Source organism: Panicum virgatum, chromosome 3N, assembly GCF_016808335.1.
Source record: "Panicum virgatum strain AP13 chromosome 3N, P.virgatum_v5, whole genome shotgun sequence".
In the NCBI taxonomy this organism is placed as follows: Eukaryota; Viridiplantae; Streptophyta; class Magnoliopsida; order Poales; family Poaceae; genus Panicum; species Panicum virgatum.
In genome coordinates this window covers 63,082,999-63,153,060 of record NC_053147.1, presented here as the reverse complement: position 1 = coordinate 63,153,060, position 70,062 = coordinate 63,082,999, and the positions used below count along the sequence as shown (strand labels likewise).

Here is a 70,062-nt window from a genome sequence, read left to right as displayed (position 1 = left end):
CGGTTCGGCCTGGCTCTTTTTCTAAAGAGACCCTCAGTTTTTCCCTATTCAACCCGCAGTCCACCTCTAGTCAAAAGTATTCGCAGTTTAGTCCAGAAATTAGCGCCCAACCCCCTGAGCTCTTTAGAAATGGAACCCGCCATCCGCGCCTGCTGTTTTTGCGAGTTAGACCTTAGAACTAATGTTTAATTACATTTTGGTCCTCGGTTTTGCCCAGAAACCCCCTGGAACTCCAGTTTTCATACAAAAAGGTCCCTGGAACTTGTTTTTGGCCTAGATTTTGCGTTTTAGCTCCGTTTTAGGCGTTCTTTATGTCCACGCGATCGTTGTAACGCGTAGAATAGTTCTAGCTTAGTTTTGTTTGCTGTTTTTATGTATTGTTGTACTGTTTCTTAGTGTTTGCACTTGTTTGCTTGTATGTTTATGTTGTGTATTGTTTTTGGCTATGTGTTCGTGAATAGACGTTGATCCATCTGAGGAGCCCCAGTACGAGTACCCGGAGCTGCCGTCTTCCGACTAGTTTGAGCAGCAGCAGGAGCAGTACGAGGAAGGCAAGTATAACATGAACAACACCTATCATCTTTAAATACATTTACATACTGCATTTTAATACTGTATGCCTATAAGGACTTTCCTAGCCACTTTATTACCTTATATATATCCTTTGGGTTGCATTTTGGTTAGTTGTGCTAGTTGCCGCGCTATAACACACTTGGTCCTTTTTAATTAAATTGATTAATGGTATATGCAACTTAATTCTGGGAGTGGCCCGTTTGAGTGGCTCACGTCTCGTTAAAATTGGTTTTTTCTAGAAACTTGGTTTAGGGGGCTCGCATTGTGTTATGTGCTAGCTACTCTCCATAAGGACCGTACGTCATTAGAGCGACAGCCTGGGATAACCGCGCAACCACAAGACTGGAATGGGACGGTCATGGCTTACTAATTAGGTCATTTTGGTTCGGGAGTAACTTACCGACGGGGCAGGAGGGGTAGTGAGCTTCAATGGTCCCTGCGCTACGAGGCTTGGTCTGCGTACCCCTCGAGGTGGGTCACCATCGTTGCGGAGCCTGATTCCTTAGCGGTTACACCTTACCAATGTGTCCTTTGTAACGGCCTCGTAGTGAGTTTGCTAGTCATCTCACCTAAGGAAGTGTGATGAACAACTAGTGTAGCTCACGACTTGTGGGTAAAGATGTGCAACCTCTGCAGAGTGTAAAACTGGTATACTAGCCGTGCTCACGGTCATGAGCGGCCCAGATCCTCCTTTTGATTAGTGGGGTTATCTTCCTTTGACGAGGCAGGTTTCCCCGGGTGGATTGGTTCGGTTTGGTTCTCAGTAGTAACATGATTAATTTTGATTAATCACTATGTAACTGGGTTTATGGTAATTCATCAACTTGTAGTAAATAGCTTTAATAAAATTTTGCCAAGACTTAAAAGCTAATGCAGTTGAGTCAGCCAACCTTAGAGCCTCATAGTTTGTGTTATATTTGTTGAGTACAAGTTGTGTACTCACTCTTGCCTACTCTACTCTTTTTCCTCTTGGGGATACTCTTCTGCTGCTCAGTTCCTGCCGACGCAAGTGAGTTCGCTCAGCGCTACCAAGACTACGAGGACTTCTAGGCGTTCGTCTCCCAGTCGACGTCCCTGTGGCGCCCTGCTCAGCTTCGGAGAGTTTTTATCGTATTTGTACTTCGCTTCCGTTGTATCAGACATTTTTGTCATTAATGTAATAAATAATATTCATATTCGCTTTATTATATCTTTTTACGTGATATGTGCTGTGATATATTGTTCAATCTGTTGTATATACGTGTGACTTGATCCTGGCACGTATATGATTGCTCGGTTTATGTCCTTTTATAAACCGGGTGTTACAGAGTGGTATCAGAGCCGTATCGACTGTAGGACAGAAGCCTAGATAGAACTGGTCGAGTTTTAAGCCTTCTTCTCTCTCAGCCTTATCTGCTGAAACTATTTTGCTATTATACTCCTTGAATTCTAAGATTTTTACTCGTCCTGCCTTGATTTCTCTCTATAGAATAGTTTCCGTAGATTCTGGCCTGAAGAAAATCATCTGACCATCATAGGTATAAGCTAGATGACCCCTTTATAATAATACGATAGTACGTTCTGCGACGCATTGTGTTAGTCGAGTCGTGCGTTAAACTCGGCTAAGTTGTGAAATTTGTATGCTTGTTATTATGCTACATGTTTGATTTGGATTTTTGGTTGATTGCATAGTTTAGTAGCTAAATTTGTTTAATGAAAATCAGTTTTAAGTTAAAGTTAATTAACTAATAAAATGAGTTAGATCATTGGGAGTAAAACCGTCCACTCTGTCCTGTCTACTTTATCATGCCTAAGTCTTCCTTGCAGAAAGATATCATATCCGTCTAAATTATTCCTGCAATATCTTTGCTCATACATCTTTTGTTCAAATCAGATGGTGAACACCAGGAGCACCGGTTCTGGTTCTGGCCAGTAGCAGGGTCAGAACAACCAGGATACCGGGATGCCGATGCCTCCACCCTTGACTCCAGAGCAGTTCTTCCAGCTCCATATGCAGATGATGGCTACCCTGAACAACATTGTTCAGGCACTTCAGCAGGCTCACACTCAGCCTCCGCCTCCTCCACCGCCGCAGACCCGCGACAGGCGTGCTGAGTTCCTGAGGGGTCACCCGCCGACGTTCTCTCACACGTATGACCCACTTCAGGCAGACGACTGGCTCCGTGCAGTGGAGCGTCAGCTGGACATCGCCCAGTGCAATGATCGAGAGCGAGTCTTGTACGCAGCAGGACAGCTGCGAGGGGCAGCTTTGGACTGGTGGGAGTCCCACCCAGTTCAGGACCGTGAGGCCTTCACCTGGATCCAGTTCCGGGAGCGGTTCCGCAGCCACAACGTCCCCGCGGGCGTTATGAAGATGAAGCAGAACGAGTTCCTTGCACTGAAGCAGGTAATCTCAGATATAATCATTCAGCGTTTCCTTTTGAGCTAATACCCCCTTGTTCTATCTTTCTGAGTCATGAATTAATCCTTCGATATATATGTCTGTCTTTTTCACTTCAGGGGACTATGACGGTCATGGAGTATCGTGATCGTTTTCTGCAGCTTGCTCGCTACGCCCCTGCCGAGGATGCGGATGACCGCAAGAAGCAGGAGCACTTCATGGAGGGTCTTGAGGACTACATCCAGTACGTGCTGCTCAACCTCCGCTTCGACGACTTCAACCATCTGGTTGACAGCGCGCTCAACACGGAGCGCAAGCACCTGGAGATGGAGGACAAAAAGAGGAAGATTGTCCCCATTGCTTCCGGCAGCAACACTCATCCTCGCCTCCAGCCGCCCCCAGCAGTACCAGCAGCAGTAGGCAGGTCAGGGCCAGAGGTTACCGGCACCTCCAGCTCGTGCTCCACCAGCTCTGCCAGCACCTCAGGCTCCACGGCAGGCAGCTCCTCCTGCCGGACAGCAGGCACCTCCTCGCGCGTGCTTTCACTGCGGCCAGCCGGGGCACTACGCCAACGCTTGCCCCCAGAAGGCGCAGGCGGGACAGCAGGGGTGCCCAGCTCAGCCCTGGGCGCCACTTCAGGGCAGAGTGAACCACGTGACGGCCGAGTCAGCGGCCGAGGCTCCTAACGTGGTTATTGGTACGTTCATGGTCAACTCCCATCCAGCTATAGTGCTTTTCGATACTGGTGCTACTCATTCATTCATCACCAAGTCATATGTTGAGCAGCATAGTTTCTTTACCACCCCATTAAAGAAGTGTCTGCTAGTCTCTTCACCGGGAGGGGAGTTGAGATCCCATATTGTTAGCCCTCGAGTCAGTGTAGCCATAAGGGGGGTAAAATTCAGTGCAGATCTGAGGGTGCTAGACACCAAGGGTATTGATGTGATTCTAGGAATGGATACTCTTGCGAAGTGGGGAGTCAGAATTGATTGTGCTCATCGGGCAGTTCACTTGACAGCATATGATGGCCAAGAGGTGACAGTCAGTGCTTTAGAGCCCTCGGGATTTCTTCATCAGATGGAGGCTAGACCCACGGACGGTATTCGCGTGGTGTCTGAATTCCCGGATGTCTTTCCGGATGATTTGCCAGGTATGCCGCCTGAACGCGACATTGAGTTTTCTATTGATCTCTTGCCTGGCACAGCTCCTATTGCAAAGCGGCCCTACCGCATGACACTTATAGAGCATGAGGAAGTAAAGAAGACTATTGATGAGTTGCTAGCCAAGGGCTATATCTGTCGCAGCTTTCCTCCTTGGGCTTTTCCATTGTTGCTAGTAGATAAGAAGGATGGCTCGAAGAGAATGTGTGTCGATTATCGGGAGCTGAATGCAGTTACCATCAAGAACAAGCATCCACTGCCCCATATTGAGGATCTCTTTGATCTGCTTCGAGGTGCTCGTATATTCTCGAAGATTGATCTGCGTTCGTGTTATTTTCAACTGAGGATCCGTCCTGGGGGTATTCCGAAGACGGGATTCACCTGCAAGTATGGGCTATATGAGTACACGGTCATGTCCTTCGGCTTGACTAATGCCCCGGCTTTCTTCATGCATCTGATGAACATGGTTTTCATGGATTATCTGGATGTCTTCGTGGTGATCTTCATTGATGATATTCTAATCTTCTCCAAGACAGAGGAAGAGCATGAAGAGCATCTGAGGCTCGTGTTGCAGAGATTGAGAGAGCATTAGCTGTATGCTAAGTTCAGTAAGTGCGAGTTCTGGATTGACGAGGTTCCATTCCTCGGTCATATCATCTCCAAGGGAGGTATTGCAGTTGATCCGAGCAAGGTGAAGGATGTGCTCGAGTGGGAGACACCGCACACGGTGAAGGAAGTCTGGTCATTCTTGGGCTTAGCAGGATATTATCGGAGGTTCATTGAGAATTTCTCCAAGATCGCGAAGCCGTTGACTTCTTTGCTAGAGAAGAATGTGGCATTCATATGGACTGATGAGCGTCAGATGGCCTTTGATGAGCTGAAGAAGAGGTTGACTACGGCGCCAGTCCTTACTCTGCCAGACCAGAGCAAGAGGTTCACGGTGTATTGTGGTGCTTCGAAGGATGGTCTTGGTTGTGTTCTGATGCAGGAGGGCAGAGTGATTGCTTATGCTTCACGGCAGTTACGTCGGCATGAGCTGAACTATCCCACTCATGATCTTGAGTTAGCCGCAGTTGTGCATGCTCTGAAGATTTGGAGGCATTACTTGTATGGGCAGCAGTGTGATATCTACACTGATCACAAGAGCCTCAAGTATATATTCACACAGAATGAGCTGAACATGCGGCAGAGGAGATGGTTAGAGTTGGTCAAGGACTATGACCTGGAGATTCACTATCATCCGGGTAAGGCCAATGTCATGGCAGATGCTCTGAGCAGAAGCTATGTCAACATGGCCGTTGCTTTCCAGATGCCTCAGGAGTTATGTGAGGAGTTTGAGCAGTTGAGTCTGGGTTTCTTGCATCATAATTCGAGTGCAGCATTCGAGGCAGAGCCCACTCTAGAGGCAGAGATCCGGCGGCATCAGAAGGAAGATGAGAAGCTGCAGGAGATTCGTGAATTGCTCAAGAAAGGCAAGGCTCCTCATTTCAGAGAGGATGATTAGAGTACCTTGTGGTACAAGAACTGGATTTGTGTGCCAGAGGGGAATGATCTCAGGAAGTTGATTCTGAGTGAGGCTCATGATACGACTTACTCTATTCATCCGGGCAGTACTAAGATGTATTATGATCTTAAGGAGCATTTCTGGTGGCCCGGGATGAAGCGTTCAGTCGCCGAGTATGTGGCCATCTGCGACACATGTCAGCGTGTGAAGGCAGAGCATCAGAGGCCAACCGGTTTGTTGCAGCCGTTGAAGATTCCCGAGTGGAAATGGGAGGAGATCACGATGGATTTCATAGTGGGATTACCTCGTACTCAGCAGGGGTACAACTCTGTATGAGTAGTAGTGGATCGTTTGACGAAGGTTGCTCACTTCATTCCAGTGAACACTACGACTTACTCCGGTGCCAAACTTGCAGAGTTGTATATCTCCCGGATTGTCTGTTTGCATGGTGTGCCCAAGAAGATTATATCTGACAGAGGATCTCAGTTCACTTCACGGTTCTGGGAGCAGCTCCATGATTCGTTGGATACGAAGCTGCGCTTCAGTACCGCCTATCATCCTCAGACGAATGGGCAGACAGAGAGAACCAACCAAGTGTTTGAAGATATGTTGCGAGCCTGTGCTATTCAGTATGGTACTAGTTGGGATAAGTGCCTGTCGTATGCTGAGTGTTCATACAACAACAGCTACCAGGCCAGTCTGAAGAAGTCCCCCTTTGAGGCATTGTATGGCAGAAAGTCCAGGACTCCTCTCTATTGGGATCAGATTGGTGAGAAGCAGCTCTTTGGCCCTGACATTATAGAAGATGCAGAGCAGATGGTACAGGCTGTGCGAGAGAATCTGAGGATTGCACAGACTAGGCAGAAGAGCTATGCAGATGGCAAACGGAGGGACCTGACCTTCAAGGTGAACGATTATGTGTACTTGAAGGTGTCACCAATGCGTGGAATCCGCAGGTTTAATCTGAAAGGGAAATTAGCACCAAGGTACATTGGTCCATTCAGGGTGCTGGAGAGGAAAGGGGAAGTTGCTTATCGCCTAGAGTTGCCCACTGATCTCTCAGGAGTTCATGATGTCTTCCATATCTCTCAGTTGAAGAAGTGTCTGCGAGTACCTGAGGAGCAGGCACGACTAGATGGGTTAGATGTGCAGGAAGATCTGACTTATACTGAGCATCCGGTGAAGATTCTGGAGACATCAGAGAGGGTTACCCGGAACAAGCGCATCAAGATGTGCAGAGTTCAGTGGAGTCATCACAGTGAAGCTGAGGCTATATGGGAGTGAGAAGATGAGCTGAGGAAGACATATCTAGATCTCTTTGCTAGCCAGCCCAGCTGAATCTCGGGGACGAGATTCCTATAAGGGAGTAGGGTCTGTAACACCCTAATTTAAATTTCAGCAATTATTAATAAATTTAATTGGCTTTATTTATTTTTCTAAGGTTTTATATGTCTAGTCTTGCATTTAATCTAATTTTTGTTCCATAAGTAATTAAAATTTATCATAGGGTTAAAAATGTTTGTTGCATTCATGCTGGTGCATTGTTCTTTTTATTTGAGTGTTAGAGTTGAATTCAAATTTGAATATGAATTCAAATAGGGTTGAGTTTTTTAGAAATAGAAAAGAAAAGGAAAAAGAGAAAAACCCAAAACCCAAAGCAACCCTGCCCGGCCTGCTCTTTTCTCTTTCTTGGCCCAACCCGCACTCTTTCCCGTGGCCCATCCCGCTCAGCCTTCTCACCCACGCAGCAGCCCGGACCACCTCCCCGCTTACTCCCCCGCGCGGCCCACTTCTCCCCCACGCCCCCCGGTCAGGCCAGCCCGGCATCCCTCACCCCGCGCGGCCCAGCCTTCTCACCCACGCAGCAGCACGGAGCCCGCGTGCGCGCCCCGCGACCCGCTCGCTCTGTCACTAACCCACAGGCCCACACATCAGCGGCTTCCCCTTCCCTTTCCTTTCTCCCTGCAGCGCAACGCCGCGCCCGAGATCACCGGCGAGGACGCCGGGATCCTTATCCCGCTGCCACACGTATATACAACAGAATGAACAATATATCACAACACATATCACGTAAAAAGATATAATAAAGCGAATACGAATATTATTTATTACATTAATGACAAAAATGTCTGATACAGCGGAAGCGAAGTACAAATACGATAAAAACTCTCCGAAGCTGAGCAGGGCGCCACAGGGACGTCGACTGGGAGACGGACGCCTAGAAGTCCTCGTAGTCCTGGTAGCGCTGAACGAATGTTGACGCTCCTTAGCGCCCCCGATTTATATACCGCAAGCGCACGGTTTCGTGTAGCTTTTCCCTCAGAGTATTCCCCCAAGGTTTATCAATCCACGGAACCAAAGAGACAAGAAACAATCTACTAGCATAGAGATTCCTTTGTGTGAGATGGTGAAAACGAATCTAATCTACTAAAAACACGACAAACACCGAAGGTAGCAAGAGAAAGTTAGAGATAACCAATCTAGATCACCTAGATCATGCATATGTTGTAGTTCCAGCTAGATAAAGTGAAGTAAGATAGATGCGAATCTCAATGAAAAGCCTCTTTAAACCCAAAATCTCCAATCCGATCCCTCGATACCCAACCTACTCTGTGGAGACGGCCTGTCACGACGCCCCCCTTTTCAACGGGATACCCTGAAGAAAGTCGAACTCACTTTGGTAGTTCCGCCATGAACCTCTAGCCACCATGACTACAAGATCATGCTAAGTGATCTATCTCGATAATAGATCTAAGATGAAGCGAACCCAAAGAAAAGAACGAAATCGAAAGAGGAGAACATGGTCGCTAAACATTCGGAAACACAAATAACTTCACCATGAATGATAGTACATCACAAGATCACAACCGGGGCCCTACCTTGATCTTGATGATCCTAGCTCCAGAACTCCGATGTGGTCTTCCTTGCAAGGTTCCCACGTCAGCTAGGGCAAACCCTAGACAACTAGCACGACCCTCGGCTCTCCGAGAGGTGTCCCTCTATCTTCTCTGCTCCTTGGCGTCGTCTCCCGAATTGATCTCTGCGTGAACCTTGGGGAGGGGTCTTTAAATAGCCTCAGGGAACCCTCGGTCAAAGGGGAGGTCGAACCGACCTAAAAAAGGCCTGGGCCGGCCGGCCCAATGAGCCTAGGCCGGCCGGCCTAGCACTTTCCTTCGCCGGCTCGCGCTCAACTTTCTCCCCAAGCCTCCTGGAATCTTCTAGAGTTTATGTCTTTCACGATTGCACCCCTTTAGACGTCGTTATCTTCGAGATTTCTTCGAGGAGAAGGATAGGATGGAAAATCCTTCCTTAAATATCTCTTTGCTTTGCTTAGCTCCGAAGTATCTCAATCTTATCTTGTGGGCTTTGTCTTGTGGGCTTTGTCTTTTGGGCTTCATTGGAGGGTGGATGTGCATGAATGGGCCTCCAATTATCATGGCCTTCGACCCTTTGTTCGGGCTTTGGCCTTCGTCATTCTTCGTGTCATCGCGTGATCGTGGGCCTCGCCATTTCATGCTCCAAAATTGGTCAAAAACCTGCAAAAACGAAGTACCTCCAAAATATATGTGCAAACGTGAAAACGACCAATAATTGGGCCGAGGTTAGGATGGTTAGTGATTTTGATATTAAATCCATGCCATTATCAAAGTTAAACAGGGGATAAAATGGATACTTAAGGAGCGCCAACAGCGAACTCCCTTGCGTCGGCAGGAACTGAGCAGTAGAAGAGTATCCCCAAGAGGAAACAAGAGTGAGTACACAACTTGTACTCAACAAGTATAACACAAACTATGAGGCTCTAAGGTTGGCTGACTCAACTGCATTAGCTTTTAAGTCTTGGCAAAATTTTATTAAAGCTATTTACTACAAGTTGATGAATTACCATAAACCCAGTTACATAGTGATTAATCAAAATTAATCATGTTACTACTGAGAACCAAACCGAACCAAGCCACCCGGGGAAACCTGCCTCGTCAAAAGAAGATAACCCCACTAATCAAAAGGAGGATCTGGGCCGCTCATGACCGTGAGCACGGCTAGTATACCAGTTTTACACTCTGCAGAGGTTGCACATCTTTACCCACAAGTCGTGAGCTATGCTAGTTGTTCATCACACTTTCTTAGGTGAGATGACTAGCAAACTCACTACGAGGCCGTTACAAAGGACACGTTGGTAATGTGTAACCGCTAAGGAATCAGGCTTCGCAACAATGGTGACCCACCTCGAGGGGTACGCAGACCAAGCCTCGTAGCGCAGGGACCATTGAAGCTCACCACCCCTCCTGCCCCGTCGGTAAGTTACTCCTGAACCAAAATGACCTAATTAGTAAGCCAAGACCGTCCCATTCTAGTCTTGTGGTTGCGCGGTTGTCCCAGGTTGTCGCTCTAATGACGTACGGTCCTTATGGAGAGTAGCTAGCACATAACACAGTGCGAGCCCCCTAAACCAAGTTTCTAGAAAAACCAATTTTAACGAGACGTGAGCCACTCAAACGGGCTACTCCCAGAATTAAGTTGCATATACCATTAATCAATTTAATTAAAAAAGACCAAGTGTGTTATAGCGCGGCAACTAGCACAACTAACCAAAATGCAACCCAAAGGATATATATAAGGTAATAAAGTGGCTAGGAAAGTCCTTATAGGCATACAGTATTAAAATGCAATATGTAAATGTATTTAAAGATGATAGGTGTTGTTCATGTTATACTTACCTTCCTCGTACTGCTCCTGCTGCTGCTCAAACTGGTCGGAAGACGGCTGCTCCGGGCGCTGCTGGGCTCCTCCGGGCACCTGGATCCCTCGGGCTGGCTCGTGGTGCTCCTGCGAAGGTGCTAAGGAGGTTAGGGCGGACCAAGGACCACCGGCGGCGAGCAATTGCTCGAGTCGGCGATTACCTGCGGCGATGGGATCCGAGGAAATCCCGGCGCGGGTGTAGCTTAGAGTCGGGGTAGCGGGCTCGGGTTGTTGTGGACTCCGAAGCGAAGCTGCTGCGCGGGCAAGGGGGTGGCGGCGCAGCGTGGAGCGGCGTGGCCGCGGCGGCGGGGTGCCCTGTTCCGGGCGGAGGCAAGGCAGGGCGATGCGCTATGGTTTGGGCGGCTGCGGCAGCGAGGTAGGGTCCGGAGGGGCGTCACGGTTTGGTTTAAAGGAAAACCTGGCGGGGATATATGATTGCTCGGTTTATGTCCTTTTATAAACCGGGTGTTACACCGAGCCCTTGTGGTAAGGGCACATTTTCTTGAGCATGTTATCGAATAGGCCGCTTCCCCCTCGAGGGGGGCCTCGAGGTCCTTTGCGGTCCGGGGCGGCGGTGAAGGCCTCGTCGGAGTCTTCCCCGCCTGCCCCAGCCCATGCTGGATTGGTGGGGCCTGCTTCTTTCCTTTCCTCCCCTGCTTTTGTTTCTTGGCGGGGGCGTGAGTCTTGAGGTTGCCGCCCTCTGCGGGCGCAACTTCCTTGCGCTTGTTCGGCTTGTCGTCGAAAATGGCACCAACTGCCTCTTCGCCCGCGGCGTAGTTGGTGGCAGCATCGAACAACTCATAGGTGTTGGCGGGACGGCTTCGTGCAAGCTCGTGCACTAGATTCCTGCACGTCGTGCCCTCGAGGAACGCGTTGATGACCTCGACGTGGGTGACGCTGGGGAGCTTGGTGCATTGCTTGGAGAAGCGCCGCACGTAGTCACGCAGGGACTCATTGGGCTTCTGCCGACACCCTTTGAGGTCCCAGGAGTTCCCAGGGCGCAAGTAGGTGCCCTGGAAGTTGCCCACGAAGATCTGGACTAAGTCGGCCTAGTTGTGCATCTGGTCCGCGGGCAAGTTCTCGAGCCACGTTCGTGTGGCGTCAGCAAGGTGAAGGGGAAGGTTGCGGATGATAACCGCGTCTTCCGTCACACCGCCCAGCTGGCACGCTAGGCGGTAGTCGTTGAGCCAGACTGCGGGATCGGTCTCGCCTGAGTTCTTGACGAGGGTGGTGTGCTGTCGAAAGCGTGGGGGAAAAGGAGCGGTACGAATCTCCCGGCTGAACACACGGGTGCCCGGGGGCTCCGGTGATTCGCCCCTGTCGTGCTCGGGGTCGAAGCGTCCACACCGTCGAGGGGTGTACTTTCTGCCGTCGATGATGTAACGGGCATCGCCGTCGCCAGCATGCTCGCGCGTGTCGTGGAGTCGCTCCCTCGCGGGAGCCTTTCCGATGCGGTCGTGCACCGAGGGTGCCTTCGCGTCATGCGCTGCGGCTGCCTTTCCCTTCCCCCTGGTGGAGTGTGCACCGAAGCCTCGTGGTCCTGGCGTGCAGTCCCACCGGGCTGCTTCGGAACTATCGAGCGCATGCGAGACGTAGAGCTCTCGGCCTGCTGCACAGCAGCTTGCTCAATGAGCGCCTGTGCCTCGCGGCTTTGGTTGCGTCCCGAAGTCGTCGATGGATCGGGCATCGCTTGGAGTAGGTAGGCCGCAGCGACGAGTTTTTCGCCGGCTGTTTTTAGTTCCAGAGGTTTGTCGACGTTGTCGTCGGCTAGGATCCACTCCCGAGCAATGCGTGCCAACGCCTGGGCATGTGCGCCACGCGTGGTGCGCTATTGCTCGAGTGTGGTGCATAGCTCCTGAGTCTGCCGACGCTGCTCATCGAGCTTGGCTTGAAGCTCCTTGAGCTGCGCCAGCTGTGCCTGCCGCGCCGCCGAGCTTGACAAAGTAGAAGGGGCCGCAGGCAGCACCAGCGGCTGGTTCGCCTGCGCGTCCACCCTGCCATTCCCGTCATCACCCGGAGCGTTGTCCTCTTGCCCGTCCGCGAGCTGGACCATGAAGCACTCCCGGGCAGGATTGTAATCCCCCTCGCTGGAGTCCTCAGAGCAGGTGAGGCAGTAAACCGTTGCTAGATGGAACGAGCGGAAAACACCGAGGTCGCGGACCCCGGAGTTGTCCTCAGCCTCCTCGGTCGTGAAGTTGTCCATGAAGAAGTTGATGTTGTCGGCAATCGAGCTCGCCGTCTTGGGGTAGGAGTCGTTAGGATACGACGCGATGAGGTTACGGATCGACAGGAGGTGATGTCCTGGCAGATCCTCGTACTCGGCGAAGTTGGTACTGGTCGAAGAAGCGTAGGAGGCAGCATTGCGCATCCCAATGGGGAAGGGTGACGTCGCAGTCACGCCCCCCCTGGGAGGCACTAGGGCTGCAGTCGACGATAGTGTCGGCGCAGCTGATGCCGAAGCACGCGATGATGATGCGGTGGCCCCGTCGGCCGCGACGCTGAGCTGCGACATGGCAACCTCAACCCACGTGGTGGAACTGAGGCGTGCCGCCTGGCGCCGCTCTACGCGCGCGTGTCGCGAGTGCTGGCCCGAGCGCCTGTTGCATCGGGCTGGTGAAGCCGGAATGTCCGGGTTGCGTCTGGGCGAGAGGAGCTCCATGAGGTAACCGTTGCCGGTTGCTCTGAACTCGAGACCCCGAACCAGATCACGTACCCTGCTGGGAGCGGATCCGAGATGCCCATGGGGAATGGGTTGGATCTGTCCGCCATCCCTAGAGATCAAATGGGAACAAAAGAGAAAATGTCACGCAGCGCCCCTACCAAGCGCCAACTGTCGGTGTCCTGACCCGACGGTCGAGACCCCAACTAGTAATGATGCGTGTTTCCTCGTCGCAGATGTTGATGCAAGAGGCAACATAGTAACGCACGGGTTTATCCTGGTTCCGGCCGCGGGGCCGTACGTCCAACAAGGGGGTGTGCAAGGGCACTGTATTATCTTGCACCAGAGGTGCCTGTAGTAGGGGGTACAGGCGAGGCGAGAGAGGGAGGGAAGCTCCCAAGTCTCTGCTAGAGGTGAAGTTGATTGAAGCGAGTGCCAATATCGGGTGCTGAGCGTTGTGTTCTATCGAGTGGTCTGATTGTGTGACGATGATAGCCAACGTCCCCCTTGAAAGGAAGCCCGCCTCCTCCTTTTATAGTCATAAGGAGGGACGGTGTACAATGTACAAGGGATCGTGGAAGTCGTCGTCTTTCCCCCGAATCGCGGGGGTGCAGTGGTAACACTCTGGGAAGTACACTGTGGGGCATGGCGTCGGGCGTGGCAGTTGTCATGGGTATCGTCCTTGGTCTTGCGAAGATCGCGCCGGCGCCCTGCCAGCGTGTGGTGAGGTGGAGTCCAGACAGCCGGAGTTGGCAAAATAGTAACGGGAGCTGTGCCGAGCCCATCTCGTCCCGCGTCGTAGGTTCCCACAGTCCCGCCACAGCGTCCGGGATGGCGGAGCAGTGACCGAAGTTGGCGGATGGGACTCCGGTCACAGCCACTGTGGGGAATGGCGGCCTGACACCGTCTGTCCTGGGCTCTGTGGAGGAGTGGTTGGCATTTAATGTCTCCGTACGACGGGCGGGTGAGCGGCTGGGCCGTTTGTCCTTTGCGTCGAAGGGTGGTCTCGAGCGAGGCGGAGATGATTCGCCCTGCTCGAGGGTAGGTTACCCTCGAGCGAGGCGGAGACGCGGGGCGCGGTCGAGGGTCTCGATGGGAGTCCTCGAGCGAGACGGAGATCACCCCGCGAGTCCAAGGAGGGTGCGGATGGGCCGCATGCTGGGCTTCTTTGAGTCCTTTCCTTTCTTCCAGATAGGAAGGAGGCCGTGGGCCTTCGTGGGCTCAGTCGCCTAACATGTGTTTGAGTTTTTAGGGTGACTTTAGTACCCTGATTAGGGTGTCCCTAATCGTGGTCCCCGACAAGGATTATAATGGTTTGATCCATTGTTACCTTATCTTTCATGAACATATGATCTAGTGGAGAAAAAATCCATGTGTGCTCACATTTTTTTCATTGAATCTTTTTTGAAAAAGAAGACTTGTATAACTGATTCCACACTCCAAATTTGAATGTGGTGTGTATTTTCTTTTCGCTTCATGAATTAAAACTACTTCATATCTAATCCTTGTATGGATCGATACATAGGATCGCCCTGGTCTAGATAAGAAAACTAAAACATGTCATGTTTGTTTGGAGTTTTCCTTTCAACATATATACTTAGCTTGAATCTCTACATTTCACTTCCAAAGTTATCATTGGGCAAATAGCGAGTCGGAGTAATGCGTTAGTATGTACCACTCTAAAGTTCTACTATTTGGATTTTATACAACTCCGGGAAGCCATACCTATTTGGATTTTTTTTTCATTCTTTGACTCCTTAATGTTACCCTTTTATCCTTCATCATCTCCCATGGTTGGATGTTTGTTCGCATCACCATTGTGCGATCTTGAGAAAGACCCGCTTTCTCTTCGTAGGCATCTACCCGAAGGTATCTATGGATCTTTATAAAAAGGGTTACTTTATGAATTTAAAAGGACCGGGGTCATTGTGACAAAATACCCTAACCATTTTGCAGTTTTTTTTTCAAATTTAATCGAATATGTAATGTGATTACCATACAAAGGAAAATCGAACTATTGGACATTGGATCCATTCGGAAGGAACCGATCTATATTAGCCCAATCAGAGCAGTGGACAAAGTAAATCGCACATAAACGAGCCCACTATCTGATTTGGTTCAGTGGGCCAACCACACACCTCGGCTCGCCAACTTACTGGGCTCCCATGGGCTTCTACACCAGCTTTTTCCAGGGCCTAGTACCGTGAAGCCCAATATGCCCGTGCGCATGCCGTGACGCACGAAACCCACGGCAGCACGGCCCTATTCCGCGTCCTCCCCCGCTATATAATGCGCCTCGTCGCTCGCCCTCAAACCCTAGGCCGCATCCCTTCTTCGTTTCCTCCCCGCGCCGCCGCCTCCGCTCGCCGCCGCCGCCGCCGCCGCCGCCGCCACCATGGGCCGAAGTAAGCTCCCGTTTCCGAACTGTTCACACATGTTCTCTACTGTTGATTATGTCCTTGCGATGTTTAATAGGGCTCTTTTCCTGTTCAAGTCTCGACCAGATCCATGATAGTTGTGCGAAATCTGTTTGATCTTTGATTTTTTTAGTTAATCTGTGAGTTAACCTCACGCGCTCGTTACTTGTAGTTTGCTGCTGAGTTGATTTGTGAATCTCACAGGGATACCTGCTGTTTGATTAGTTAGGTTGTGGGCGCCTAGTATCAGTTTCGATTTGCGAGACCTGCATCGCAGGAGGGAGCTTGGGCATTGGGTATTAGATTCTCTGTTCCTAATACTGTAATAGATTGTTAGTCTGTCCTGAAATGGCTTCTCATGGTTTGTAACAACCCACTGTTGCAGTTTATTGATGATCTTTGTGACTCATGTTAGAGCAACCAGTTAATTGATTCAGTATTAGTAGTTTACAAATCATCTTCTTGTGGTTAGCGTGCTTTCCCTGCTGAAATGGTCAGCAAACGATCACAAAAATCATGTCAGATTTGAAGTGTGAGCAGCTAATGGATGCTTCCTGTTTTTACTCTAGTCACTTGTTATATTAATGTATTGGTTCTCATGTTTCATGGTTTTGTGTCATGAATCAGCACTGTTGCACTTCTGTTGATTCTAATACTAGCTGTTAATAACGAGATTTTATGTTTCTGATTACCTTTTTCAGGACCTGCGAGGTGCTATCGCCAGATCAAGAACAAACCATATCCCAAGTCAAGGTATTGTCGTGGTGTTCCTGACCCCAAGATCAGGATCTATGATGTTGGAATGAAGAAGAAGGGAGTTGATGAGTTCCCCTACTGTGTGCACCTTGTCTCTTGGGAAAAGGAGAATGTCTCTAGTGAGGCTCTTGAGGCTGCCCGTATCGCGTGCAACAAATACATGACCAAGTCTGCAGGAAAGGATGCCTTCCACCTCAGGGTCCGGGTTCACCCCTTCCATGTGCTCCGTATCAACAAGATGCTTTCGTGTGCTGGGGCTGATAGGCTCCAGACTGGAATGAGGGGTGCCTTCGGCAAGCCCCAGGGTACCTGTGCTCGGGTGGACATTGGCCAGGTTCTTCTTTCTGTGCGCTGCAAGGACAACAATGCTGCCCATGCCAGTGAGGCTCTGCGTCGTGCCAAGTTCAAGTTCCCTGGTCGCCAAAAGATCATTGAGAGCAGAAAGTGGTGAGTGCCAAAAAAAATAATCAACTGTTGAACCATTGTGTTACATGAATGCATTTCTAATTGCTTTGATGTCCTGCTAGCATAAAAATATTTTTATGTCATTGTTTAACTTTACACTTCCATTTTCAGGGGCTTCACCAAGTTCAGCCGTGCTGATTACCTGAAGTACAAGAGTGAGGGTAGAATCGTGCCTGATGGTGTCAATGCTAAGGTATAGCTATAACTTCTCAAAGCCTATGGTTGTGGTTGTGCCAGTCTCAGAATTGTTTTTGCTATAATTCGCCTTTGCCATTGCTTCATGTTTGCATATTTTAGACAAGATAGTTACAATTTTACTGAGCTTTATCCCTAATTTGCCTGCACGCCTCATGTATTAGATTGTTTGATCATCTCAGCAGCACAGGCCAGTGCAAGTAATCTGATTTCTGTCTTTCTTTACCCTTTTGCAGCTGCTTGGTAACCATGGTCGGCTTGAGAAGCGTGCTCCTGGGAAGGCTTTCCTTGAGGCCGTTGCTTAAGTTGCCCAGACTTCTACAGCAGGAATGCGATTCCAACCGTTTTGCTTTAGTCTATCTTATTTTACTTTGTGGAACTTAATTCCAAGTGTTGGTGGTATTACAGTGCCATGTCTGAACTTACCTATCTTGTTAAACATCGTTCTTTATGCATGGAGTTATCTGTCACATGCGTCATTGGATTACATCTCACTTGCGGTATGGGATGGAATTGTATCTCACTTGCGGCAGTATCTGGTTGGGGATGTGTCGTATCTGTGTCTGAATGCTTGGTTTCTGAATTATGTTAATGTGCCGTGCTATGGTTTTGTAGTTTTATTGTTCCTGCAATGTTGAAGTATTATCGTCCCTGGTTTCGGGTTTGATAATTGTTCCTGTTCTGTGACGATACATAGAACTCACCAGGAATTGTGTAAGCGGCTTTGTGTAATCAGAGCGAAGCATCCTAGAGTTGTATGTTTAGTTCGTTGTCTATCCAAATGTTGACTGAATTGGGCTTCCCATCTTCGAAGGAGCCCACATGAGCAGCAGCTTGATGGAGCACGCTGGCACATGAACTATATGTTTAGTCTTTATTATTTAGAGAATCTCGAGTTACTATGATTTTGAAAAATTTGAAGTTGCAATTTTATATGCTGACCTGAAAGTACTTTCGATCCATTTAGAGGGTCAAAGGCTCAAAGCAGACAAAGCTCTATTTAGCACGAGATGGGCCGCGGGGTCGGGCCGTTGGAACCTGAAAGATCCGACCGAATAAGGAATGCAAAGGGCCCAAAGCCCTGGTGCTTTGCACAAAGCCACAAACCTGTCGCGCGCCCTCCAAATTTGCGCCGATCTCGTCCCGATATTCTTGTAGTTGAGTCAAAATAGTAATTTTTATGGAGCAAACTTCAAACTCTAGTTATACAATTATTTTGGAACGGAGGAAGTATACATTACTCCGAGGTGCACACAAACAGGCAGCTTGTTGATAATCGTCCTCGAGAAAGAGTTGGACGGAGCTCTATTTGGAGAGCAGCTCCTGCAACGACTTCACCGGTAGAGCTAAAGCTGGTGAAAAAAATATAATTTTGACCTCAAGTTAAAAAACGGCTTCATGCTATATAGTACTTCTTCATTTGCTTAAAAGAGGTGAAGTTGAAGCCGATAAAAGTAAAGCTTAACATATATCATGTTATATTTTTCAAACCCTTCCCTCTTTTTAACACGCAGTAGTAATGGAGAGTTGGAGACATGGAGTAGTACGAATTTCAAGTTGTATTTCTTTCTCGTTGAGCGTACGTACAAATTTCTCAACTGTCTGTTACACAACCTGAAGCTGTCAAGTATGACTCCATTGGAAATGATTACCTCTAGATAAAAAAAGAAGAATTAAAAGGAGTTTTCTACTGTTGTAGTTGTAGAATGTAACTTTATTTTCGTTATTTCAGGTATTTAAGTAATCGGATTGGTATGGCATCGTCATGCATGCGGTTCGCCGGCTTTCCACTCATTAGTCCACTAATCGCAAGCTGAACTACTCCACTATCTTGGCTGATTTGCATCACCGTACCCAACTAATCCGATTTTATTTTAAAGCGAGCCCTCCTTTTCTGCTTGCAAAAGCCTCAACCGTCTGATCCGTCATGATCTGTGCGTGCTCCCCGTGGGTCTCACACAATAATGCGCCTTGCAGCAGTAGTACAATGAAAGATATTATTATATATATGCTTAGTAACACCATATAGATAGTGTGGTTATTGGACTAAATTATTGTGCACTAGCTAGTTTGTTGCATCATGCGCTCGTGTAGTGTCGGTTGTTTGGTAAGTGGAGATCTATTGGCTGTTTTGCATCGCTTACGTGAGCTATGTTACAATACTTTTTTTTATGGTTATGTTACAATACTTGGGTTGCCAGGGGCCAGACATTAACTAGAAAAATAGTTTTGTATATAATCTCATACATTTAATTCTAGATATTATAACTGTATTCAATAGAAAAAATAGTCATATATTGTAACTGTAGTCTTATACGACTTGATCACTATAATAAAAAAACAAAGGTGTGAAGTATATCAGTATATGGCTACATTATGGTATTTATTAGATCTATGTAGTACATTTATTCCATGATAACTCTAGTTGCAAATATAATCATATTTGGTTTTGCTCTAAGAAAAACTATGTAAATCTGACTATCCTAACTTGATTCTTCATCATGAAAAAAATACTTTTTTTTAAGAAAATTGTGTTACTATTTCAAGTTGCTAAATATATTTTTATATATATTATTAATTAAAGTTGCAAATTGAATTAAGATGGCAGAATAGCCATTTTAGCCCCTAAACTATCGTGCAAGACTCAAATTGGCCCCTGAAGTATCAAAACGTCCAATTTGGTCCTTAAAATTCTAATTTCCAACTCAATCTCGTCCATCCTCCTTCATTGCTCATTCAAATGACTCTCCTACCCTTCCCTCATTCATTTACCTGGCACCCCTTCACGGTGTTTATTCCCTGACCACCGTTTCCTCCATCTCCCTCTCGGTCCTCATGTTGGTGGAGGGGCATCCTGGAACTGGACGCTCCGGGATCCACCGCTGCTCTCCAGCACAGCGGCCGCTGCCTCCACACTGGAGCCACCAGAATATGGGAAACGGGGGAGACAACTCGAATGAAGCAGATGAGGGAGGGAGAAGGAACTGGGGTTCTGAAAGTGCATCTAGGCCCCTAATTGATTTTTGGTGATTTTTGACAATCACAATTTGGGGATATGATGCTTTGAAGAAAATATGTGCATGATTAAAATGAGAAATTCAAGAAGAAGATAAAAGGAAGGTCCCCAATTTCAAAATGAGTATGGTGGATTCGATCGGGATTTAATTTTAATTTTCGGTTTGAATTGGAGTATAGGATTCACCGTACTATCAAGGGGGACGCATTCGCATGAATTTTTGGTTGTTAAAATGCTTCACATGATATGCAATCCTTGAGAGAAAACACCCAAAAAAATCAGCCACAGCACAAGTTCCTGCACTGGGTCGGATGATCCGGCCCTAGGCCGAATGATCCGGCCGCACAGTGTCTGAACTTTCGGAGTAAGTCCGGATGATCCGGCCCTGGGCTGGATGATCCGGACCTGGTGACTTGTGAGCGTCCAGAGCAGCCCAGGTCAGATGATCCGGCCCTGTACCGGATGATCCGGACCTGGGAATTTCAGTGTGCGTTTTGCCTTTTCTGTTCCTACCCCGGATGATCTGAGGTAACCCCGGATGATCCGGGCACCACCAGAAAACATACAACAGCCACTTTCAGGGGTGGGACTATATATATCCCTTCACCCCCTTCCTTCATTTCTCTCTCTCTCCCCGACCAACCTCGACTCAAAAAACACTAAATCCTCCACTTCTCTCCATCCAAGAGCTTGATTCTTGCAAGGAAACACCTAGGTATTGAGAGGAAGTGAGATTCGAGGTGTGATTCGAGAGCACTCCGTGAGCTAGCACTTGTTCATCTCAAGAAGCATTTGAAGCAACCTCGATTCGTCGATTCGCGTTTGTTACTCTTGGAGCTTTGCTCCTAGACGGTTAGAGGTGCCAGTGAGCTCCTTTTCCTTTGTGGTTGAGCCTCCGGAAGTTTGTATTACCCGTCCTTTGTTGACTCTTGCTAGTGAGCACCTCAATCCTCCTAAGTGGTTGATTGAGTGAGGGAAAGGGTTAAAGGGTAACCCTGCTCTTTGTGAGCACCTCAACGGAGACGTAACTCCTTTGTGGAGTGAACTTCGGGATAAATCTTGTGTCAATTTTATTTTTATTGTATTTATTGTTCTTGACCTAATCGTGACTTGATCTACTTGTTAGTTACATTTCCTTTTGTACTAAAGTGTCTCTCAGGCTTGTCTACTTTTTTTTATCAACTTTGTATTCAAAGGGAATCGTCAAAAACAAAGTAAATTTCAAATCTCGTGCAAGTTTATTTGCCCCTGTCGGATCATCCGGGCCTGACCTGGACCGGATCATCCGAACCTAGGCCGGATCATCCGGGCCTGACGTTTTTCTGCCAAGTTTTTTTAGGAATTTTTTGAATAGGCCTATTCACCCCCCTCTAGGCCTAGTGTTGATACTTTCAATTGGTATCAGAGCCTAATCTCTTGATTAAGGCTTAATCGCTAAGGGAAAAACACTATGGCCGCCGAGATGTCCGCAAGTGGTGGTGGTGCTTCATCCGCATACGAAGTCAATGACAGTGACTTCGAAGTCAGCGATGTTGAAGGTGAAATGACTGAGCAAGAAAGGTCAATCAAGCGAAAAGAAAAGATCAAGAAGAAAATGAGTGAAAGAGTCGAAAACACGGTTCTAGCTCTTTTCAATGAGAAGATGAGGTTGGAAAGTGAAAAGAAAGATCAACAATGTTTTCACACCACATCTCATACATATGATAGCTCAAATTTCCAATCCAACAACCTCTCATTCTCTACTGTTCCAATGGGCAAACCTCCTCACTTTGATGGAATGGATTATGCACGTTGGAGTGATGACATGCAAGTGCATTTGTATGGTCTTAACCCACACCTTTGGACCATCGTGTGTGTTGGTGTGCCTCAACTCGGAGAAAACGAGGTGGTCACTCCGAAACATGAGCATGATTTGTTTCGCAATGCCCAAGCCGTGAGAGTCATCAAAAGTTCTCTTTGCACAATGGAATACAACAAAGTTAGAGGAATGATAAGTGCAAAGGAGATTTGGGAAACTCTCCAAATGTCACATGAAGCCAATGATGAAGTTAAAGAAGGAAAGATGGATCTTCTTCAAGAAGAGTTGGAATCATTTGTCATGAAAAAGGATGAAACCCTTCAACAAATGCATAATAGGCTCACTCTCCTAGTTACTGAGATTAGAACTCTTAGTAGCAAAGATTGAGATGATTTCAAGATCACTAAGAAGATGCTTAGAGAATATGCACCCAAAAATCCAATGTTGGCAACCATCAGTAGAGGCAAAGAATCATATAGAAAGATGAAGCCAATCAACTTGTTGAATGAGTTGAAATTTCATGAGATGAATGAACTAGATGTGGCCAAGTCAATTGGTCAAGATGAAGTCAAGACTATTGCTCTCAAGGCCGAACCTAGCAAGACGGTTGAAACAAGTGAGAAACCATCAAAGCAAAAGAAAAAAAGCGGAGTCAAGTGATGGAGATAGCATTGATGAAGAAACGGCAATGATGGTGAGAAACTTCAAGAAGGTTATGAAGAAAAGAAATTTCAAGAGAGGGACAAAACAAAGAACATGCTACAAGTGTGATGCAAAGGATCACTTCATAGCGGATTGTCCTCAAAATGGCAATGATGAAAGTGAAGACAAGAAGCACAAGGGCAAGAACAAGAACAAGAGTTATGACAAGGAGAAGAGGTACAAAGAGAAGAGCCAAGAGTACAAGAAGAAGCATGGCAAGGCACATGTTGATGAAGAATGGGAGTCTAGCGACGACTCCGACAATGAGGGCACGACATCTCTTGCCTTAATCTCTACATCATCAACACCAAAGCTCTTCAACAATCTCTCCGATGATGAAGATGAAGGTCCTATGTGCCTTATGGCCAAAGGCACCAAGGTAACGAACTATGCCAATCCTCCATCTTCTCCTACCTCCACATCTAGTGAAGTAGAAAATGATTTAGATGAAGAGGAGGCTCAACTTAAAGAAAACATGATAAAGAAGTTTGGCAAACTAGATTATAAACAAATTAAGAAACTTATGGAGAAATTAGAGAAAAAGAAAGAGATTCTTAGAGAGCAAGAAGAATTGCTCATCCTTGAGAAGGAGAGAAATCTTGCTCTAGAAGAATCTTTAGCCAAGGAAAAAGATAAGGTTGAGAAATTGGCAATGGACTTGTCTCTTGCCAATGACTCAAATGTGAGGATGTCAAAGGATCATGCCTTGGCAAATGATTCACTAGCTAGCCTAAAGAATGCCAATAGTGAACTTCAAGAGAGGCATTCACGCCTTGAAGATATTTAAAAAAACTTGAAGTGAACTATAACACTCTTTGGGAGAAGACCAAGTCTAATTCCAAAGCTACTCTTGAGTCTAATGCCTCCACTAGCAAAGGGTGCTTGAAATGTCATAATCATGATATAAATGCTTGTGTTACTAACTTTGCAAAGCTATAAGAAGCAATCAAGATCAAAGATGCTCAAATTTACAAGTTGAACATGCTATTTGGAAAGGAAAACCTTAAGCCAAAGAGTGATTTCGAGTCACACCCGGCTTATAGCACGGCTCAAAGGTTTCCAAGCATTTATGATTGACTTGGCTACACAAGAGGAAACAAGGCAAATGGTTCTAAGATTGTGAATGGCATGTCCATCCCTCTTTGGAAGAAAGGAGCAAACCTTGGCGACTTGATGAACATGGCTCATCATAGCACAAAGATGAGTGTTGACCAAAGCAAGAACAAGGTTGAGAACACAACAAAGGTCAACACAAGCAACAAGAATGTGTCATCTCCCATATCACGCAACTACTTCATTGACTATACTGTGGTGATTCAAAATGGGAAGATGGTGGTCAAATATATTTGTGCTCACACAAGGAAGTTGAGGAGTGTGTGGATGCCCAAGATGACTTATACTAACCTTCAAGGACCCAAACAAGTTTGGGTACCTAAATCTTGAGCCTTAATTTGTTTTGTAGGTATACTCCTCCAGTGGAAGCGCATGGTTGATTGATAGTGGTTGTTCAAATCATATGACCGGGGAGAAGGACTTGTTCACTTCTTTGGAAATGGATGACATCCCCAAAGAAACTATTGTCTTTGGAGACAATAGCAAAGGAGAAGTGATCGGTCTAGGTAAAATTGCTCTTGCTCATAATAATTCAATTAATGATGTTTATTGGGTTAAAAAGTTAGGGTACAATTTATTGTCCGTCTCACAACTTTGTTTAATGGGCTACAATTGTCTCTTTACTAACGAGGGTGTGACTGTCACTAGAAGGGAGGATTCCTCTATTGCTTTTACGGGTCTTTTAAAGGGCAAAGTTTATCTTGTTGATTTCTCTAAGGAGAAAATTGAACGCAAGACTTGTTTAGTGGCAAAATCTGACTTGGGTTGGCTTTGGCATCGCCGCCTAGCCCATGTTAGCATGAGGAACTTGGTCAAACTTCAAAAGGGCGGGCACATCCTAGGACTAACCAATGTTGTCTTTGAGAAAAATAGATTGTGTAGTGCATGTCAAGCCGAGAAACAAGTTGGCGCTCCACATCCTCCCAAGAACATCATGACATCATCAAGACCTTTGAAGCTTCTACACAAGGATCTCTTCGGGCCAATCACCTACATTAGCATTGGTGGTAACAAATATGGTCTTATTATTGTTGATGATTTTTCTCGTTTCACTTGGTGTAACAGCCCAAAAATTTACCAAAGTAAATCACGCGCTAAAAATAATTTTCAAAATTTATTTTGCATCGTTGAGCTCAAATCTTTTCTAAACTCCTAATCTCCCGAAACCTTTCCCATCGAACCCCTGTCCCGACCCCCGAATTCAATCACCACTCCATCTCTTTCCGCGTGCGTCGCCGAGCGCGCGTGGCCGACTGGCTCTGCGGTCACCGCCGCGAATTTTGTCGGCTCTCTCTCTCTCCCTTTTTCTTTTTCTCCATTTTCTTTTCCCCTTTTTCTTTTTTTCTTTTCCCTCCTCCTTCCTTCTCTTTCTTCCAGCTTCCCTCCTCTCATCGCTGCCGTGCCATCCTAGTGCTGCTCGGCGCCGCGCGCCCCTGCTCGCCACCGCCCCACGCGCTCCATGCAGCCGTGACGCCCGCCGCTCCGCTCGCCGCTGCCGCCAGTGCCGCCTTGGCACCCGAGCTCGCGAGTGCAGAGCGCGCACAGCGCCCCACCATCGCCGCCGGCCGCACGCGCACACACTGCTCCCTGTCCACGCCGCGCGCGCGTCCCTCCCACGTGAACCACGTGCCGCGCCGCCCGTCGTCAAGCGCCGCGCCGCTCGCTGCCCGACGGGTCTCATCACCCTGCGCTCGCCGCGCCGCCCGGCACAGCGCCGCCGCCTTGGCGCTCGCGCTCGCTGCGAGCAGAGCTCGCACAGCCACCGCGCGTCGACCCTCCTGCGAGCACCTCCCCAGCTACCGCCGTCCCCGCTATGCGCCACCGCCCCCTTGCTCGCCTCGACACCCGCGCAGCACAACGCCACCGTCGGTACCGCCGCCATTAAGGCCGCCCCGACGAGCTCACCGGCCACCACCGGCGCCCCTCCTCCCCACCGCCTTATTTCGCCTATAAAAAGACCCCTCGCGTCGCCCATCACCACCACAAGCCACGCCACCCCCGCGTTCGTCTTCCCTGGTTCCCTAGCGCTGCCGCTGCCGATCCTCGTGGCCCTCCCTCCACGCTCCATCCCGGCCCGAGGTGAGAAGAGGGATGGAATCCCCTCGCCTCCCTCCCTCTTTTGCCCCCATCCCCGGCCGTCGCCGTGCCTCAGGGCGCCGGTATCAGCGCCTGCGCTGAACGCCCCCTCCCCTCCTCTGTTCCACGGAAGAGAGCAAGAGGAAAGGCAAAATTGCCTTGGGCCCCCTCCCTTTTCCCCATTTCCATTAAGAGTCCACCCCCTCTCTATAACCTTTTACAAAAAGGCCCCTTCCCTTCTCTCTTTTTGAGAATTAGTCCCTCTGCCATATAGAAATAATTATGAATAGATCCTTATCCTTTCCGAGAATAACCCTGATATTTCCAAATATTATAATCAGGTCCCTTCACTAATTACAAATGAGCCCCTGGATCCTTATTTAACCCTAAACCTCTCTTTAACCTATCATTTCATGCGCCAAACATTCTCCGATTGACCTGAAATTTTACCACGCCTTTTCTAACATAATTCCGGCCATGCCATTAGAAAACCGCCCAAACATATTACTCCTATCCCCATATCTTAATTGTTTCCAATTCGAGCTCAACGATAAAATCTTTATTTCTTTTTCTTGATTGTGTGCTTGCTTGTGTGCGTCGTAGATCACGGTGTGAACGAGGGAGAACCCATCGACGAGCAGTACTGCGAGCAAGTGAATGAGAACCAGTTCCCCAACCCCAAACCCGAAGGACAGTACCTTTATCAGGACTTCCCGGAAGGCTTTAAGAACGGCAAGTTCAATCCCATCTTTTGATGCATGTTTTGTCACAGTTTTATAAACACAACCTATTGGCATGTTTTATGAAACTGCATATGTTTTGACTGCTGAAAAAATGGTTGGATAGCCACCCCTTGATTTGTTATAGCCATTCCTTGACCACCAAGATTAATGTATGAATGTGATTTGTTTAGACATTAGTCGCTGCTAGAATGCTTAGGACCTTAAACACGGTACAACTTGTTTTATAAAAAGAAAATGTGTGAGTGTGTGTGGGAAGAGAAAATGTGGAATTTTTGAAAGATGAGTTTAGACGGGATGGATGGCACTTCTGTGTGAATTGCCAAATGGTGTGCTCGTACCTGTGTGGTTGAGCAAGGAAGGGAGATATCCATCTTGTCACAATTAAGGATCGAGTTGTGTGTCATCTTGCCTAATTCCACTATCGTGCAAACCTCTCGACCGTTGTATGGGCAACGACTTAGCATAAACCCCACTAGTTAGTCTGATAGCCATCAGGAGAGATGAGAGCAACGGGTGACCAAGGAGAAGGGATAAGCTCTGTGTGACTTATGCCCCGGTTAAACCTCGGAGATAGGTCGATGGCCCCTTGGTGGATCCCGTGGTGGCTAGTCAGGTCTAGCTAAGGTGGGTAATGGCTTTGTTGGGATCTGCACTGACACTAAGGTGATCGTGCTGTGGTACCCTGCTTGTGGGTAAAGTTGCACACCTCTGCAGAGTTAAAATCTATTCGAATAGTCGTGCCCACGGTACTGGGCGAGTTGCGGTTTGGTCACACAACTAGTGTTTCTTCTGGGAATGGATGAGTTGGCGTGAGTTGTTTTGGAGAAGTGTCTGGCAGCTGTGCCGTGTGCTACGGCGGATGAGGAGTCCGGTAGCAACTTTAAACTGAGATCCTGTGTGGATCAACCCTACGTGTTACTCAGTGCAAGATAATTGCTTTTGAAAACCCCTTTCTTTCAAATAAACCCCTGCATAAAAATTAGTTTTCCGCAAATTAAACCCTAGCCTTATCCTTGATTTACCCTGTGTATTATATTCTGTTTATACCCCCTCCGTGGGTGTGGTTGGACTTACTGAGTACGATTGTACTCACCCTATTCTTAATTTTTACAGAGGAAGATCCAGACTTCGTTTATGAAGACGTTGAGTAGTGGTTCCATTCTGCACCCAACCTTGCCTGTGGATAGGGTCACCCGCAAGAAGCTCCGTATGGCGCAAGACTCTGATGACCTTTTTGTAGTTAATGTCGTTGTGTGGGTTTTAGTTATCCTCGCGATAGTGCCGCTTCACTGCCCATTACCGCGTAGAGTTGTATGGTGATGTACCATCTGATGTAATAAATGTATTATCAGTCTCCTGGGACTGATATTTGTATCACATTTAAGTCTTCTCTTATGAGGGGACGCTTCACTTGGGTTTTCTTTGTGCATGACAAAAGTGAAGTACAAGGAATTGTCAAGAAATTCATTAGAAAGCTCAAAATGAATTTGAATTGAAGATCAAAAATGTTAGAAGTGATAATGGCTCGGAATTCCGAAACACCAATGTTGAGGAATATCTTGATGAAGAAGGAATCAAGCATGAGTTCTCCGCTCCATATACCCCACAACAAAATGGCATTGTGGAGAGGAAGAATAGGACATTGATTGAAGCTGCAAGAACTATGCTTGATGAGTACAAGACTCCGGATATCTTTTGGGCCGAAGCGATCAACACGGCGTGTCATGCCATCAATCGTCTATACATCCACAAGTATTTGGGCAAGACACCATACGAAATAATCACCGGTAACAAGCCTAAGGTGCATTACTTTAGAGTTTTTGGTTGCAAATGTTACATTCTTAACAAGAAAGCCAAAAGCTCGAAGTTTGCACCAAAAGTTGACGAAGGTTTTCTACTTGGTTATGGTACTAATGAACACGCATATCGTGTTTTCAACCAAACCACCGGTGTTGTTGAGACCACGGTAGATGTGAAGTTTGATGAATCCAACGGCTCTCAAGTAGAGCAAGTTGATATGAACCTTGTAGATGATGAAGAACCTCCAAATCTAGCAATCATGAGAATGGGATTTGGTGAAGTAAATCAACGAGAAGAAAAGGGGAATGCTACGGTTGAAGCAAGAAATGACGACCCATCATCATCCACTAGAGTTGAGCCATCAAGCTCTCAAGCCCCTCAAGATCAAAGTCAAGATCATGGTGACGATCATGATCATGGCACGGATCAAGGGGGAGCACAAGGTGAAGAAACTCAAGGAGAAGCACCTCAAGTTGAAAGAGATGATGATGGTGAACTTATTCAACCACAACGCCAAGTGTCTTATCCAAGAGTGAATCAAAGTGTACAACGGGATCATCCCGTTGACAATATCCTTGGGAGTATCCGAAGAGGGGTAACTACTCATTCTTGTTTAGCAAGTTTTTGTGAATATTACTCGTTTGTTTCCTCTTTGGAACCTCTTAAGGTAGATGATGCACTTGGTGATCCGGATTGGGTAATGGCCATACAAGAAGAGTTGAACAACTTCACAAGAAATGAAGTTTGGGAATTAGTGCCAAGACCCAAGCAAAATGTCATTGGAACCAAGTGGGTTTTCCGGAACAAACAAGATGAATATGGGATTGTGACAAGAAACAAGGCTAGATTGGTTGCTCAAGGTTTCACTCAAATTGAAGGCTCGGATTTTGGTGAAACTGATGCTCTGGTGGCTAGGCTTGAATCAATTCAGATATTGCTAGCTTATGCCGCCCATCATGATTTCAAATTATATCAAATGGATGTCAAGAGTGCCTTTTTGAATAGACCACTCTCTGAGCTAGTATATGTAGAGCAACCCCGGGCTTTGAAGACCCCAAGCATCCCGTCTACGTGTTCAAGCTCCATAAAGTGCTCTATGGGCTTAAGCAAGCTCCTAGAGCATGGTATAATGCCTTAGGGAATTTCTTCTCAAGAAAGGATTTGTAATGGGTAAAGCTGATTCTACTCTCTTTACTCAAAAAGTAGATAAAGATCTATTTGTTTGTTAAATTTATGTTGATGACATTATCTTTAGTTCTACTAATAAAATGTTTTGTGAAGAATTTAGTAAGATCATGACCAAGAGATTCAAGATGTCCATGATGGGTGAATTGAAATTCTTCCTTGATTTTCAAATCAAGCAAATGAAGGAAGGGACTTTCATATGTCAAACTAAATATACCCATGATATGCTCAAGAAGTTTGACATGGCCGATGCTAAACCCATCAAGACTCCCATGGCCGTGAATGGACATCTTGATCTAAATGAAGATGGAAAATCCGTAGATCAAAAGGTATATCGTTCCATGATTGGTTCTTTACTTTATCTTTATGCATCTAGGCCGGATATTATGCTTAGCGTGTGCTTGTGTGCAAGATTTCAAGCTAATCCTAAGGAATGCCATTTGGTAGCCATTAAAAGAATCTTGAGATATTTAGTTTTAACTCCAAACCTCGGCTTGTGGTATCCCAATGACTCCACTTTCGATTTACTTGGCTATTCCGATTCGGATTATGCCGGTTGTAAAGTTGATCGAAAGAGTACAACGGGGACTTGCCAATTTCTTGGTCGGTCCTTGGTGTCTTGGAGCTCTAAGAAATAAAATTCCGTTTGTGCTATCCACCGCCGAGGCCGAGTATGTTGCAGCCGGTGCTTGTTGTGCTCAACTACTTTGGATGAGGCAAACCTTGAGTGGCTTTGGTTGTGAGTACAAAAAGATACCTCTCTTGTGTGACAATGAGAGTGCCATCAAACTAGCCAACAACCCCGTCCAACACTCAAGAACCAAGCACATTGACATAAGACATCACTTCCTAAGAGACCACGAAACCAAAGGAGATATCGCTTTGAGTCATGTGAGTACCGATAAACAACTAGCTGATATCTTCACAAAGCCCCTCGATGAGCAAAGGTTTTGTTTTCTTAGGAGTGAGCTAAATATCTTGGATTCTCGTAACTTGGCTTGACATGTTGCACATATCTTGTATTGATGACTAGACTAGAGAAAAACATGTTATTTGTGTGAGCATTTTCTAAAACCTTTGATGTTGTGATCGTTGGATCACTCCTTGACTCAAATGATCATTGTTATGTATTGTTGATTGTGGCTGATCATTTTGAGTTAAGGCTCTTATATGTCCATACACCATTCTCTAAATTATCGGATCAAAATTCTATCATCAAATCTATCTTTTTGGGCAAAAATTTCTGGGAAGACCCGGATGATCCGGACCTATGCCGGATCATCCGGCCCAAATCTTGTGCTAAGTCCGGATGATCCGGCCTCGCCCCGGATCATCCGACTCCCTTGGTACCCCAGCTTCCCAAAACCTTCTAGTCATCTCCGGATGATCCGGCCCCTGCCCGGATCATCTGGCCCTGACACTGAGACTATATAAAGGGCTAGCGGCCGGGACAACCCTAACCTCTATTCTTTTCTACCCGCCGCCCCCCTTTGCTCCTCAAAGCTCCGCACGGTGATTTCAAGATTCGACCAAGGGATTGTTGTGCTCTCTTGTGCCTTTGATTCTCCACGTCTCGGAAGATCCAGACCCCTCCGGAACTCTTCGATTCGCGCGGGAATCTCAAAGGTATTTTCATTCAAAATCCCCTCGCCCCGATCTCTTAATGTAGGATGTTCTAGGGAATTTCCTCCGATGAATCATCTTCTTTATCTATCTAGAGGTCATGCATAGAGTTTCATTAGATTTTGTTGGTCAAATCCTCGGATTCATTGATGTGGTGTTCATCCCGAGCGCAGCCCGGATGATCCGGCCTATGCCCGGATGATCCGGACCTGGACAGGTCCGGATGATCCAATGCATACCCGGATGATCCGGCTATTCTCAGGGATGACCTATTACTTCCTTGAATCTTTCAATTTCTTTTCATTATATCCTTATTTTTGGCTACTATTCTTGTGTTCTAGATGGTGAAAACTAAAGTGAGCAAGAAGAAGGGCCATCCCCCCACCGACTCCGACAGTAATTAATCTTATAGGGGGAGCTCTGATGAGGATGTTCAAGCCAGGCCGCAAAGCACTAAGAAGGGTGCATCCAAGAGGAATGTCAGAGGCCGTGGCTCAGGAAATCCACCAAGGCGAGGCAGAGGTACTTCTAGAGGGCAATCTAGCTCTGCACTTGCTGATCCTTTGCCAGATATTGATATTTCACATCTTGAGAGAGTTATGGCTACTGTTCAACGTCCAACTCGTCACCGTCTCGATCCTCCTATGGTGAACTACAAGAAAGGTGGAAGTTCTGTTGAGCACTTGAGATATAGTGAGGATCCAGCTGAGGTTGAGTGTATCTTCCGTGGTGATTCTCGCTTCTGGTTTCCTCACCAAGCCGACTGGTATGAGTTAGTCATTATTACCATGAAGCATATCACCACAGAAATGAAATGGATTGATTGGAATTATCTGAAGAGGTTATCTTCACCACTTAAAGAAGTTGTGGATGCTGTGTATGATCGCTGTTAGCAGATGGACTTGACTGAGATCATGAACTTCACTTGTGATTGGAATGAAGAAGTGGTGGCCCAATTCTATGCCACACTTCATATTAGTGAGTGTGGAAGAATCTTTCAGTTCCTGATTGGAGGAAACAGGTTCACATACACCATAGCTCAGTTCAGCTTCTTGTTTGGTCACGGTGGAGATCAAGTTGAATATGGTGGAGGCTATATTGTGAATCGTGATGCTTCAAAGGTGGATTTACATGAAGGTAGTGAACTTGATGCCTCCAGAATGCACTTTATGTATGATAGAGCTTATGGTGACATAGTGCTTGGGCAAGTCAAGGGCCTCACACCGTTTTATAGATTGCTCAACACATTGTTCCGCTTCACTCTCACTCCTAGAAGGGGTGACTCGGATAACATATCACATAGGGCTAAGAACTTGCTAGTATAGATGGCTCCTGGGAAGAGTAAGTTTGCTATCATAGAGTTTATATGGAATGAGATCATCACTTGTGCATCAAATCCATCTAGTGCCTGTCATTATGCTCCCTACATATTCCATATGATCAAGAATGTGACTCATCTCAACATTGTGCCCAACATCTCACATGTGTCATATCATTCAAGTAAGGGCAAGATTAAGTAGTCTCTTCACATTGGCAATCATAGCACTGGTATTGATCCTATTGGACATTTTCCTGGCGCTTATTCATCCACATTTGCTCCTGGTGGATCATCTTCTGGAGCGGCTCCTCCACCTTCTAGAGGTCCTTCATCTTCTCGAGCAGCACCTGCTTCGCCTGGACCTTCCACCTCACGTGGGCGACGTGCTCCCAAGAGCAAGAAAGGCAAGTTGGACTTCATTGCTCAAGGTATATTTGCTTGCTTCAATATGTGTCGCCAGAACTCTCAGGAGATCCGTGAGCATAGAAGGTATATGGACGAGGAGCTTCTGAAATTTGAGAGGAGGCAGAAAGAGATCATGGCCAAGGTTGATCTTCCATATTCTCCAGTTCGTGAGCCTAGGGACTTTCCCACGCCTCCTAGAGTCTATAACCCATGGGATGACTATGTGCCACAAGAGAATCCAGATGATGATGTTGAGCTTGACTATGGGGGTCAAGAGATGCCTAGCACAGCTGATGATGAGGAGGAAGAGGCCGGAGATGATGAGGAGACCGAGTCCGACGGTGATGGAGATGGCGATGGCGATGACGACGATGACAAGTAGCTCCCTTTTTGGTGCTTGATGCCAAAAGGGGAGTGAATTTGGCGTTTGGAGGCCCCCCTCATTCGCTTTCGCTCTATCTTTTTATCTATCTATCCTATTTATGTATTGGACATGTAAGAACTTATTTGTGATGGTGTTATGTGGGGTGTGTGCCACGTGAACAATTTCTATTTGTAAGACTTAATTTGCTAGTGTGATGTTGAACCTCTTATTTATCTATGATGTGATGCTTATGGATGATGTAATGTTATTTCTCACTTTATTGTTGTGATAATCTTGTCATATGCATCACGGATTTTATATCACACAAAAGCACTTGAATGCAATGATGTAGGAAGAGCTCACTTAAATATGTGCATTGGCATTTGAGGCCACTTTGAAATATTTATGCACATATTTAGGGGGGAGCTCTCCTATCTCTTATTTAGAATTCTTGAATTTTATTCTCCCTTTTTTAGTCCAAATTGGTATTGTCATCAATCACCAAAAAGGGGGAGATTGAAAGTGCATCTAGGCCCCTAATTAATTTTGGTAATTTTTGACAATCACAATTTGGGGATATGATGCTTTGAAGAAAGTGTGTGCAGGATTAAAATGAAAAATTCAAGAAGAAGATGAATGGAAGGTCCCCAATTTCAAAATGAGTATGGTGGATTTGATCGGGATTTAATTTTAATTTTCAGTTTGAATTTGAGTATAGGATTCACCGTACTATCAAGGGGGACGCATTTGCATGAATTTTTGGTTGTTACAATGCTTCACATGAGATGCAATCCTTGAGAGAAAACACCCACAAAAATCAGCCACCGCACAAGTTCCTGCACTGGGTCGGATGATCCAGCCCTGGGCCGGATGATCTGGCCGCACAGTGTCTAAACTTTCGGAGTAAGTCCGGATGATCCCACCCTGGGCCGGATGATCCAGACCTGGTGACTTGTGAGCGTCCAGAGCAGCTCAGGTCGGATGATCCGGACCTGGGAATTTCAGTGTGCGTTTTGCCTTTTCTGTTCCTACCCCGGATGATCCGAGGTAACCCTGGATGATCCGGGCACCGCCAGAAAACACACAATGGTCACTTTCAGGGGTGGGACTATATATACCCCTTCACCCCCTTCCTTCATTTCTCTCTCTCTACCCGACCAACCTCGACTCAAAAACACTAAATCCTCCACTTCTCTCCATCCAAGAGTTTGATTCTTGCAAGGAAACACCTAGGGATTGAGAGGAAGTGAGATTCGAGGTGTGATTCGAGAGCACTCCGTGAGCTAGCACTTGTTCATCTCAAGAAGCATTTGAAGCAACCTCGATTCGTCGATTCGCGTTTGTTACTCTTGGAGCTTTGCTCCTAGACGGTTAGAGGTGCCAGTGAGCTCCTTTTCCTTTGTGGTTGAGCCTCCGGAAGTTGTATTACCCGTCCTTTGTCGACTCTTGCTAGTGAGCACCTCAATCCTCCTAAGTGGTTGATTGAGTGAGGGAAAGGGTTAAAGGGCAACCCTGCTCTTTGTGAGCACCTCAACGGAGACGTAGCTCCTTTGTGGAGTGAACTTCGAGATAAATCTTGTGTCCATTTTATTTTTGTTGTATTTATTGTTCTTGACCTAATCGTGACTTGATCTACTTGTTAGTTGCATTTTCTTTGTACTAAAGTGTCTCTCAGGCTTGTCTACTTCTTTTATCAACTTTGTATTCAAAGGGAATCGTCAAAAGCTAAGTAAATTTGAAATCTCGTGCAAGTTTATTTGCCCCTGTAGGATCATCCGACCCTAGGCCGGATCATCCGGGCCTGACGTTTTTCTGCCAAGTTTTTTTAGGAATTTTTTGAACAGACCTATTCACCCCCCTCTAGGCCTAGTGTCGATCCTTTTAGGTTCGGCGGCTGTAGTCCATGGCGCCCTGGTGTCGACGACGGGTCCGTCGGCGGCGCCTCCTCAGGCAAGTCAGAGAAAGGAGAGGGAAGCCGCGTGGGTGACGGCGCTACAGAAGAAGAGACAAAAGAAAGGGTGACGCCGTGAGGTAAAGAAAATTAGGGGACAACAGTACAATCATTTTGGGTCTTCAACTGTCCAGCAATGAAGGAGGATGGACGAGATTGAGTTGGAAATCAAAAGTTTAAGGGTCAAATTGGACATTTTGATACTTTAGGGGCCAATTTGAACCTTTCGCGATAGTTTAGGAACCAAAATGACTATTCTGCCAATTAAAGTCATGTCGTCAATATCCTAACTAATAGACGTGTTTGGATTATTTTGAATTAGAGGTTGTATTTCAACGACAGGTCCAGTTCATACTACAACGATCAGGGAACTGTAAGGCGTAGCTCCCTCGGTCGATCAACAGTTATATCTTCGTCACATCTCCGAAATTTGACAGGCCAATTATTGGGACGAAACGTTTGAACAGCCGTACTGTTTTTTTTTTTAAATTTCCTCTGTCAGACTAATGAAAAAACCCTTTTATTGGTGCGCAAGTACAATCAATCATGAAAGGGAACGTGATGATGAGCTATTAACCACCGATGGGAGGGTTTTACATGTATATCATTACAAAAGATGACACCGATGTTCATACCATTAAAAAATTTTGGTGACACCTCTTTAACATCGTGTTTTTTCATTTTAACCTCTGTACCATTCCATCCACCATCCGTTAGCAATTAACAAATTTAGAGCTCTGACACGTGGGCCTAACATAATAAATTGACCGTTTTGCCCTCCCAGAACTTCACGCAGAAAGGCGCTTGGCTCCCACCCAACCACCCATGGCGAGGAGCTCATCAGCTCCCGCGCGCATGCGCCATGGTTGTGGCCGGCGTGCAAGCTCACGGCCACGCTCACCGGTGAAGCTCGAAAAACCCCCCACTGCACGCGTCGCGTCCTGCGCGAGAGCACCTGCAGTCGACCTGTTCGCCAAGGCCTGCCCGAGAGCTCTCTTAGTCGCCTGGGTACGACCTCGCGGCCTGCTCGCCGGCGTGGAGCGCAAGCTCTCCCTGCCGGGCTCTCGTCATGTCAAATAAAAGCTGTCCGATGCTCCAGCTCAATCCAAATGCAAAGCAAGCAGCAAGACCCAATAGAAGAACAGGCTCATCTTCTCGAAGGGGCCTGCCGCCACGATGAACCGGGGTCCGCGGGCTCCGCGCTGGAGATGGACAGTGGGTTCGGATGGTGCTGGAGGTGAGGGGTGGCGAGCGACAGATGGTGCTCGCGGCAGTGGCTCGTGAGGATGGGCAGGATCGACAGCTCCGGCGCCGCCTCCCCCCGCGCGGGCGCAGCGCCGGGCGGGCTCCACGCCAGCCGCGCCTGGGGGCGCTGCGCGGGCTCCGCCGAGGGCCGCCTGGTGCCGCCACGCGGGCGGGCGCCGCACCGGGGGGCGCCGCTGGCTGCCTGGGGCGCCGCCCGGGCTCCGCCGGGGCGAGGACGTCCGCAGAGGCCACGCGGAGGACAGCCAGGGCGGGGCCACCGCACGGCGAGGACGGCAGAGCGGCGACGGCGGAGCGGCGAGGACCGCCGGGGTGGAGCAGCCGCGCGGCGAGGGCGGTCGCGCGCGTGGACGGCCGGGGCAGGGCCACCCCGGCGAGGGCGGTGTCAGAGAACTTGCGACGGTGTGGAAGGAAGAAGAAGAATATGACAAGTAGGGCCCGCTCGTCATTGAGAGGAGAGAGTTAAGCAAGTTTTTGACACACAAGGGTATAAAGGTCTTTTTGCAGCTCCGTTATCCACTATTAGCACCCCTTCCGTTCAAAATGGTACGAAAGCACTACTACAGATATGATCATTGCAAACGGCTCATCACCGCCGGTTTGAAACAACCCGACGATGATAGTATATCACCGCCGGTTCTAAATTAACCCGACGGTGATAGTCACTCATCACCAATGGGTCGTATTACGAACCGGCGGTGATAGTTAGACATCACCGCCGGATTATATTACAACCCGGCGGTGATGCCAATTTTTTTTTCATATCTGGTTTCTCTCCGTCTCCTGTCTGTCTCCCCCTTCCACATCTTCCATCTCCCTCCCTCTCCCTTCTCCTGTCTTCCTTCCCCTCCCCTCCCCTCCCCGCCTCTTCCTTCTTCCTCCACGGGGCCCCTCCTCTCCCCGCGTCTCCTCCAGTGCCGCGCGGCGCACGGATCCCCTCCCCTCCATGACTCTCCTCCCATGCTGCGTGGGGGTGCGGACACGGCGGCGCTGCGCAGCTAGCGCGGCGGCGGCGGGGAGCAGCGGCCAGCCAGGCGCGGCGCTGCACGGAGTGGTGGCGCTGCACGCGGTTCAAAAATGAGGTCACGCTAGCTTGTTCCCCGCCCTTCTCTTGAGTTTTTTGTTTGATGCTGCAGGTTGCTAGCTGCAAATGCATTTGTGTAATTGAAGGGTTGGGCGTTGGGTATTTTGCTCGAAATGCCCCGCTGAACGATAATTGAGGAGCTGCGTGGTGCTGAATTGCTGATTGGTAGTCACTAGTCAGTTCGGGAGGGTAGTTCTGCGGTGTAGTTTTGAGCCGTCCTAGTTTCAGACTGTTCGACGTATGATAGAATTATACTTTGTCCAGCTACATCTTTTGGTCGCGTGGGCATTGCTGTCTATTGTCTCAAGTCTCAACTGTGACTGATTGCAACAGTCTGTCAAGGAGACCTACCATTTTGAATGATTTAGGGGTATCAATCTCATCAGCTCATGCAGACTGCCGCAGCTTTTAAGGCTTTTACTTTACTGTCCTGCACAATTAGCATCATTTAGTGTCCATTATGTGTTATATCTTTTACTAAAATATTTTTTAGGTAGGTAACATTGGTGGGAAAGAATTTTCTGAGTCACTAGCCCCAGATGTCTAGAAACTTCTTGTGAGTGAATGTTCTATTGCTTATGTTTCCCTTTCATTGTTTTGTGAATGATTCTATTAATGAAACATCTTATGTTGTCACAGATTTCAAGTAGCGGCCGTCCTGTTGTCAGAAAGAAGGCTGCTCTATGCCTTCTGCGGCTTTATAGGAAGAATCCTGATGTTGTGAATATTGATTTCTGGTAGTAATATTATAGAATATTGAAGTACTACATAATACTCTACCAAATATAATATGCTAATTGGATTCTGCATATCAGGGCTGATCGAATGGCACAACTTCTAGATGAGCGCTACCTAGGTGTGCTGACATCTGTCATGACTCATGACCCTTTTTGTTTCATTAGTATCCAACAATGCGGAAGCATATTGGAATTGCCTTCCAGAATGTGTAAGAATTAAGGCTCGCAAGAAATCAAGATATTCCACAGGAATACACTTACTACAGAATCCCATCTCCTTGGCTTCAGGTACTTTCCTTTCTCATGCCATCATTCCTTCATCTAGTTTGATTTGACTAAATTGTTTTCAATATTTAGTTTATCGAGGACTGGGCAACCCTTCTCCAACATGTGGGTGACAAGGGTGCAGCCTTGGGTCGATGGCTGGGACCAGGCAGAGGAGAACGTGGCGCTTGCGACCCCTGCACACACGGAGGCTTCGTACAGGGCGTACCTGAGCTGGTACCAGCCTCAGACTCGTTGCCGCTTGATATATGCTGACATGCAACCACAGCCGCATGTTGCGACAGCACAGGATGGGTACGCACGACATAGGGACGAAGCATTAGCTGGGGCGGTGAGTCAAAGTTATCATCGCTTTTCACATACTTTGGATTACAGTGTTAATGCCTTTTTTTTCTTGCTTGCAGTTTGAAATGTGCAGGTTGATGGACTTAGATGCCAGGGCGAATTTGATGAGGATTCGAGGGGGATCTATGATGGATAGGAATGAGCAAGAGTCGGCTTGGACCCGAGTTTCACAAAGAGCCCATTCTATGCTTGAAGCCTTTGGTAGCCGGACATCGTACGATGACTCGTACGGTTCGTCTCAAGCCTCGACGTCGTTTCCTTGTGGTCCCACACAGCAGCAGTCTTCCCAAGCACCTTATTGGTTTCAGCAGCATTATCCAGGTACGTGAGGATACTTACTAACTTCCTACTTTGAAGCCAACAATTAATTCTCAGTCCATACAGGTGATGCACACCCATCTTACCAACCTCACGGAGGGACTCAGTTTAGTACCATAGCACCAGCTGCAGGGATGTCATTTCAACCAACACAGGCACCACCACGACCTTTCGGTAAACATATAGTCAATATCTTAATTTCAATTAATTGTGGTATGAAGTCTAATTCCTTTTGTATCTACATATAGGATCACAACAGGGGTATGATGCTGGACCTTCTTCGTATTACCCTACGGCGACAGCAGAAGGAACGCAAGGTAAATACCTAATCTGTAGCCCGAATTTATCATGTGCTTCTTATCTCTATGAATATTTTAAATAATTTGAACGGTTTACAGGATCGCACCACCAGCTTCCTGATATGGGTCATTCCTCGTATCCACCACCACCAGGTACGTATGATGAATATATACCAAAATATATGACTTATAAGGCGATATTAAGATATCTTAATTGCTACTGTATAGGGCCCACACAGGATACCTTTGAGGCGAACTTCGAAGATTGGAGTCGGTTATTTTCTACACCTAACCCGCAGGCCGATATTACCTTCCAGACACCTGTGCCCACCGGACGTCCAGGTAGAGACGTAGGGCCTCCAGAGCGACACACCTACTCTACAGACCACGTCCACGCTCAGCGTAAAAGAGGTCGACATGGCCGGGGTGGCCGGGGTGGTTAGGATGCGCTTCTAGTTGTTTCTGTATTTTTGTTATGGACATGTCATCATGTTATACTTATTTCGTTCTCATACATTACCTATTTCGTTCTCATTTGCGTATGTGTGTGAATTGCTAGCTTATACTTTTCATATTCATGTTCTTTACTAATGGTTTTTATTTGTATCCATATCTAAAACACATCTAATGTCCACAGCAAGTTGTCCACAGCAGGGAGCCTGCCGCCCGCCAGGGGGGCGGCAGGCTCCCGCCAAGGGCTCCCGCGTAAATAATTTTTTTTAAATTTACATATAAGTCCCTGCCGCCCCCTGCCGGGCGGTAGGGGTACAAAACTGTAAATTGTGATATTGAAAATATATTTCTGTAAAAAATATTTTCGAAAAATATAAAAATAAAAAAGGCGCGCAGAACCAGCCCATCATCCGAACAAGCCTCAGCACATCATCATCCGAAGAAGCCAACAAGCCCATGAGGTGAGCGCTGCTTGGTGTGAATCCCGAGGGCAACGGTCACGTCGCGCCGCGGCCGCAGCCCGGAGCAATCCGTTGGCGCCGGCCCCACATGTCATCCGCAGACATTCGCCCGTGTTTGTTTCGTGCGTGCCCGCCGCCGCCTCCTGCCTTCTCATCTTCTCCCCTCTGTCTTCCTCCCCCTCCCTCCTCCCTGGCTCCCTCCGCTTCCTTCTCCGCCACCTCAAACACCCAGAAAAAAAATTGCAGCGCAAAAAAAACCAAGGAAACAAAAATTCCTCGACGAGGGCGAAACCCTATCTGGTCGGATTCCGCCGCGGCATTGCCCGCCCCCTCCCGCGATTCGCGACGGAGCTCGGCGGGCGGGTGGCGCGCCCGATCCCGCCGGCGTGCGTGGTAGCAGGCGCTGGCGGGTGGGCGCGGGCGTTGGGTCGGTAGCGGGCAGCACCGGGCCCGATCGCTGGCGCCGCCACGGACAGGCTGGTTGGCCGCGGGCAAGCGCGCGGTCGGCTGGTCCCGGGCCTCGCGGGGCAAGTGGGCCCGCGGGCAGGCCGCCGGAGACGGCGGCGACGGCGACGGCGGCCGGAAACGGAAGGGGATGGCCCTCTTCCGGAGGCTCTTCTACCGGAAGCCTCCGGATCGGCTCCTCGAGATCGCCGACCGCGTCTATGGTACGGTAACCACGTTCATTCGTTCCTCTTGCAATGTTTGCTCCAGAATTCAAAATCGGCGTGCGTCGAGCTCTGGCCTCTCAACATGGGGGATTTAGTGGAATTGGTTGTCCTATTGATTTCAGCATTAGAAATGGAGCTGCTCGATTCGGAACTACATTGCTCGGGGAAATGTTGTCGGAAAATTCAGCTGTGGCCATATATGGTTCCAGGACACGTGCTGTGTACGTGACTACGCGCTGCATTACCATGCTACAGTGCCTGGAATGTTGAGCTTTGTTACTCTAGTTTCGCTTAGGTCATGCTTTTGATTTTGAAAGGCATGGGTTTGCTCCTTTGCTTAGGGTGACCCTTATCAGTATTCAGTGCATTTGCTTTTGCTGAAACCAAAGCCAACACTGTCCAGCACATGGTAAATTGCGACATTGCGACCTGTTTACTCAATTAGGATAGGTTGTGAATTGTGATGATTATTTGGCTATGTAGACCATTCTGCGCTAAATGTTTGTTACATTTCTAGTTCATAAACGTTACCTCAATGTTTGCATGTAATGTGTATATAAATGACAGCACTTAAATATGCATCAGCTAATATGATAACTCGTGCTTCATCTAAATGTAGTATGGTACTATGGTTTATATCTATATCCCCTAGTTATCAGACCTCACATATCTTCTAGTCTATGCCTAATAGGATAACTCGTGCATTAGGTCTGACATGAATAGAAAATGATTGGCCTATTTGTGCTTGCAGTATTCGATTGTTGCTTCTCGACAGAAACCATGGATCAATACAAATACAAGAATTACCTGGACAGCATTATTTTGCAGCTCCGTGAACAGTTTGCAGATTCTTCATTGATGGTACTCAACTTCAGAGATGAAGGAAAGGGTCTGGTTTCAGGCATTTTCTCCATGTATGGTATTACAGTCAAAGACTACCCTTGCCACTACCAAGGATGCCCATTACTTCCTTTGGAAATAATTCTCCACTTTCTAAGACTGAGCGAGAGGTGGCTTATGGTTGAAGGCCAGCAAAACATTCTGCTAATGCACTGTGAGAAAGGTGCATGGCCAGTGTTGGCTTTTATGCTTGCAGGTCTTCTTCTGTATAGGAAACAATATAACGGGGAGCAACGAACTCTAGATATGGTGTACAAGCAAGCACCAAAGGAGCTTCTTCAGATGTTAACCGCATTGAATCCACAACCATCTCATTTTCGGTATCTTGGGTACATATGCAGAATGGATGATGAGTTGGGTTGGCCCACGCAGCCTATTCCTTTCACCCTGGATTGTGTAATCCTTAGAAAAGTTCCAAATTTTGATGGAGTAGGTGGTTGTCGGCCTATAGTTCGAGTACATGGGCAGGATATTCTAAACAGAAGCGTTTCACCAGCATCAAAGGCCAAGAAGCATGTTAGGCGTTACAGACAGGTACCATCAAGCACATTTCTTATCTAAATGGTTCCACTATTTATTCAAGTTACTCGTTAACTATTGTTGCAGGCAGACAATGTGCCAGTGAAGTTAAATGTTGGGTCCTACGTCCAAGGTGATGTCGTCCTTGAATGCCTGCACGTGGATGATGGCCCAGAAGATGAAGATGAAAAGTTAATGTTCAGAGTGATGTTCAATACCTTTTTTATCCAGTCTCACATTTTGCTGTTGAACTTTGAAGACATCGATATCTTATGGGATGCCGATCACAAGTTCACAAAGAACTTCAAAGCAGAGGTAGGCTATGATTTCTCATGCATGCATGTGGTAATTCGTTACCAAATATATCAATGTTAATTGTAAGTGCATGCCTGAACCAGGTACTCTTTTCAGAGTTTGATGCTGAGTCTGATGTGTCCACGGAAGTAGCACATGATGATGATGATATCGATGTTGCCTCTGCTGATGAGTTCTTTGAAGCTGAAGAAATCTTCAGTAATGCTGACTCCCAAGAAGGACAAAAGGATGCCGATACTCTTTCTACAACCTCTACAGACTTTGGTCCAACTCCAAGAGCCGAACCTCGGAAAAACTCACCATTTACCAATTTTGAGCTAGATATTGGCATCAATGGATCAGGAGACAATAAAATTGATGAATTGGGTTTGTTGCTAGAAACAACAAATGATGAAAAGACATGCACATCCAATGAAGCCAATACGATGCACAGCAACAAAACTGGAGTAGTGAAGTCAAGTTTGCCAGCTACAATAGATGAAGACAGAGATGATGCCATTTCATGTTCTTCTTCCAACAAAGAACATGACTGTATGTTAGAGAACTGCAGTTCCAAGCATGACAAAAGTATGGGTTCCAATCAAGACTCGAGTCAGATTGATAATGTCTTGGTAAAGGAGGTGATTATATCAGAAACTAATAGTCCTAAGGACATACAGATGATCAAAGAGGTCATCATATCTGAAGTTACAGCTCCCAAACTGGTGTTAGAAGGGAATAAGATGGACACTGAATTAGGCGAGACAGTCCACAATCTAGAAAGTACTACATTGGAAGAAGCTGAGGATAAGCAACAACTTGATACTTTCCCCAAGGATGAGGGAGACAGTGGGGGAGGTGAATATGCTGCTTATGACAATGGCCTAGTGATTGAACACGAAGAGAGCAGCAACGAACAAAAACTTCATATCAGAGATGCAAATGTACAAGTGATTGGACCCACAGATGAAAATAACAGGGTGGCACTTCCACTATCAGGGAAATCACATCTGCAGAGCTCAAGCACTTCTTCAGAATCAAGTTCTGTCAAGAAACAAATCAAGCGGCTTCGTGCTTGCGGCAGTAATGGCACTGTTGAACAAACGGAGGGAATTGATGCATCATTTTCTAGCTCCCAGAGCCAATCTTCGAATATTTCTTCTGTGAACATTCCACCAGAAGGATCTACCATTGCCGTAACCCATGTTCCAACTTCTGTCAATGCAAAGAAAAAACATTTTGTTCCTTTGTCTACAAGTAGTCTTTTTGCTCAATCGTCTCCTAGGCGCAGTCTGCTTCGTGCAGCATCCACAGATTTGTCCTTTTTATCTCCATTACAAAGAGAATCTAAGCAGAACTCTGTTGCTTCTACAAGTGGAAGGGATGATTCTGCTTCATCTTCTATGCCTCCACCATCTTCACTCTATACACCCTCGGGATCATCATCCAAAATATCTCTAGTACACCCCCTTCTCAGACCAATAAGAACTGTTTCATCTCTACCTTCATTAACATTTGAAGCTTACATAGAGATGTCAATGTCTTCTTCAATATCGCCCAAACACCAAGAGCATGTTAAACCACATCTTCCCACAGTACGACCACCTCGACCACTAAATTTTCCTTCTTCCAACAAATATGATCCTCACTCCCCACGCCCGCCTCCACTGCCACCTCCACTCCCACCTCCACGTGATCCTTGCACCCAAAGTGATTCAAGCACCCTAATATCTGAACATGGACAAACAAGAGCTCATAGGTCTTGTTCCTCTAGTCATGATTGTATACAAACTGTTCTTGACTTAAGTGATTCCTCATTAACTTCACCTTCAAAAACTAGTATAGATACAACAGAATGCCTCTTAGGAGCCTCTAATTTGGTAGATGATGAAGTAGCAAGTAGACCCGATACACTAACTGGCATGGATGTCCCAACTACTAGTGAAGATGCAAATTCTTTGTTGCATTTGGAGCCCTGCAATGTGGAGATATCACAGAGTGAAACAATCAATGGAGTCTTGCCCGCTATAGTTGATGATAAAGAACATGGAGGCATTCCAATTCAACCATCACCACAAAAATCGTCTCAGCCTATAATTTTCTCTCCTCCACCACCGCCACCACCACCATCATGTCATGCAACAATTGTAACATCTCCATGTTTATCTTTAATTCCACTTTCTCCAAGAAAACATTATGAAAATACACCTTCCCCACCCCCTCCTCCACCTTTTTCTAGAGAAGCTTTTGTAGCTCCACCTCCACCTCCACTCCCTAATCGTCCATCTCCCCGTAGAAAACATATTACTCCACCTCCATCGCCTCCTTCACAATCACCTACAAGGCATATTATACCTCCACCTCCACCACCACCTTTACGTTATATTGCATCTCCATCTCCGTGTTCATACCAACCTCATTTTCAGAAAGATGTAGCAATCCCACCTTCTCCTCTCTTAGAGGACCATGTAGTAGTTTCATCTCCACCTTTAACAAGGGTTGATAAAATTCCGCTGCCCCCGCCGCCGCCGCCACCACCATCACCACCACCTAGAGGGAGTGAAATTTTATCACCACCTTCTATTGAGAGTACAAAATCGCCACGGAAAGCTCAAGTCACTAAACAAATTCCACCTCCACCTCCTCTCCCTAAAGAACAAAAAGGATCTCCACTGCCTACTCTTTGTGGAGGAATTATGAACTTTCCACCACATCTACCTCCTGGAGGACATAGGGAAGCTCCACTAACAGCTCCCTCGAGAGAATTAAGGGGCATTCCACCACCACCACCCCTTACTGGAGAGCTAGGGGGAATTCAATTGCCAATTGAATTTCAATGTGGAGATTTGTCATTGTACCAACCTATCGAACGATTGGAAGGTCCTTCACGATCGCCACCTCCACCTCCACCACCACCACCACCACCATATTCCAATGAATATATAGGGGATCCACCACCGCTACCACCTTCAAGAGCATGTGGAGGGGCTCCACCACCACCGCCACATCCTAAAGGATATGCAGGGGTTCCACTACCCCCGCCGCCTCCCGGAGGATATGTAGGGGCTCCTTCGCCACCCCTTGGAGGAAATGTAGGGTCTCCACCACCACCACCACCACCTCCTAGAAGATATATAGAGGCTCCTCCTCCACCGCCACCTCCAGGAGCGTATGTAGGGGCTCCACCACCACCACCACCTCCTGGAGGGTATGTAGGGGCTCCACCACCGCCGCCACCTCCCGGAGGATATGCAGGGGCTCCACCACCGCCACCTACCGGAGGGTATGCAGGGGCTCCACCACCGCCGCCACGTCCCGGAGGATATGCAGGGGCTCCACCACCACCGCCACCTCCCGGAGGACACGTTGGGGCTCCACCTCCACCGCCACCTCCTGGAGGATACATTGGGGCTCCACCACCACCGCCTCGACCTGGAGGCATTGGAGGAGTTCCTCCTCCCCCACCACCTATTGGAGGACTAGGAGGCACTCCACTGCCTCCACCGCCTGCTGGATTTCGAGGTGGAGCTCCCCCTCCTCCTCCTCCTCCTCCTGGAGGTCATGGAGGACCTCCACCTCCTCCTCCTAGAGGACATGGAGGAGTAGGTGGCCCTCCTCCTCCTCCTGGTGCACCTGCCCCTCCAATGCCTCTTGGAGTGCCTGGTGGGCCCCCTCCACCTCCAGGTGGAAGAGGTATGCCTACTCCACCTGGTGGAAGAGGACATGGCCTTGCTCGAGCATTAGGCTCAACCTTACAAAGCGCAGCACGAAGGTCATCTCTAAAACCACTACACTGGGTAAAAGTTACAAGGGCAATGCAAGGAAGTTTGTGGGCAGAGCTACAAAAGCAAGTGGATGCCAATAGGTACTATCAACTGACCAATCGTTTGCTTGCGAAAAGATATAGATTCTCTACTTCTCTATATTTATTCTAGAAATTGCTCTGATGATAAATGTCATATGAACTTAACTGAAATCCCTTTTTTCAATGACAGTAGATTCTAGTAGCATTCAATATATATTTCTCACCTCATTACTATGTTAACTGGTAACATGATTGATGCAGTCATGCTGAATTTGATGTAAATGAACTGGAGTCTCTGTTTACCATTGCTCCAAAGACAAAAGGTGGCTCAAAATCAGAAGGACGTGGAAAATCTCTTGGATCTAAACCGGATAAAGTTCAACTGGTAACTTACTCAATGATTAAGCATGCTAGACATGAAAATAATAGCCAATCTCGAGTTTATGTACTACCTTTTTGTTAGTTATTATTAGTTGCATGGAAGTTTATTTTCCTTTTATAAGATGGGTCCATACAGCATAGAAAGAATGCCATCTACTCTTCAGTCTGATAGTATGTTAGTTACCTTTGTAGCCAACCAGCATTAAATGATGTATTATCGCATAATACACGTAAGGTCATGTTCGGACACTGAAGTAAGACCACCTCCCCAAGTTACCCTCAGAGACTTGAGTCGAAAGGAGTGAATAGGCAAAATTTAAAAAGCCTTTTTTCATGTACTAAACTGTTTTTTGTTTATTTGGTGTACATGAGTCACTCTCAATATCGATTAGTAATATTTTGTTCTGTTTAATCTTCTGTGTTTAAAAGGCTATGTTGTTGTTGTTGTTGTTTAATCTTCTGTGCCCAGGGGCTTAATATGTATGAAAAATCTAATCTCCTAGCCCTGAAATTGGAAGGAAAACATGCAATGTTTCTGTATTTGCAGTCCATTTATATACTTTATCTCAAAATATACTTTGTTAGCACTAAAATGCTGTCACTAAAGTTGGTCCTTTTTTATTTCACTTTGTGGCAATAGAAGTCCTTTATGTGCTTCCATAAAAAAAATCATTTACTTGTGTTACTATTTTTTCCTCTAAAAGTGTGTTGGTGTCTTTGACTAATCCACAGATTGACCTAAGACGGGCCAATAACACAGAGATCATGTTGACAAAAATTAAAATGCCACTATCTGATATGATGGTAAGTATCTTTTGACTAGCTATGTGCCTATGCCCCTTTGCATTTCTTGAGGATTATGTCATAAATTGAAGAGAAAGCGCATAGATTGTCCATATTTTTTGAAGCATTTAATTACATGCTATCAGTGGAGGGACAATTCCATCAATTGCATGAGTTTGCTGTGAATAGTGAACATTCACCACGAGCAATTATTTCCCTTTTAATATCCATACAAGCATGAAACCTGGTTGTTGTAGAAGACCCACAGTAGTTTTCTTTAAACAGTTCAGTAAAGTGAAAGCATTAAAAAAATTCTAGGAAATTTTTTGTTTGTCTCACAAATTTCGCCATTGACTAACAACAAGTGGGTCAAATGGGAAAAAAAAACAAAATAGCAGCATGTTTAGTGGCAAGAAAGGGAGTTCCTATCTATACTTCTAGAGTTGTTGGATTGGTTCTCCAGCTCAGATAAGTGGATAAAATAACTGCGCTGGCTGTTGTGGCTGCACTTTTTCCCAATTTAGTCTGCATATCTGCCTCGGACTGAAAATGCATTTTTGTATATGGTAGTGCTAGCATATGGCTGGTCATCACACTTACTACTTCGATCAGATTGTATCACAATTTTGATACGAACGATTACAATCTAGAAAAATTGTCTTGAAGTTATCAGCATATTTTGGTCCAGAATTGTATTCTTGAAAAATATGTAGGCAATCATGTTAGAGTATATTAAGCAACTCCGGATATGGTTAGTTTAGGATTGATTGTAATCCTGGGATAACCTTCCTTATCTCTAGGAGAAGCTACTATTAGGCAACTCCGGATATGGTTAGTTTAGGATTGATTGTAATCCCGGGATACCTTCCTTATCTCTAGGAGAGGCTACTTGCCCTCCAAGCCATGTACTCTATATATACCGCCCAAGGGGCTCAATGCAATACATCGACCACACTATACGCATCCTACTTTCCTACAAATCAGCTGTTTTTGGAGAGCTTTACTCACATCTCCCTTTTATGGGAATTTACACAAAAATTAATCCCAAATTGTTGACTAATAGTCAAGTAAGGTTTCAAGTGTATCTATATGTTGTTACCTGTAATGTATCTATATGTTTACTTTCTCTACTTATAACAGAGTGCTGCTCTAGCTTTGGATGATTCAGTTTTGGATGCTGATCAAATTGAAAATCTCATTAAATTTTGCCCAACAAAAGAGGAGATGGAGCTTCTAAAGGTTGTTTTTGAATTAATACTTGAACTTTTCATGTGCCTCTCATAATCTTGGATCATTTTCTTCCCTGAATTTATTGCCAAAATAAGGTCAAATATTTTGCATATTTTTGTGCACCAGAACTACAGCGGGGACAAGGAAGCTCTTGGAAAGTGTGAGCATGTAAGCATACATATTCTGTTTTATAGATATACTCCGATGTAATCAACATGTTTATCTAAGTTTTCTTCTAAGGATACAAATGCATACTGGAGTATCTGCATAGTTATTATTACAAATCATAAGGTGCTTGTTCTCCTTCAATTTACCTTGCTGCCTTTTTTCCGCCCTGCAGTTCTTTCTAGAGTTAATGAAGGTGCCAAGGGTTGAATCTAAGCTTAGAATATTTGCTTTCAAGATTCAGTTTCAGTCACAGGTCATACATTGATAACTTTTTGGGATTTCGATTATTGACTTGTTCATGGCTTTTCGCTATCCAACTTTCTTCTTTTCCTCTTAGATTAGGGATGTTAGGAAGAATTTGCAGACTGTGTCATCCGCTTGTGAGGAGGTAAGCATTACTCCTGAATTTTTATCTTTTTTTACATTTGGTATCCATGTTGATCATGAGGGAACTCATCTCTGATATGCCAATCAGCTCAGAAGCTCTGAGAAGTTGAAGGTCATCATGAAGAATATTCTGTTAATTGGGAATACATTGAACCAAGGCACTCCAAGAGGTAATGGACTTTGGGTTGTCGATGTTGTGAATATCTTTGAAACTAATTCTCTGCATGTCTGTTCAGATGAAAAACATTGATGTTTCTGGGATAATTTCAATTCACCCTGTTAGACAGTATTATCAGTTCTTTATTTTTTTCCTGGAGCATGGAGGATAATGGCAAATTAATCGGGGGCTAGATCATGTGTTAATATCAACTTATTGTTTCTTTGGGCTCTGTTGTCGCTAAATAATTTTAATTACCAATAACTTATATCAACTTTATTGAAGAAAGTAATATTCTTGCTATTTCATTGCAGGTCAGGCTGTTGGTTTTCGCTTGGACAGCCTCTTAAAACTTATAGAGACCCGTGCCACTAATGGTAGAATGACATTAATGCACTTTCTATGTAAGGTATGGAGATAATTGCGATCTAACATTTGAATAATTAAACATTAGCCTTCATTTAGCAGATACTGTTCATATGGAATTTTGCTAATTTTTATATATGCATATGTTAGGAACTGGGATGTAGATTTAAGTTCAAGTTGACATGAATTTGGGTGCCTAGTTTAATCTTAATATAAAGCCATCTAATTCCTCCTAGATCGGTATAATTTATTTTTAAAAAAAATATGTATGCATTTGTTGGGCCATGTTCCCTAAAAAAAGGCCATGTTCCCTAAAAAAAGGCCATGTTAATTTGTGATCTATGCAACCTTTGCTTGTGCCACTAGATACATATCCTCCCTTCCCAAATTATTCTACTCTATTATTTGTCATGGATTAATACATGCACAAAGATGGCCTTGAGGAGTCAAGGTGATAGAGGCATTTTTGGCCTTGCAAACATTGACGTGACACCTCATGGGTGTTGTTAGTTGGACGAAATTGAAGGTAGTGGCAAAAATAAGATGGAAGGTCAAGAGGACCATTGCATATTTTTTCTCGAACGCGTAGGAGAACTGCGTGTCGTTGTATTAATAGATAGAAAGATCGGTCCAAGCTACAATGCTGAATCCACGGCTTGGGTTAGTTTTTTGTTACAGACATGCCTAATGAGAGGTAAACAACCACACACACACAACACTGCAGCACACAAACTTTGGCAGCAGCTCCCCCAACGCCTTTGCCCCGCCATCTTCCAAGACTGTTTGTTTATCTCCTGCTGCACAGGATGGGCATCCGGGTGGCAGCCATCGAAAATGCAGCTGTTGCGCATCTTCCAGATCGACCAAGCTGTGAGGATCACCAGGGAGTTCAGCCCTTTTCTAGCAGCTTTCGGCGCCCTGCATGCAGCCCATCTCCACCTAATATTAGAAGTGTAAAATGCATATTAGAAGTGGAACATGCATATTACAGTAGCACTAGAACATGGACCTTGATATACTTCATATTTTGAGTTTACTCTTTTCATATTTAAAGTTGATCTTTTGCATAAGCCTTGTCTAACCTAATATTTCTGGATTTTTATGGTCATTTGTACCTTTTCCAAGAGGTGTTGCATTGAAGCACCCTAAGGGATGGTAGCACTGGATCTGTTCTCATTATGATGAGAGCATATCCTATCAATGCACTGCTTATTTTGCATCGGCTCAATTTTCTTCAGAACTTAATGACCGGTTTAAATGTACTTCAGTCCCTTGCAGAGAAGTCACCAGAAGTAATGGATTTTCATGAAGATCTTGTCAGCTTGGAAGCTTCTTCAAAGGTAATTTACTTCTCTGATTAGTATAGATAATCTATATTGATAAAATTAATTAATTATTCTGGAGTTTATGTAAACAGTTGCAACTGAAAGCATTGGCAGAAGAGCAGCAGGCAGTCGTAAAAGGGCTGGAGAAAGTTGAACTGGAACTAACTGCTTCAGAAAGTGATGGGCCAGTTTCTGATGTTTTCCGTAAGGTATATTCTCACCACCTTTTGTGGTGTTTACAGTTCCTTCTCTGTTTGAAGCTTCTTGTGGCTAGTATATCTTAGTTTTGGTCATATCATCGAGCGGAATCATAATGTTCCCTTCCAAGTTCGAGACTTTGTTTATTTATCCATTCTTTCGATGCCATGTAGACCTTAAAGGAGTTCATTGATTGTTCTGGTGCTGATGTGCGTTCCCTATCAGCATTTTATTCTGAAGTAGTAAGTCATTCATCATCCTTCTTGCTTCCATTATGAACACTGTGAGCTTTAAATTCGCCCCTTATTAACTTGTCCAGTACTTGCAGGGTAAAAGTGCAGATGCACTTGCCCTTTATTTTGGAGAAGACCCTGCAAAATTTCCTTTCGAGCAAGGTAATATTCATGCTAATTCATCCATGAAATTGGTTCACTGGAGGTGTTAAATTAGATTGTCTTTATTCCATTTTACCATTTTGCTGGTGAAACTGTGAATTTTGATCATTGACGCATCTGGATTCCAGTATGAGGAACTAGAGTTTACGAATTTGGTTAGACTCGCTTAAAGCACTATAAGTAGCCTGCACCTGCTTTCAGTTGTTTCTGCATCAACTAGATTGACACTTGAAAACTGAAGTCAGTGTTCTGGAAATTGCTTGAGATTCGTTGGTAGTGTCCAAGCCAGCAGAAGGCGTGACATTGAATCCTAGTTGGGTTATTTTCAATGATGTCGAAGCTACTATAACTTAGACCATTCTGTGGTGATTCAAATTTCTAATTTATTCCTAGTTCCTTCCCTACTAAGTTATCCATTTCGCAGTGGCAAAGAACAAGCCTCACATTTATGAACACTGGTTGGAACCACGATTTACATGATCATGTGATCTACTTCTGTTATGACCGGCAAGACCTATCAGCGCCGCAACAAGAGGGTCGTGCCGCAGGAGTCCGGCAACAATCGTGGCTAAAGGAGTCTCAGACGGTCTACAACTTCGGCTGCAAGTCCAACAGAAAGATATGGCCGTTTTGGTCAGAGTAGATTTAGGAGATTGAGTTATATTTGCCTTGCTAGAGATAAACTTATATAGGGACGAATTGTATCGGTTTTGGAGTATTCAGTTAGTAAGAAATATCTAGCTTCCCAGCCTCTTCTCTGTCTCCTCGTCTCCTTCTCTCAGTTATCCGGCGACGTCGCAGACGGCGCCGACCCGCAGAGGTCCTGGACCTCGCCCTTCCACCCACCATAGCTACAACCTGCGCCACGTTCCTCCATCCAACACAGCTCCGTCCAGCCAGGGACATAACAATCTGGTATCAGATTGCTCAGGCCCATCGATCACCATGGATGCTCTCCAACAATCGATTGAGGATCTCAAGACTCTCATGGAGAAGATGAACACCACGGTGTCCGCCTTGGAGCCCTTGGTCCCTAGCGTCGCCTCCTTGGTGGCACTGCCGACTTCTGTGGAGTCGCTGCAGCAGACCATGAAGGAAGCGGGCGATCATCTCAAGTCCGTCACTGTCGCAGTTAAGCGCTTGGAAGTCGGCGATCGCTCGTCCGGCTCGAGCGACACTCAGAAATCTGCGGAGGATGACGGAGTACTTGGCCCGAGGCCGCGGCACCCGCCGCCGCCGTTTCCACGACCACCGCCGGTGCAGGCACGATATGGGCTCCGCGCGTGGATCTCGTGGAGGACGAACAGTCCTTCCTCAAGCCCAAGATGGTGTTTCCGTCTTCTGATGGAACTGGTGATCCACTGCCATGGATCAATCGTTGTGACCTGTACTTTAGAGGCCACAACACCCCGGAGCACAGGAAGGTCTGGATGGCCTCGCTGCACATGACTGATGCAGCACAGCTTTGGTACTACCGGCTTGAGACAACACAGGGCGAACCGGATTGGCGCCGCTTTTGTCAACTGGTACATCGCAGATTTGGGCCGGCCATCACAGAGTCACCTCTAGGTGAGATCTCTCTCTTACGCAGAACTGGCACGGTGGAGGATTATGCAAGGCAGTTCGTAGCGCTCGCCTGTCGTGAGGTGGAACTCTCGGAACGCCAGCAAGTTCAACTCTTCATCGCGGGCCTCGTCAATCCCTTGCGGACAGACGTGGCCATACAATCTCCGGCGACACTGGACGACGCCATCTGTTACGCTCGTGCCTTCGAGCAACGGCTGGCCCTTGAACTGGCGTCGCAGCGGCAGAGCAGTCGCTCGCCGTTCCGACCGGGCGGGCAACTCGCAGCTCCCGGCGGCTAGCAGGCCGGGGTGTACACAGGGCCGGCTCCGGCCTCCCAATCAGTTGCAGGCCGCCCAGCAGGAGGACCACGTGCAGCGTCGCTCCCTCGCCGTCAGCTCACGGTCGCCGAGATGGCCCAGCGCCGCGTAGAGGGGCTATGTTACAATTGCCCCGAGAAGTATGTCGTTGGACACCGCTGCAAACAACTAGCAGTGATCGAGATCGTGCCGGACGATGCCGATGACGACGAGACCACGGAGGACATTGGAGAACCTGAATTACACTTCCTCCACACGCCTCCGGCCCCTCGTGCCGAAAGCAAAAAGCCACCAAGCATCTCCTTGCACGCGTTCACGGGCATCCAACCCCGAGAAGCCCCGACGATGAAGATTTGGGTATTCCTTGGAGGTCGCCGGCTCACGGCTCTTCTTGACTCCGGCTCGTCAAAGAACTTCATCAATACCCGAGTTGTCCAGGAATTGGGTATCCCTCTGGACACAAGTGAAGCTCTTAATGTTACAGTGGGGAACGGTGATCACGTCCGTAGCCCGGGATGCCTAGCTGAGGTGCGTGGCAAGGTTGGTGGTGATTATTTCTGGTTTGATTCACACGCACTGCCTATGGGTGTTAGAATATATTAGGGATATCTCTATATTAGGTAGATTAGGATTGTATCCGTATCCTACCAGATCTGTAGGAGAGACTTCTTGCCTTCCAAGTCATGTACCCATATATATTCAGCCCCAAGGCTCAGGCTAATACAATCCATCAATTACGCATCTCTATTCTCTTCTACATGGTATCACGAGATTAGGGTTTGAGATCCTAGGCTAATCTTCCGCTGCCCCTCTCGCACCCCGCCCTTCGCGCGCCGCCGGCCATCCTCCATGGCGCACCTCCAAAGCGCCCCCTCGACGGCCTCCTAGCGCGCCCCCGGGGAGGTCGCCCATGACCTCCGTCGGGGGCAGCGCCCCTCTCCGCGGCGGATCAGTTTAATCCGCCGCCAGATCACGTCAAGCAGCAGCAGATTGGGAAGTACCTCGTCATCCGCTGGGAATCATCGACGACACCACCGTCCTGCGCTGCTGTGGTGGCAGTCGCGGCCTCCTGCAGCACCCGCCTCCGACCCGTGCTGCCGTGCTGGCAGCAGGGGCTGCCGAGTGCTGCTTATGCTCGTCGCCGACGAACCCCCCTGGCGGCGTCCAGCTTCACCTCGTCTCTTCGCCGTCTCTTTCGAGCGCCGCCGTCACGTCAACCGGATCATTCGGCCTTGTGCTGGAAAATCTGGGTTCCCCTCCTCACTTCGTCTAGCACAACCACGTCGCCAGTGTCGCCATCTCGTCCCCGACTACTTCGTCTACTCCAGCAACAGCAGGCGTTGCCATCTTCTACCTCGCCTTCTTCTGCGCCTGCGACTGCCATGGAGGCCTTCTCTGCTGGTCCCCCTCGGTGACGGCATCTGGTTGTGCATCCTCCCTTGCACGTTCGGTATTGGCAACACCGGTGCGTGCCCATCATCCCTGATGCGTTCCCGAGCCTGGCAAGGTCAGGCATGTGTCGCCCGATGGCCTGACTGCTTCGACTTCGGCATCGCTCCCTCTACGACTGCGTCTATGCGTCGCCATCTTTGTCTCCGGCGTCTTCTCCATTACGCCACCACCATGGCGCCTCCTCGTGCGCCCGCGGCTTCATGTGTGGCTACCTTGTCTTCGGCAACATCGACATAGCTACGTCGACCACGGCTACTCTACGTACGGCATCATCGACCATGGCTACTCGTCCTTACCTCGGCTACCTCGACATCGGCACAAAGGGCTATCATCTGCTTGAGCAACCTTGTGGTTTTCCACTCCAGCCACAGCATCTGCGGCGCACTGACCGTTGTGACTGCGGGGGATGTCAATTATCGACTTCTCTCCAGTCTCACCGTCTGCGACGCTCCCGCTGTGACTGCGGGGGGGTGTTAGAGTATATTAGGGATATCTCTGTATTAGGTAGATTAGGATTGTATCCGTATCCTACCAGATCTGTAGGAGAGGCTTCTTACCTTCCAAGTCATGTACCCCTATATATTCAGCCCCAAGGCTCAGACTAATACAATCCATCAATTACACATCTCTATTCTCTTCTACAATGGGCTCCCTTGATATGGTGATAGGAGTCAGCTGGATGAGTCAATTAGGGGACATACAATGGAACTTCCAGGAGCAGACCTTTACGTTCCGGGTAGCAGACAAGAGAATCCAGTGGTGCGGCATTGACCGGCCGTCCGGCCATGTCCTTCGATCCTTGGAGACGCCACCGGGCACTCTACTGCCGGAACTGCTTCAGTCTTTCGACAGCCTTTTCAAAGAACCCCACGGCATGCCACCACAGCGAGCCATTGAGCATCGGATTCGCCTTAAACCGGGTACAGAAGCAGTTGCAGTCAGGCCCTACAGGTACGCTCATCTTCAGAAGGATGAGCTTGAGAGACAGTGTGCAGAACTCCTCCTCCAAGGCATCATTCGAGCCAGCTCATCAGCTTTCTCTTCTCCTGCGCTACTCGTCAAGAAACCGGATGGTTCCTGGCGCCTTTGTATTGATTACCGGGCTCTCAACGCTGCTACCATCAAAGACAAATTCCCCATTCCAGTTGTGGAAGAATTACTTGACGAGCTGCGTGGTGCACGGTTCTTCACCAAGTTGGATCTCCGTTCCGGGTACTATCAAGTGCGTATGTGCTTTCGCGATGTGGAAAAGACGGCTTTTCGCACTCACCAGGGCCTCTTTGAATTTTTGGTGGTGCCGTTCGGCCTAACAAATGCTCCAGCGACTTTTCAAGCTTTGATGAATTCAGTTTTGAAGCCATTCCTCAGACGGTTTGTGCTGGTATTTTTCGACGACATCTTGATATATAGCAAATCGTGGTCTGAACACTTGCTGCATCTTCAGGCGGTATTTGAGGCTTTACAGCAACACCAGCTCTTTCTAAAGAAGTCTAAGTGTTCCTTTGGGGAAACATCAGTGGGATACCTCGGCCATGTTATTTCGGCCCAGGGAGTGGCCATGGACGCAAGCAAGGTGCAAGCTATCTTGTCATGGCCGCAGCCAAGTCAGTGCGTGCTGTTCGGGGATTTCTTGGCTTGGCCGGGTATTATCGCCACTTCATCAAGGACTACGGGCTGATAGCTGCACCTCTCACCAAGCTACTGAAGAAAGAGGGATTTCGCTGGACCGAGGAAGCCGCTGCAGCTTTCACCGCCCTACAGAAAGCACTATCCAGTGCTCCTGTCCTACACCTCCCAGATTTTAGTACACCTTTCATTGTCGAATGTGATGCCTCTGGGTCGGGTTTTGGTGCTGTGCTCCATCAAGGAACAGGGGCTATTGCTTTCTTCAGTCGCGCCATCGCGCCTCGACATGCCAAGCTGGCCGCATACGAGCGTGAACTCATTGGGTTAGTACAAGCAGTTAAGCACTGGCGACCTTATTTGTGGGACCGAGAATTCATCGTCCGTATAGATCATCACAGTCTGAAATACTTGCTCGATCAACGCCTTTCAACAATTCCACAGCATCACTGGGCCACTAAATTATTGGGATATGATTTCCGTGTGGAATTTAAACCTGGAGTTTCAAATATTGTGGCCGATGCTCTTTCTCGTCGCGATGAGGAAAGTTCTGCGTTATGCACTGCTCTGTCCGTCCCAGTTTTCTCTTTCTTTGATACACTCAGGCAATTGCTGGAGGCAGATCAGTCCCTACGGGAGTACAAGACTAAAGCCCAAGAAAGTATAGAAGGGTGGAAAATGGTGGATCAGTTGCTGCTCAAGAATGACAAGGTGTTTGTTCCGGCCTCGTATGATGTTGTTCCTTCCTTGCTGGAGTTTGCTCATGGTCTGGGGCATGAGGGTATCCAGAAAACTCTCCACCGCCTCCGTTTTGATTTTCACATTCCGGGGGATCGTCGTCTGGTGCGGGAGTATGTGCGGAACTGTGAGACTTGTCAGAGAAATAAAACAGAACATCTAAGGCCCGGTGGGTTATTACAACCGCTAGACATTCCATCAACAGTTTGGTCTGACATTGCCATGGATTTCATTGAAGCTCTTCCTCGGGTAAATGGCAAGACAGTTATTCTGACAGTGGTGCATTGTTTTTCCAAGTATGCACATTTTATTCCTTTGGGACATCCTTATACGGCTGCATCAGTGGCAAAGGCTTTCTTTCAGGAGATTGTTCGCCTACATGGGCTGCCGGCATCTATTGTGAGTGATCGGGACCCAGTTTTCACAAGTGATTTTTGGAAGGAGTTATTCAGTCTTACTGGTGTCCGTTTGCAGTTCACGTCTGCTTTTCACCCTCAGTCGGACGGACAATCAGAGGCTACTAACAAAATCATAGCTATGTATTTGCGCTGTTTGACAGGTGACCGGCCTAGACAGTGGGTTCGCTGGCTTCCTTGGGCAGAGTTTTGCTATAATTCTTCTTATCAGGCATCACTAAAGACTTCGCCCTTTAAGGTGGTTTATGGCCGTGATCCCCCTGCGCTGCGTGCTTATGAACAGGGTGAAGCCCGCTTGCCGGCGGTCGAGCAGCAGTTACTTGAGCGAGATGAATTCATTGCTGAAATTCGTGATCGGCTTGAGCAGGCACAGCAGTATGCTAAAGTGCAGTATAACAAGAAGCATAGAGAGTTATCCTTTGAAGTAGGCCAATGGGTTTGGCTTCGTTTGCTTCATCGGCCGACGGCCTCTCTCGGTGTGCAGGGTTGTGGCAAGCTCGGTCCACGATATTTTGGGCCGTATCAAGTGGCAGAAAAGATTGGCAAGGTGGCTTATCGCTTGGACTTGCCAGCGGGAGCACGCTTGCATAATGTCTTCCATGTTGGATTGCTCAAGCCCTTTCACGGAACTCCTCCTGTGGCGCCAGCTCCGTTGCCACCAGTGCAGCATGGGCGTGTCTGTCCTCAACCAGCCAAGGTTCTCCGAGGTAGGCTTGCCCGTGGTCGTTATGAGGTGTTAGTGCAGTGGGTTGATCAGAATGCTTCTTCAGCCGCTTGGGTGGCATTGGACGATTTCAAGCGACTGTACCCTGATTACCAGCTCGAGGACGAGCTGTTGCTCCAGGGAGGAGAGATGTTATGACCGGCAAGACCTATCAGCGCTGCAACAAGAGGGTCGTGCCGCAGGAGTCCGGCAACAATCGTGGCTAAAGGAGTCTCAGACGGTCTACAACTTCGGCTGCAAGTCCAACAGAAAGATATGGCCGTTTCGGTCAGAGTAGATTTAGGAGATTGAGTTATATTTGCCTTGCTAGAGATAAACTTATATAGGGACGAATTGTATCGGTTTTGGAGTATTCAGTTAGTAAGAAATATCTAGCTTCTCAGCCTCTTCTCTGTTTCCCCGTCTCCTCTCAGTTATCCGGCGACATCGCAGACGGCGCCGACCCGCAGAGGTCCTGGACCTCGCCCTTCCACCCACCATAGCTACAACCTGCACCACGTTCCTCCGTCCAACACAGCTCCGTCCAGCCAGGGACATAACAACTTCTTGAGTTCATTTCACTTCTGTGCCGCAACGCTACTTAAGCCTGATCTTCATTAGATTTTCTGGTCATTTTGCTTAGGCAAATTTCTCCATTTGAGACAGTCGATGTGAAATGGCAAATAGATCTGTGTACTGCATCAGTTCCCTTTATGTGATTTTCTACTTGCTTTAGCTTTTGACCCATGTTTTCTTTTTCTTTTTCCTTTTTACAAATGTCTTAGCAGTGTTTTGTAGTATTACATTTATATCTCTTGCATCTTACTCCTAACGGATCTGATAAACACTGCAGTTGCTACAACTCTTCTGACCTTTGTGGGATTGTTTCGGAAAGCTCATGATGAGAACCTCAAGCAGATTGAGGCTGAGAAGAAGAAAGCCCAGAAAGAGGCCGAAAAAGAAGCAAACCAGGACAAAACTCCTGTAAAGTCAAAAAATGGGAATGAGGACAAATCACCAAGATCACCATCAGCCTTCAAATAGTATGCACCAAAAGTTTTATGGTCACCTTTTCTTCCTTGGGAAATGCCACCTCTGCAGGCCCGCACAGGTTTTCTCAGAAGCATTCGTGGTTACCCAAATGCATGAATTTCTTGTGGACAACTTATGGTTACAAGACAAGGTAACAGATAGTTTTTTTATATTCAGTGTTCTGTTCTAACAGGTGAATAAGTATCACCCTAACATATAGTCATTGCTTTTGTTTTCTACAGATACATTTTCGGTTGAACATCGTACTTGATCTTATGACACCGTACAAAGCTAACCCCACACCAAATTAGGTTCTTCTGTACAGATTTCATACTAGATCTTTTTTTTTTCCGTTCTGTTTATACTAGCAGCAGGAGTAGGTCAGTGCTTGTAAACTAGGAAATAGGAGCGGAAGTAGTGATCAGGTCAGAACTCAGAAGCAATAGAAAAGGATCAGTGTTACCACAGGCAGATTCCTAACCAGCTGACGATAAGTGTATAGCCATGTTCTTGACTTCTTGACAGATTATAGAGCAAAGTGTTTGTGGATGCCCCCCCAATCCCCCTGTCTTAATGGTCTGGAGAAGACTAAAACCAAGAGAAAATGCCAGCTTCAGTGTTTCATCTTGTGACTTCAGTCACAGGAAAAACTAAAATAGGGTGACCCTGCTACTGGTTTGCCTTTGCATTATCCTCTTGTGCCATCTTCTCTTCCCCCTATAATCGCAGTTGTAATATCTGTACAGCACTGTAATATCTGTTGTAAAAATAGAGAACAGCCACTATGGCTTGTGTGGTCCACCGGAGGGCAGGAGCATGTCTTGTATATTCTGTACTGTGATAGATAACTCTCAAGAGATGATGGTAGCACAACATTGGTCATAAGCTTTTGGAGCTGTCAGTGTCTACAGGAGGAACAGAATACGAAATTTGCGAGTCCCAGACTGTGTTCCTCGTAAACACTGAATAATGCAAAATACCGTGCTTTCAGTAGAAGGTATTGTTTCCTTCTGTACAAGATAACAATGATTTATTTGACCTCAACCTGTCATCTACTTGCCAACAAAAACAAAAACATATGTAGAAATCTATCTTAATTCACTGTATTTCTCTGGATCAGGTCTGTACCATTTGATCCGATCCTGTGAGGCTATTTGTGAGATTTGCCGTTTCTTTTACACCTGACTGCAGCTGAAGCTGAAGCTGAGCTGAGACCTGAGAGATCAAGCCTGGAGGTCACCCTTCTCCTCTGGCTCGAGCTCTCTGAGCTCGTCCGCTTCACTCCTCTTGCAGGTCCGGTAGAACATGCAGCTGACGATGATCTCGAGCACGACGCAGATCGCGTGGATGTAGGCGATCGAGAAGGCCTCGCCGGCGACCCCCGGCGCGAGCCTCCCGGCCCTCCGGCGCTGCGCGACGACGCGGAGCCCGAACAGCGCCTCGGCCGCCGCCATGCCGAGGTTGGTGGGCAGCGCCAGCGCCAGCGCGGTGGACACCCTGCCCCTGATCGCCACGCACGCCCGGAGCACCGCGGCGTGGCCCGCGCACCCGGGCTCCGTGGCGGCCACGATGACGGCGAGGTTGCAGACCACGGTGGCGACGCCGATGGCGAGCGAGTAGACGATGGCGCCCGCGGCGGAGAGCGCGAGCGTCCAGAGGTGGGAGGTGAGGCCGAGCAGGTCGGCGGCGCCGAAGGCGAGCAGCAGCAGCGAGAACACCGCGGCGTTGGCGGTGAGCATGAGGAAGGCGTTGAGGAGGTGCGTGGCGACGACGGCCGGGTACGCGCGGGCGACGGCGCCGCAGGGCGGGAGCGCGGCGAGCCGCAGCCGCCGCTGCCGCCGGGGCGGCGGCGCGGCGTCGTCGTCCCGGAGCATGGCGGCGACGCAGGCCTTGGCGAGCAGCAGGAACGTGAGCGCGAACGGCAGCGTGGCGGCGAACGTGAAGACGGTCTGCGCGAGCTTGGCCTCGAGCAGCGCGAAGAAGGGCGACGGCGGGAACCCCGCGGCGGCGAACACGGACCGGAGCCGCGCCGCCGCGCCGCGCAGCGTCGCCGACGATGGCGCCACCGCCTCGGACGCCAGCACGGCCGCCGAGAACGGCAGCGCCAGCAGCGCCGCCACGGAGGTGAAGCAGTGGTACCCGCCGAAGAACTCCGACACCGCGGCGCGCATCACCCTCCCCGCCCGCCCCGCCGCGCCATGGCCACGGGCGCCGCGCGCCATCCCCGCTCGCCTCATGCCGCAGCCACTCTCCTCCTTCCTCAGCAAGCAAGACGGACGGACGGCGACGACAGAGGCGGCAGCCAGCAATGCAACAGTGCACTTGCTCTCCCTCCGTCGCGCTCGCCTTTATGGCGGGGATCGCTTGGCCGCGCCGCGATCGACGGGTGGCCGGTTAGGAGCAGGGGAGGTCGATCAAACGGCTGGCGAGCGGAGGATTGACTAACCACCTACTGCTACTGATGACGGCACTGACCCGGTAACTGACTGCACGGGCGGCGCGCGGGCGGAGGAGCACGGCCAGTCGGCCACGGTGAGAGCTTCTTGTTACTTATATGGAGGAGGAGCAGAGGCGGAGAGGTAGAGAAGAAGCAAGCGATATGAGGAGGGGGGAAAAGTAGTAGAAAATTTTGGCCTGAAATTCCATCCCATCTCGGTAACATCTACCAGACGCTATTATATGGGTGTACGAGCAGGCCAGAAGAGACGAGGGCGAGGACGAGGAGACGTTGCAGCAGCAGGCATTGTAGGTGCCGTCGGTTAGAAGGCGGCCGGGAGCTGTAGGCTGGAAGCTGGTGCGAGGACGAAGAGGGGCTCTTCTTGCTTGGATCATATCCTACTCAAAGATGTATCTAAACGTGATGCAGAGAAGATTGCAAGCTTTGAGACGTCGATAGCACGGCGACGGAGTCGGGCAGAAGATGGTGAAGGCAGGGGGTGCTGGCGATGGCAGAGTGGAGGGTGTGAGACTGTCACTGTCGTTGTTGGGTGTGAAATTAGGTCCCGTGCCCGAATTCACTGAAAGGCTGACCGAGTGACAGTTAGGAAGGTCGAAATGCATTGGTCAGTGGTTGGTTTCCTTGGATATGGGTTGCTTTCATCTTGCGTGTGCTTCACTTGGGAAGGAAGTTACTTCAGAGTCATCTGGCACTACGTGCTGGATTCTTCTGGAGAGGGTCGAACCCTATGGGCAGATGATTCAAGGTATTTTTTTTCTCAGAAAAATGAAAGAAAATATATTAAAATTCTGGTGCCGTGGTAGCAATAAGTCCAACCCGTGACAAAGAAAAATAAACTAGAATGGAGATACGGTCTTCTCGTATTTCATGAACTTTGTGCTACGTGCTGGGATTATCTCACTGATATGTGGCGTTCACATGAGTAAATGACATGTGGATCACGATAATATATATCTAACTTTGGGATCTTTTAATGGTACATATTCAATTTTTCCTTTTTGATTTTATTCCAAGAGGGTCGTTTCTTAGGTCACATTCTTTGTAATGAAAGGAATTGTTGGTAACTGTTGATCATCAAATAGTATTTTGTCCTGAAACAAAATATGCATTACAAAATTGAAAGTAGTGAGTGCCCTGCTAATCTAGTCACACTTTTGTTCAGCTTTTCAACGTTCTGTACGTGTTGTTCATTTCATCAATAACTTAATTCTCCATTGACATGGTAGCTAGAGAGAATCTGAGATCAGTTGATGCAAGTTTGTAATCGTACATATGAAGAAGTGCTATGGTTCACGGGCGACTGTAATGTCCAGAGGAGATTTCTATACTAACCTTGTCCGCGAGACTTTGTCGATCGTCATTAACTGTTTTCCTGTAGCCTTGTGATTGTTCATCAAAAAGGGGAGATCCACCAGCAATTAGGGGCAGCTATTAGCTAGCTAAGCTGTTCGCGTACGAACACAGCACAAAAGGACAGAGCAGCAGCCACCAAACGATCCTAAATTCCTTTCATAATTTTTGGTAGAGATCGGACGAAGGCACAGTAGTAGTTCTGACTTTGTGCAGCTTCTGCACTCAAAGTGAAAGTGTGTGCAGTGACGGACAAAACTACTGTTCAAGAAATGCACCATGCATGCATGCATTTTGACTTGGGTGTCACTTCACTCTCACTCTCTAGGATAGCTGACCGGATAGATTGTTGAGCTGGGACTCAAAGAGGCAATGCATACTGTTGCGTTGACCTAGCTAGCTGGTAAAACTCTACTGGTCCATCTCGTCAATGATAATTCCACCAATGCCGAAGCGTTAGTTCGGTAGGAAGGTTGATTGGGAGGAGCCAGAGGGAGGGGTGGTTAGTTGGGTATTGGATTACTACTGGTGGCAAGTCAATTCATTTGGTGGCAAAGCATAATACAAAGCCTCCAAACTACTACCTGTTATTGCTGGCCTCTCAACCTTTCCCTTTCTTATCTTTTGCGTTTATTAAAAAATGTTTCCTCGAAACTTTTCCTTTCTGTTTATTAACTATATTAGTTGGTTCTTCTTTTCTAAAATAAAGCCGTGCAATCTTCCCTTCAAAAAGAATTTGTGCAATCAATCATTTCTAATATCACAAAAATGCACGAGGTATAATTAATGTTTAAACCGATCTTTTTTTTTAAAAAAAAAGATAGTGCCTCAACCCTACTCTCAACCGCTGCGACCAAATGCTTTATCACCACAGCACCCCGGTCTACCCAACCATAAGCCCGGATCTCAGTGTCTCTCATGTATCCCCAATCTCTACCCACAAAAAGACATGTATACATGCAATTATGCAAGCCTTTTCCTCCAAGGTTAGGAGACAGTGCACGAGGTACCTAGGGGCCCTCTGTTCAATCAGAACCGGGCAAAATTTTGAGCCCGGAATGCACGCAACCACTGATGAACCGCAGCATCCCAGCAAGCATCAGGACCACTGCTCACATGTGTCTAGCTAGCTCATAGAGTTCGGGTTCCATTCATATGATGAGCACATGACCCACGGCAGTGAATCGTGCAGTTACATATCTGCTCTAGTTAGCATCAGCTAGCTGTTCGTATCATGGGTGTAACTGTATTATATGTATTCAGTTCGTTCCGGCATCTCGTAGTTCATATACCGTTATCATGTGTCGTTCATCTGCCGGTGACGCATACTTTTCATGGAGAGTAGTTGTCACAACCAAATCTTTCTGGTTGTTGTCATCAAAACACACACACACAACTTTTTTTCTTTCTTTCTGAAAACATTAACAATTTAACAGGGTGCAGATTATTGTTGTGGCTTTAGTGTGTTCCTGAGACGGCTACTCCCTAACATTTTCCTCTGTTCACATCATCGCCATATCAGCAATTGAGCATCTTGCTGTCAGTGTCCTTTTGGAATAGGGACTCCTTGGATTCCGACATCAATTGGAGCTTAAAGCTGGTCAGAGGAGTTGCTCGAATGTTTTTTCATGTTGGAATGTTCCATCCTGTTGCAAGTTGAAGTTCAACTTGCAACATTGAAATGCTGAACGGTCGAGATTACTGCTTCACAGGACTTCAATTTAAGGAGGGTTTTCGGTAACCAAATTACCTTCGCACACCGGTTCTTGGAAGTCAAATTATCCAGGTAGCTTATTTAATTTCATGGATTCATGTCGTAATTCTTTCGTGTCGGAAATCGCTAAGATAAGGCATAGCATAGCATAGCATAGCATAGCATAGAATCCAACAGTCTTTAGTGGGCACCTTGATAAAGCTGGAGATATGGCAAAATTAAGCGAGGAATGGGAAGTCGAAGAAAAGCTGCGCACTCATGTGTGTGTACAAAATTATGCAAACAAATTCAGGCAGCAAATGCTGCCAGTGTGTGTGCTCTGGTATTGGGGGGGTCCATTGTCCCTAATGACAGCATAACCACCATTTTCCCTTTAAAAAATGCCACAACCACCAATTGTTTAGGGTTCTGCATTGGGTCCCAGAACTTATATCCATAACCCATGCATGGACTAAGTAGTTGCAGGGCACAGCTGCTTGCCTTAATTGTAATGCATTCCCCTGATGATTGGGGTGAGTGAGGCGATGCTTTCCTTCCAGCTCTTTGTACTGTTCTTCCTTCAAGAACTCAGTCAGCTGCAGTGACATCTCATCTTCAGCACACTAGCTCATCATGATCTGTTCGTTGAGCATGTTTTGCTTGGTCACATCAACTGAATATGCTGGATTTTTAATACACACACACACACATAAATGCTGAAGCAAGTTGCCAAAATATTTGGAATTTTGGATCATCACTAAATTATTATTATTTTTGGGGGGGGGGATTATGGATCTTTTTTTCTCCTGTACTTGATTGATCCTGAAACAATTGCTCTTTGTACTGTTGATTCTCATTTTCCAAAAGGTAACTTACCATGAAATTATGTGGAATAATGGCACGTGAGCAGTGCCAAATGGATAAAGATGGATCTGCAATAATTTGCAGAGTGTTACTGTAGAGAGAATCGCCATAATTCAGAAATGATCCGAGAAGTTCGTCCACATGTGATGAGGATATTGTCAAGTTGGGTGGTAGGTCAATGGGTGTTACCCTACCATAATGCAAATCCAGCGTGTATCCATTAGCCTTAATCCAATGAGCTGATGGAAGCATCCGAGATCTGACTGACAGCAATAAAATTCTTGCGAATTCAACTCCCTACAGTTCAAGGGGCTTACTTTTTTTGAAAAGGACAATGCGTGTACTTGGCGAAAAATGTTTTTCTTGTGGATTTACTTTTTCTATCAATTAGGTTCAAGTCATTGCATCAATCACCATAACCATTTGCTCCCTCCATATCCCCAGTTACTTCAGCCTTGAGCCAAAGAACAGAGCATGGTTGACAATTATTTCACAAGAAATTGCGTTGATACGATGTCCCCTTTTTCGCTAGTTCATACACCTTGCATAAGTGGCATGATACAAGCAACCCAGTTTTATTACGTTATGCAAGTTTCAGAGGGCATGTGAACTGGTGTTGAAGCAGTAGAAAAGAAGATAGCATCATTAGGAGGCACCAGCAAGTTCCTCTGGTCTTGACATCTGTCCAATCAGTCATCTTGCTTGAAATGCTCCAGATGAGTAGATATGAGAAAGGCATGCATGATCACTTTGCCAGCATCCAAAGTGGACAAATAAGTATTATCAAGTCAATGAGTAAGTTCCAGTTAACAATCAACAATTGGCAATAGGTAAAGATTAACCAGAAAAAGAGCACTTGCAATGTACGTAGTATTCGCAATCTTACACTGCCTAAACTACATTATTTACTGCAAAGAGAATACAAACAAAAGCATACATTTCCCCAGTTCATGTTGCTGAATTTTAATAAATCTATCGAAAAAAATATTCTTGAATGTTTTATCAAACACAATATTTAGCGACATGGGCACAAAAATTCCTGTCAAGATGGTTGAACAAACATAAATAAAGCATGCTATTGGATGGGCTCGGGAACCCACGATCTGACAGCACACTGAGGCACTTGGCAGATAAGAAGTGCATATCCAGATCTAGCTTTGTCTCAGGAGCATGTTCTTATCTGGCATGTTCAGTGTTGCTTTAACCACTCCAATCAGTACAAGCTTCCTGAGCGCCGCTGACTTGGTTCTGGCCTGATGGGCTCCCCTGTGAAGGGATCAAACTTGTAGGGCTCCCCTGTGAAGGGATCAAACCGTACTTGCTGGCGTTCTGCTGAATATTCAGCAGGCGACCTGGACCGGTAATCTGAGACTAAGTCCGTGCCGTATCCTGCAGCAGGCAGGAATCCCCTTTCCCTAGACAGAACAGATTCTTCAGCAGATCTTTCAATACTTAAACTCTGTTCTTGTATGTATCTTCGATCAAGATGCTTTCCAGTGTTATGCCTTGATTCATGGGCTAATCTTGGTTCAGGGTATCTTCTGATGTCTACTTCATCTTGTTGCGGTTCCGGGTTTCTCACAACGGTGGATCTTTCTTCGCCATATCTCCTAATCCTTGACTGAGACACTGGTGGATCATCTATGTAATATGGAGGAGGAAGATGGCCTGAGTTGTATCTACTGCTCCTGCAAGTAAAATCATGACCACTATTAGAGCTTGGCTACCACATGAACCATTTACTGTGAGGCCTGCCAGAAGAGGGATGTGAGTGCACATACCCGGGTGCCATGTAATTGTAATCTTCATGTGGGTAACGTTTGCCATGAATTTCATGATTTCTCGGCAAATAAGTAGTACCATGTAATGTGTGTGCTAAGCCATAGGCCTCAGCCTGGTGCTGCAAATCAAAATAAAACGTTCAGGGAAAGAAAAATAGAAGTGTAAAAGGGAAATGTGGAAGATGTCGAATGAGGTAGTAACCTTAGCAATCAAGGAAGCAAAATAATCTCCTTTATTGCGTTTATTTCCACCAGATATCAAAAACTGCATGTGCTCTTTTGTGAGGATTAATGATAACATAGTCGGATGCGAGCTTAGAAATCATTTGTGTAAACAACTGAAATACCTGATTAAGGACAGCCACAGCAGATGACTCAGGAAGCTCATTGAGGTTTTTTAAACAATGGATGTCAATCTGGAAAAGGAGGACAGGAACATCGTGCTCCAGTTCATACATCAGAAGATCAAGACAGAGATCTTTCTGTACAAATTACTTACATCATATCGAGTACCAATTCCCAGACGTAGAATTCGAAGCAAGACTTCCTTGGCAGCTGAAGGTAGTGAAGCAAGAGCTGATTCATAGGGGTCAGAGGCATCATCCACCTAAAACAAGCAGAAAAGATTGTCAGATACATCAACAAACACATCATCCTTTCTCCTTACCGCAATATGAAATTTATTCCCTTCGAAAAAGCATGCCTACAAAAACCATATTCAAATACTAGAAAACTGTAATTTAACTGGTTGATGCTGGAGTATCTGATGCTCGGTTTAAAGATATGAGAAATAAAGCTATAAAAGCCAAGCTATCAAACAGGAGAGCTTCCAGAAAAATAGTTGTGCTTCTAGCCTTCTAAGCAAGAGTTAGCTGCAACCTATGATGCGGAATCCTATGCCTTCATGTTCTTAGTGTATGATGATGACAATATAATAGGTGTTTAAACACAAGAAGCTATCATACAAATAGACCATAAGGCCAACCAGAGGTAGCAGGTTGATGATGGACGCTTCAGTTTTAAAACAGTACACCCATAAGCTTGAAGCTGACTAAACCAAAGCTCAAGCAACTGAATAGCTAGCTAAGTTGAAAAAACTCCAAGTCTTAGTAGTTCAAGGAATTTTTTTTGAGAGAATAGTTCAAGGTATTTCAGAGTCAATTTTAGGAAATTATATCTTTATTTGAATCTAACTTGTTAGTTTTTAAAACTATGAAGCAAAAGAAGAGAATATCAAAATAATTGATGATGTGTTGATTATCATACATACATAATTAGATAATCTCGGAGCTTTCACTTGACGATCAAATGAATCATGCCCATGTCTTTCATAAGAATAATCTGGCCTATCTACCAATACATTTGATCTTCTATTTTTCATCACTTCTTCATGAGATCGCTTCTTCTCGTTGTCTACTGCAGGTCGAGCAACTGACACCTATTGACATAAACATGAGAATTTAATTTGTCTAATCCAAAGTATAAAAATAAAACAAATAGTACTAAGAAACTAGTGATAAGCCCAAACAGATAGCATTCTTGTTCATGCCTGGATCTTGAAAGCCGGTCCTCGATCAGGTCCTCTCACTGTTTCACCATCCATTTCTTTTATAGCATTGTCCAGCTCCTGCAATTGATAATATAGTTTTATTATGGCAATCACCTAAATTGTTTAAAGAATGTACAAGTGCATTAATTTGATAAGAACAGTCTCCAGACTTAAGAGAAGCACTTACCGAGCGACTGGCAAAGTGAACAAATCCAACTGGACATTGTCCTTTTCTTGAGATAGCAACCCGTATTACCTGATTGCACGTCAGGTCATAGTTGTTTAACATTACATGAAAAATTGGTTATAGAAGCTGCAAAATGTGACAGGCTGACAGCAATCTTGGTGCACCAACCTCCCCAAACTGTTCAAAAAGTTTTCTCAAGTATGCCTCATTAACGTTTGCTGGCAGATTCCCAACAAAAGCAGTCTTAATCTGAGAGTAAACAGAACAGAAATCTCAATCAAAAGTTCAAACAGATGACAGATATATGTGCCCCAAGGACAAAATTGTCTCCCTTCTACATTTTTTGAAATAAAATTGTCTCCCTTCTACATTACCTTGGCCATTTCATCAGCATCAACATGAGACTCCTTATCAGCCCAATTTATTGCAGGATGCAAAATATCGCCAAGCATAAAATCTGTTCTGGAACCGATACGGATTACATGAGCCGCTGCCTGTGATTGGTAGTTTGAGGAGGAATGAAATCAAAGGAAGCTGATTTGAGTAGAAAGCATGGACTTAAGAACATG

General features: G+C 46.8%; 5 protein-coding genes and 1 long non-coding RNA gene across 9 annotated transcripts in view; 4 read left to right on the top strand and 2 right to left on the bottom strand.

Annotated features, from left to right (window-relative positions):
* Positions 1-15,308: 15,308 nt before the first annotated feature.
* Positions 15,309-17,460, top strand: LOC120666573 (60S ribosomal protein L10). The gene is made up of 4 exons (XM_039946443.1): positions 15,309-15,418; positions 16,132-16,633; positions 16,763-16,844; positions 17,083-17,460. Exons 1-4 carry the CDS (start codon positions 15,409-15,411, stop codon positions 17,149-17,151), a joined length of 663 nt encoding a protein of 220 aa, XP_039802377.1. The 5' UTR covers positions 15,309-15,408; the 3' UTR covers positions 17,152-17,460.
* Positions 17,461-28,420: 10,960 nt separating this feature from the next.
* LOC120667995 lies at positions 28,421-33,007 on the top strand. Its single transcript, XM_039947962.1, has 3 exons — positions 28,421-28,585; positions 28,762-29,001; positions 32,681-33,007. Exons 1-3 carry the CDS (start codon positions 28,421-28,423, stop codon positions 33,005-33,007), a joined length of 732 nt encoding a protein of 243 aa, XP_039803896.1.
* A 4,770-nt stretch (positions 33,008-37,777) lies between these two features.
* LOC120663746 lies at positions 37,778-38,233 on the top strand. The gene is made up of 3 exons (XR_005670609.1): positions 37,778-37,843; positions 37,927-38,024; positions 38,103-38,233. It is a non-coding gene; the product is annotated as an uncharacterized LOC120663746 (long non-coding RNA).
* A 2,134-nt stretch (positions 38,234-40,367) lies between these two features.
* Positions 40,368-60,412, top strand: LOC120666570 (formin-like protein 12). Of its 3 annotated transcripts, XM_039946439.1 has the most exons (18): positions 40,368-40,853; positions 41,608-42,290; positions 42,363-42,590; positions 42,674-46,434; positions 46,636-46,759; positions 47,488-47,559; positions 48,679-48,777; positions 48,895-48,936; positions 49,109-49,189; positions 49,274-49,324; positions 49,412-49,493; positions 49,795-49,889; positions 51,115-51,186; positions 51,264-51,380; positions 51,543-51,611; positions 51,698-51,764; positions 59,433-59,762; positions 59,854-60,412. In XM_039946439.1, exons 1-17 carry the CDS (start codon positions 40,781-40,783, stop codon positions 59,621-59,623), a joined length of 5,907 nt encoding a protein of 1,968 aa, XP_039802373.1. In that variant the 5' UTR covers positions 40,368-40,780; the 3' UTR covers positions 59,624-59,762; positions 59,854-60,412. The 3 variants fall into 3 exon arrangements, with proteins under 3 accessions (XP_039802373.1, XP_039802375.1, XP_039802374.1); XM_039946441.1 differs by lacking the exon at positions 40,368-40,853 and having other exon boundaries at positions 42,149-42,290; positions 42,367-42,590; XM_039946440.1 differs by lacking the exon at positions 40,368-40,853 and having other exon boundaries at positions 42,160-42,290; positions 42,340-42,590.
* A 148-nt stretch (positions 60,413-60,560) lies between these two features.
* LOC120666571 lies at positions 60,561-62,494 on the bottom strand. The gene has a single exon (XM_039946442.1). It carries the CDS (start codon positions 61,846-61,848, stop codon positions 60,835-60,837), a length of 1,014 nt encoding a protein of 337 aa, XP_039802376.1. The 5' UTR covers positions 61,849-62,494; the 3' UTR covers positions 60,561-60,834.
* A 4,302-nt stretch (positions 62,495-66,796) lies between these two features.
* Positions 66,797-70,062, bottom strand: part of LOC120666569 — an 8,406-nt gene continuing 5,140 nt past the window's right edge. The window contains exons 8-17 of one of the 2 annotated variants that reach the window (XM_039946438.1): positions 69,868-69,987; positions 69,662-69,742; positions 69,494-69,562; positions 69,307-69,384; positions 69,028-69,195; positions 68,257-68,364; positions 68,105-68,173; positions 67,960-68,022; positions 67,758-67,876; positions 66,797-67,658 (exon numbers count right to left, since the gene is read on the bottom strand). In XM_039946438.1, the coding sequence (XP_039802372.1) occupies positions 67,190-67,658; positions 67,758-67,876; positions 67,960-68,022; positions 68,105-68,173; positions 68,257-68,364; positions 69,028-69,195; positions 69,307-69,384; positions 69,494-69,562; positions 69,662-69,742; positions 69,868-69,987 (1,344 nt within the window). In that variant the 3' untranslated portion in view covers positions 66,797-67,189. Of the gene's footprint in view, positions 67,665-67,757; positions 67,877-67,959; positions 68,023-68,104; positions 68,174-68,256; positions 68,365-69,027; positions 69,196-69,306; positions 69,385-69,493; positions 69,563-69,661; positions 69,743-69,867; positions 69,988-70,062 lie in introns of both variants that reach the window. The other variant, XM_039946437.1, reaches the window with a different exon arrangement.

Coding starts and splice junctions, on each gene's coding strand:
- LOC120666573 (XM_039946443.1), top strand. Junction 16,634..16,762: donor ATCATTGAGAGCAGAAAGTG/GTGAGTGCCAAA, acceptor TTCCATTTTCAG/GGGCTTCACCAAGTTCAGCC. Junction 16,845..17,082: donor CTGATGGTGTCAATGCTAAG/GTATAGCTATAA, acceptor ACCCTTTTGCAG/CTGCTTGGTAACCATGGTCG.
- LOC120667995 (XM_039947962.1), top strand. CDS start 28,421: ATGACGACCCATCATCATCCACTAGAGTTGAGCCATCAAGCTCTCAAG. Junction 28,586..28,761: donor AGTTGAAAGAGATGATGATG/GTGAACTTATTC, acceptor GAACCTCTTAAG/GTAGATGATGCACTTGGTGA. Junction 29,002..32,680: donor TTGGTGAAACTGATGCTCTG/GTGGCTAGGCTT, acceptor ATGTGTCGCCAG/AACTCTCAGGAGATCCGTGA.
- LOC120666570 (XM_039946439.1), top strand. CDS start 40,781: ATGGCCCTCTTCCGGAGGCTCTTCTACCGGAAGCCTCCGGATCGGCTC. Junction 48,937..49,108: donor CTCTTGGAAAGTGTGAGCAT/GTAAGCATACAT, acceptor TCCGCCCTGCAG/TTCTTTCTAGAGTTAATGAA. Junction 49,190..49,273: donor AGATTCAGTTTCAGTCACAG/GTCATACATTGA, acceptor TTTTCCTCTTAG/ATTAGGGATGTTAGGAAGAA.
- LOC120666571 (XM_039946442.1), bottom strand. CDS start 61,848: ATGAGGCGAGCGGGGATGGCGCGCGGCGCCCGTGGCCATGGCGCGGCG.